This window comes from Physcomitrium patens, chromosome 24, assembly GCF_059467195.1.
Source record: "Physcomitrium patens ecotype Gransden chromosome 24, ASM5946719v1, whole genome shotgun sequence".
In the NCBI taxonomy this organism is placed as follows: domain Eukaryota; kingdom Viridiplantae; phylum Streptophyta; class Bryopsida; order Funariales; family Funariaceae; genus Physcomitrium; species Physcomitrium patens.
In genome coordinates, this window is record NC_143433.1 from 3,728,374 (window position 1) to 3,786,871 (window position 58,498).

At 35.6% G+C, this 58,498-nt stretch overlaps 3 protein-coding genes and 2 long non-coding RNA genes across 13 annotated transcripts; 2 read left to right on the top strand and 3 right to left on the bottom strand.

Moving 5' to 3' along the window:
• The first annotated feature begins 1,859 nt into the window (after window positions 1-1,859).
• On the top strand, window positions 1,860-5,807 carry LOC112276294 (vesicle-associated protein 1-2). 2 transcript variants are annotated; one of them, XM_024507431.3, is made up of 9 exons: window positions 1,860-2,589; window positions 2,797-2,941; window positions 3,442-3,512; window positions 3,833-3,914; window positions 4,110-4,216; window positions 4,517-4,687; window positions 4,805-4,846; window positions 4,985-5,062; window positions 5,287-5,807. In XM_024507431.3, the coding sequence occupies exons 2-9, from the start codon at window positions 2,893-2,895 to the stop codon at window positions 5,422-5,424; spliced, it is 738 nt and encodes a 245-aa protein (XP_024363199.1). In that variant the 5' UTR covers window positions 1,860-2,589; window positions 2,797-2,892; the 3' UTR covers window positions 5,425-5,807. The 2 variants fall into 2 exon arrangements, with proteins under 2 accessions (XP_024363199.1, XP_024363197.1); XM_024507429.3 differs by having other exon boundaries at window positions 1,860-1,914.
• Window positions 5,808-15,213: 9,406 nt separating this feature from the next.
• Window positions 15,214-21,028, bottom strand: LOC112277001 (uncharacterized). Of its 5 annotated transcripts, none has more exons than XM_024508914.3 (12): window positions 20,900-21,022; window positions 20,373-20,528; window positions 19,914-20,080; window positions 19,624-19,683; window positions 19,288-19,432; window positions 18,897-19,054; window positions 18,695-18,782; window positions 18,507-18,573; window positions 18,336-18,405; window positions 17,738-18,076; window positions 17,408-17,517; window positions 15,214-17,106 (listed from the first exon to the last, which is right to left on the bottom strand). In XM_024508914.3, exons 3-12 carry the CDS (start codon window positions 20,048-20,050, stop codon window positions 15,569-15,571), a joined length of 2,712 nt encoding a protein of 903 aa, XP_024364682.1. In that variant the 5' UTR covers window positions 20,051-20,080; window positions 20,373-20,528; window positions 20,900-21,022; the 3' UTR covers window positions 15,214-15,568. The 5 variants fall into 5 exon arrangements, with proteins under 5 accessions (XP_024364682.1, XP_024364679.1, XP_024364681.1 ...); XM_024508911.3 differs by having other exon boundaries at window positions 20,361-20,528; XM_024508913.3 differs by lacking the exon at window positions 20,900-21,022 and adding an exon at window positions 20,726-20,874 and having other exon boundaries at window positions 20,361-20,528.
• A 2,061-nt stretch (window positions 21,029-23,089) lies between these two features.
• LOC112276846 (uncharacterized) lies at window positions 23,090-30,646 on the top strand. Of its 4 annotated transcripts, none has more exons than XM_024508602.3 (20): window positions 23,116-23,257; window positions 23,605-23,730; window positions 23,883-24,077; window positions 24,315-24,385; window positions 24,925-24,970; window positions 25,075-25,180; window positions 25,299-25,441; window positions 25,665-25,775; window positions 25,941-26,104; window positions 26,289-26,667; window positions 26,770-26,878; window positions 27,157-27,296; window positions 27,549-27,686; window positions 27,896-27,987; window positions 28,164-28,293; window positions 28,538-28,696; window positions 28,836-29,006; window positions 29,190-29,324; window positions 29,653-29,724; window positions 29,875-30,646. In XM_024508602.3, the coding sequence occupies exons 3-20, from the start codon at window positions 23,952-23,954 to the stop codon at window positions 30,094-30,096; spliced, it is 2,514 nt and encodes an 837-aa protein (XP_024364370.1). In that variant the 5' UTR covers window positions 23,116-23,257; window positions 23,605-23,730; window positions 23,883-23,951; the 3' UTR covers window positions 30,097-30,646. The 4 variants fall into 4 exon arrangements, with proteins under 4 accessions (XP_024364371.1, XP_024364370.1, XP_073387162.1 ...); XM_073531061.2 differs by having other exon boundaries at window positions 23,912-24,077; XM_024508603.3 differs by lacking the exon at window positions 23,605-23,730 and having other exon boundaries at window positions 23,090-23,257.
• Window positions 30,647-38,870: 8,224 nt separating this feature from the next.
• LOC149986359 (uncharacterized) lies at window positions 38,871-41,995 on the bottom strand. The gene is made up of 2 exons (XR_016500515.1): window positions 40,317-41,995; window positions 38,871-40,002 (listed from the first exon to the last, which is right to left on the bottom strand). It is a non-coding gene; the product is annotated as an uncharacterized LOC149986359 (long non-coding RNA).
• An 8,965-nt stretch (window positions 41,996-50,960) lies between these two features.
• Window positions 50,961-52,275, bottom strand: LOC112276420 (uncharacterized). Its single transcript, XR_002968003.3, has 2 exons — window positions 52,004-52,275; window positions 50,961-51,515 (listed from the first exon to the last, which is right to left on the bottom strand). It is a non-coding gene; the product is annotated as an uncharacterized LOC112276420 (long non-coding RNA).
• Window positions 52,276-58,498: the final 6,223 nt, after the last annotated feature.

The following is a 58,498-nucleotide window of genomic DNA, read 5'->3' on the forward strand; positions in this document are numbered from 1 at the left end:
AATATATTAAACTAGAATGCTTATTACCAAATACAAGAAAACTAAAAAGGATTATAAAAGCATTGATATGAGTGAAGAAGGCTTTATTCTTGCCTCCATATATATTATTTAATTATGAGTTATAAGACAATATTCTATAAGACCTTCAATAAGTGTTGACTTTGCTAGATACATGTCTTAACTTGCAAGACAAGTTTTCTATATGTGTACCATATAGTTAGCTTATTTTACAACCTACCAACATGTATAACACATGGTTAACTTATTGATCAAGTTTTTGATCCATCAATTAACTACAAAAATGTGTAAAGCCAAAACCGCATCAATAAAGCTTCTAAAAAGCTTCTCTAGAAGATACTATAAAATAAATCTATATTTATCTACTTCTATTTAATCATATAGGTAATTATTAGAATAAATATGTATATTTGTAACATTTCTTTTCCTTCTAAGGACGAATTCCACAAAGAGCAGTCAACATCTTTCATGAATCTTGTTGTTTTTTATATTAATTTAGATGGATGTCATCAATAAAAAGCTTTAATTTTTTTTTGCTACATTTGCAAAATTCTTTGCTGAATTCCACATGCATTTATTAATATCATATTTATATCAATGAAGAAGATATTTCAATCTATTTTAAAGGTGCCTTGAAAAAAATTTATTAAATATTTTATAATTATTTTAAATAAAAAATTATATAATTATTTTTTTATTTCAATAATTAGAAGTTTTTAAAGACAAACTTCATAAATTTGATAGTTATTCTAAATTATAGTTTAATATTTTAGAATAATACATAAAAGTAAATATCATATGATGTTGTAGCTTTAAATGTTAGATTATTTTGTAAGTTTATACTTTAATCCAAAGTGATTTCTACTTCATTTCTCTCTCTTCATGTAAATAAAAGTTATATGTTTATTTTTTTGTTTTATTTTTTAAAATTATTATTTTGTTTATCATTGTGGAATTAACATTATGATGAGCATGACATGGTTATGAAAAGGATGAAGGTAGTGGTTTGAGTTTATTTAAAACATAATTACAGATTAATTAATTAACTAACTAATTATAAACTTTTTGTAAATAAATAGTTGATTAATCAAACTGTAATTGTGTGTTCAATTAAACTTTTTGAAGGGGGGCAAAGAGTTTCTATTGAAATACATAAGGTTACAATTTGGTGTACAGAAGAAATTAAAAATATTCTTACTGATACTTTTTGGTAGAATGTAATATGTGTTGTAATTTTCCCTGGAGACATCGGTCACTGATAGACATCAACACTCATCTGGTTACAAATTAAATCACATCAACTCACTCGCTATCGCACTCCCGTGTAACACTCTTCACGACGCTTCCTACACAGCAGCAAAGCACAGCGAGCGATTGAGCACGACATAACAGAGCATCGCACAGCGCCAACATCTCCTTCTCTTCTCCTCGACGCGCCCGTGACCATCTCCGTCTCGATCCCTGCACAAGAGAGCTGCTGCATTATGAAAGCTGCGAGAACTACGCTGCCGGTTACGCACCCTTGGCTGCGACGCGAGCGACGAGGGCTTCGCGAGGGCGGAGCTAGACGAAGGAAATGCCGATGTCGAAGGGTCTCATGTCCCTCATTCAATGCGGGGGGTGAGGTGAGGGGTGCCATCGTGGACGATGAGCTGGCATTCGAACCCTGCCACCTGGCCCGCCAACAATTTTGCATCCCTGATGGTATTGGCCAGTGGATGCATGTACACATCACGCGGGGAAAGGGTTGACACGGTGGCGCCAGTGCAAGCCACGGTGTTGGGTTTAGGTCTGTGCTTCCTTCCTTGGCCCTCTCGCTTCGAATGTTCATTTTTGAGTTCGTGGAGCTCTCGTCGGTGCGTTCTTGCTACCGATCTGGATTCTCCTTTGGCTCTGGTTCGTTCTCCCTGTCTTCGCTACCGCTCCGTTGTTCTAGGAATGCTTAGAGCGCTTTTGTGATGATTTTGAAGCAATTACGAAGCTGTCGGAGAGAGAGAGAGAGAGCAAGAGAGATAGCGAGAGAGTTTATATATATATATAGAGAGAGAGAGAGAGAGAGAGAGATTTTGACATTTAATCCTCGAGATGGCGGTATTCGATTGAGATGTAGAAATTCTTGCTTCTTTTCGCTACGCTTTTAAGCATTCCCATTTGTGTAGGTTACGTCTTCCGGCGATACGTATGCTTTTTAGAAGAGCGGGAGATTCGTGCTTTGGGTTTTGGGGTACCTTAGTCCGTAGTTTAATTAGTTGCGAGTGGTGGTATACTAGACGGAGCGCGTCGCGGTCGGTACCCTGTTGAATTCTTTTATGGATGTGCCGTGATTCGAGAACTTTGTGGATTATTAAGATGTGAGTCCGTAGGGGACTGAAGGCATGTCTAGGGTAGAAGGGTTGTAGAGTGCCACGCAGTGCATCATGCTCCCACATCAGACTGTGTCGTTGTGGTCATGTGAGGGGTACTCACTGTCTACCCTAGTTTTACGTACTTGGTTAGTGTATGCCGGTTTCAGGAGTTCATATATATGTACATATACATGTGTATCCATCAACTGCGTTCTACTCGGACAAAGTAATCACATGTCGCTCATTTTGTAAGAATTGTTGGACTAATATATATATATATATATATTGATATTGACAGACAGACTGACAGATAGACAAATGAATTAATTGATAGACTGATCATATATGTGGGTGGATGGGTCTTGGCTTATTGATGACTTTTCTAATGATTTTAATCTGTCTGGTACGTGTTGTTCGATGTTGTCTTTAACAGGGGGAGGATGTGATATTTCCACAATACATACATTTTGGGACATCTGAAACGTGATTCACTTGACCTGAAGAGAAGGTCGAATCAGTGAAAGCAACCATGCCCACCGAACTTCTCAGCATCCAGCCTGGGGAGCTGAAGTTTCCATGTAGGCTATTTTCTCATTCCGCACCGGGCGTCACTGACTTCAATGTGCTTAGGAATCTATCATCGCTAGATTTGTGTTCTGTTGAAGCAATCCTACTCGGAATGTGCGATGTTGCTGGTAGCTCGGTAGTGTATGACAGGGACTAACAATGTTAGTATGCAAGCAGCAGTTTGTGGTCTCAACTGTCACCTGAGTCTCTTATGCGTAGTCAGCGGCTAAGGGTTTTAAGGCTATTTTGTTTAGTTTTGAGTGCAAATCATGATAGCCTTGTGCAAGGTTGCGTCCATGTTCTTCACTACTGTCTACTTAGCGCCTCTTTTTACAGTCTCAAACTCCCTAAGCTGTTTTTACAATGAATCTTACTATGAGGAAGTAGAATGCCACCATTGGGTGAGCATTTGTATTACATCCATCTTTAATTGTTGAATTTACTGTAATCGCGGTGGGTACCACACTAAAACCTTTCGCTGACGGTTATGGTTTTCATATGTATGCTGCAGTTGAATTGAAGAAACAGATATCATCATCCCTCCGGCTGGTCAACTCCACCGATGATTATGTGGCCTTCAAGGTGAGTAGTTGGGCTTGGTGTCAAGTTTCTGTCTTGCTCTACTGGGTTAAATGTAGTCTTTTTGGTGATACAAGTGGTCAATACATTTGCTTCATCATCTCAACCTCCTAGATAGTGGGGAGGATTTGAGTGTTGGGTTTGTATTGTAAGTGGGAATTCTTCGACAACATGAAAACCCAGAATTCTAGTGTTCGTAGTAGTGAGATGAACCCTTTTAAGGTCTTAACGATTCTCAATCTAGGCGTATTTTCTATTTGATTCTTATTAAGATATGGCAGCGACCTCATGTTCGTTGGCTTGATTGCATTTACACTTTTCAGGTTAAGACGACTTCTCCCAAGAAGTACTGTGTACGCCCCAATACCGGCGTTGTCCAGCCTCACAGTAGTGCAGATGTTACAGGTAACTATCTTGTCTTTTGTCATTCTGGCTCTTAACAAATACTCTAGGAAAGTGTGCTGGATCATGAGAGTTCACGCACATCTGGTGCTCAGCCTTGTTGAATGTTAATTAGGGCTACTGTATGAGACTTGTTGCGGAGCTTTTTGTTTCAAGAAGCACTCTGTTTTAAAGATTTGCATGGTTGTACTTTTGCAGTTACAATGCAAGCTCAGAGGGAAGCTCCTCCCGACATGCAATGTAAGGACAAATTTCTTGTCCAGAGTGTCATAGCACCCTCCTCCAAGGAGGTTTCTCAAGATATGGTACGAGTCTTTGTCTTGCGCCTCCCGTTTTGTGGATCAGCTTTGTGGATTTCCTAATAAATAACAGTCGCTGGTACTGACTCAATAACGACCGTTTTTTATGCGGCTGGATGTGAACTCTAGCTACATCATCATGTGTTTTTCTCATTTATTACGTAATTCTCGCTCTATCAGACGCTTGATGTCAGCTGCATTCTCATTCTGCATTATTGCACATCGAGCACATTGAACTCCTATTGTTCGAGTTTTCTCTCGTTTATTGTCTATGATTAACTATTATTTTGTTTCGAATGTTTACAGTTTAACAAAGAAGAGGGGAGGGAGGTTTATGAGGCGAAATTGAAAGTCCTGTATGTTTCACCACCTCAACCACCATCACCTATCACAGAATCAAACGAGGAAGAGGGTAATTCTCCTAAAGCAGCCGCGGCGGTAGATAACAGTGATCGACATCATTTACTCTCTGACCCGGTAATTGAGCTTAGCTTTTCTTTATGGTATTTGGTCGTCTCAAGTAATAAACTTAGTCTTTTGATGAAATCGTGTTTTGAAGCAGAAAGATAACTTCTGTTTTTCTTCTTGTAACAGATCTCAAAGACCGAGAGTGAGTGGAAGTTCAAGCTGAATGAAGTACGCCCCTCAGACTTTCTCATTCTTATTTTTTATACCTCGCAGTTCATTCTCTTACTTCCAACAAGGATACTGTGATTAGATTTCTGTTTCCTTAGAGAACGCAGCTCTTACAATGTATGATTTGGATTTGAACAGACCAAGGCAGCTCTAAACCTTCTTACAGAGGAGCGGAATTCAGCGGTACAGCAAAGTCGAAGCCTTCAGCAAGAATTGGTTAGTACCGAAAGTAGTTATTGTGATCATGGTTGTTGATGTGTAACGTGGGAAGGACTCCAATGTGCCAACGCCCTATTGTATTATGGTGGAAGCGTTATCTTGTTAGGTGACTATTCAGGAATAACGTGATGTCTTGTCTTATCTTCAGTACCACAGCATACACATTGTTCTTGCATAACTTGTGGCTTGAGGTGTCTTAATACCGGGTGTATTTTTTGCAGCAAGCTTACAAAAGCGGAAATTCAAAATTCGGTGGTGGAACGCTAGTTGATCAAAAGAAGCAGCCTGGATTCTCATTTTTGTTTGTTATACTCGTTGGTTTGTTGGGCATGTTGGTAGGCTATCTTCTTGGAGGCTAGACCCACAGCCCGCTTAAGGTATGGGTAGTATATTTTTACAAAGCTTCAGCCACCTTAAGCTAACTCAATGTGAAAGGATATCAGGAGCTTGGTGGGGAAAGCCCTGCCCCTCCTGCGTCTGGAATAGTTTATTTAGTATCCATGGTATAGAGGTAGGAGATGGTTTTCCTGGCACCTGTGCTAGCAGATGCTTGCATCCATCCAGAATTTGATGGTTGTGGACATGGATATGGATAGGAGGTTTACTTGGTTACCCTCAGTTGTGCAAGCAGCTTTTGATCAGTACTAGTAGACACAGCAGGGTTGATTTTTTTTCACATTTAGTTACTATGAATAAATTGTTCTCAATGGGTTCCGCATATTTGCAGTCCTTTATTGCTCGACATTTTTGTTCAGGTTTTGGAATACATTCCCATTTTAAAGTCGATGATAACGTAGTACAGTTGCCCTTACTGTGTTCCACTTATCTTAAGAAGGATGTGGTTCCATACTTGGCTTTTCAAGGGAATTAGAATTTTCCTGCCTGAATGTTTTGCTCTCGATTTAACTTACACGTCAATTATGAAGACATACCAATGACATGAACGAAGACAATTTTAAAGGCGTTGGGAAACGTTGGGATGCTCGATGCTCGAGCTAGTGAATTGGTGCGCACATTCAGTGACCACACATCATTTATCTCTCGTGTTATATTTAATCAGTTCGGAAAATTTTGTCATTAGTGGTTGAATGATATTGACTGACTTCTCCCAACCCAGTAATATTGGAGCAGAAAGGTCCAACATTTCTGCAAGACATCCCAGAAATTTTTATTCATGGGCACTTTATATATTTTGGGGAAAAGTTAAGACACTACAACTTTTTTCTTTTAAAAATATTATTTGTTTGTCTATAAAGCTCTTTTTGAAGGTCTGTATGAATTAAATTAATATGTGATACACATTGAACATTCTTTAATATATTTTTCTGAATTATAATTGTATTTTTTATTTTTTATTTTTTATTAATATAATTTGGTTTTTATACAAGAAAATCTATAAAATAGGTTGGCATTAAAAAACATTGTAGTCAAAAAGGTGCTATTATAATCCTTATAGATTTAAGAGATGGTACTCTAGACGTTTTCATGGTCAAGGAGCAACTTTTGAGATCATAACTTATTGGAGGTGTATATCATGGAGCTAGTTAAAAGTTGCAATTTATTTAAAATTTATCAAATATTTCCTAAATATTTTTGTCATATTCCAATTCTCAGGTCTTCATACAACTTTGGTTTATGAGAATTGTTTCATAAGTAGCCTTTTATAATTTCTTCTATTTATGAGATTCACTCACAATGTAAACATTTGAAATCTTAAATGATTATATAAAGATGTTGTCAATAATTATCTTTAAAAGTATATTTTTCAAATAAATCAATTCAAAAAATAACATACTTTATAGAAAAATTATGAAGATATATGTTTTTTGTTTTTGCCACCATTATTTTTTGTGATTGTAACTTGATCTTTTTTTTAAATGATTATTCTATTTTTAACCTATTGCATAAATACTACTAAAATTTTATTTTTAGTCTAGTAGCATGTGTTACAAAAATCCAAGAAATTTGATGTCTTTTGAATAGTTTTCAAATTTTATCTCAAATATTGTAAAAAACAGATATAATTTTATAATAGAATATAATATGATAAGGAGGTTTTAAAAGTAAGTAGTTAAAAAAAAATTCATTGAAAGTTGTAGAAAAGAGGTGCAAGTGCTTTTAAATATTTAATAGATTGTAAGAGAATTAAAAGTAATTACAAGAACAATAAAAAGTAGAAACAAATAGTTATATTTAATCTAATGTATAGATGTGAGAAAAAACTATTATATTAGATTAAAATAAAAATCACCTTAATAAATCATCTAATACGTATTTTTATATTGAATTCTACCTAAGATTTTATTAATTATTATATATATATATATATATATATATATATGCATACATTCAAATATTTATTTTATTATATTATAAATTATATTTCTATTATATAATTTTAATTTTTTATTATTATATTATTATTATCTATTATTATTTTAGAAATTAATGATATTTTATCCTAATAGTATTATTATATATTTTAGAAATAGTATTTTTTTAGCTAAATCAAAATATTAAATAAAGAAAAAAGAAAAAAGAAAAAAAAAAAAAAAAAAAAACAACATCAAAAAAAATATAAAATAAATATAAGTAAAGTTTATATCTAAAATAAATATGAATACAAATAATTAAGAATTCTTAAAATAGATTTTGACATACTTGTGTAAATATATTCATTAGTAAATAAATAACTTAATTATGTAATATAAACAAGACCATAAAGAAAGTCATGTAATATTAGGAAGAAGGGTAATCTTGCTATTGTTAATGAATATTTACTTGAGGACCTCATTTTATTCAAACAACTACTTTAATCTTATCAATTCTTCTATTTCAAGAATCTTTGAGATTTTGAAATAAAAAAATCATGCAATTTCATCACTACCAAACATTGAAGCAATTCAATAGTTGAGCATTGCGAAGTTTTTCTCCAAAATTAGATAATCCAAACTACCAAGATAAGGGACCATTCTTCACTTGGTAAGAATTCATTTTTACATAATAATGTTTGCAAGTTAATATTAAGAGACTCTTTTTTAAATGAATTTCATCTCAAAAATCACCAATCTAATAAACAAATTGAAGAAAGTCTAAACTCTTCCAATACCTTCACTAATAGAATGGTAGAAAATGACTAAAGACAATGGTGTATTGTTTATAAGTCAAATCCATCTTATATATTATAAAATAAGGTCACAGATTCAAGTTCTAAACCACCTTAGCACTGCCAATTGTTGTATTTAAGTATTCTTTGTTAAATAACTTAAAAGATTAGTTGATCTAATCAAAAATTAGTAATTCTAATTCAATATATGTAACTCAAAAGTTTACATATTAATTTGTATTTTATTGTGCCATGTTGATAGAATAAATGTTTGGTACCACGTCCTTACATAGAAGTAGTAATTAACAAAATGAGGTTGTGGTGCATTTCATTCAATGATTCTAATTATAATAAAAACCACATACATACACAAACCCACACTAATATAGGCTTAAGAATATTCAACCAACATTGGCATTAGAACTTCAATAAAGCTACAACATGATTTTCCTAGCTTTGACAACTGATTGTAATAAAAAGTAGACAAAAAAAAAAAAAAAAAAAAAAAAATGTCGAGAGAGTCAGCATCAAAGAAGAATGTTAGAAGTAATACTTTTGTTGGAGACAATGATGTCACTACTATATTGATGTCATTGATTCAACTATTATTAACTCAGTAGTTACTCTAGTGACTCCATAGTTATCAAAAAGATAATGAGTAGTTAGAGATTAAAGATAGAATGAAAGATTTATGTATATAAATAAGGTTTTTCTTTGTGATTAATAATGAATCATTTTATGGTTTCTTCAGAGTGTTTCATCTTTCATGGTATCAAAGTAAGCATATTAAGCTTTGCTCCTATATAATCAAAATGGTATAAATTATCTAAATAATATATCTTTTATTATTTTTTGAATAAACTATGATTTTGAACTATGGCAAAAGACAATTTTTTTATGTTGATTGGTGACTCAAATAAGTTGATTGGAGAAGTCAATTATCACATCTAAAAACATAAGATAGAAGTGCATCTTAAAAGGTACAATCTTTAGGAGGTCACAAAAACAAAAGTTGAATGAACAATGTATCTAATATGGATGAATGGAGTTGATCACAATTATTTTTATGTTGCAAAAAATAAAGAATATAGCTATGAGTGCAATCATGTTATATGTGAGCAACAACTTGATCGATACATTAGCAAAGTAAGAAGATCAAGCAAATGCTTAGAAAGTGCTAGAAAAAAATCTCTACTTTGGAGATCTTGTACAGATGACGATGCTAACAAGCCAACTTCTCACATTTTGCATGCATAAAAGGTAGTTCAGTAGAAAATTATATCAAAAAGGTACATGAGATAAGGAATAAGCCAACGGCCATGGGAAAAAAATGTACTTGATAAAATTCTAGCATAGATCACACTAAATAGAATGTCACACTCATATGAAAGGTTTCTATAAGGTACAACATCCATAGAAGCATTGCCCACATTTAAATAAGTTGCTACAAAATTCATCAACAAAGGACACTAATAGGAGCTTAGTAGCTTAGGAGTAAGAAACTTGGTAAAGAAGAAATAACATTGGTTGTGCAATAGAAGAGAACATCAATGTAAGATAAACATAGAGCACCCATACATAGGAGATTTGATAATCTAGGACAAAGAACACAACATCAATTTTTCATTAATTGAAGAGGAATTGGATGTTTTGCATATAAAGAAGAAGATCACATTGCATGAGACTACCCAAAATAATAGTCTATAGAATGGTCCTATAACAACAACATGAATATGTTAAACCACATAAAATATGATGAATGTAATGAAAATAATACTAACAATTTCAATGCAACCATAATAAATATTATTGATCATTTGAAGTACAAGTGATATATGGATAACAGTGCTTTGAATCATGTCATTGGTAATACAAATGTACTAGAATCAATTTACAAAGTGAAAGGAAGACTTATCAATATGACAAGAGAGAAACCTCATTAGATTGAAGGCCATGAAAAGATAATTGTAGCCACTAAGTCAAATGGAATAAAGTTTAATAATGTTCTTTATATATCTTTTGTACGCAATAGCTTTATATCAACAAAAAGACTAACAAATATAAGAAATATAGTAGTATCCACAAAACATCATTGTTCAATATTAGACAACATTAGAAATGAAAAAGCCAAAGCAAGTGGACACAAAAACTTATCAAATAATCTAAATAAGTTTAAAAATCATATAGCAAAAATAAACATTATAATAAGAAAAGATAATCCACACCTTTGGCATTGTCGACTTGGACACCTTCACTACTATGAATTAAGTCACTTATCCAAAGTGAACAAAGTGATTCGATTGCCTAGAATTGATAATACAAAAACTATTTGTGAAGGATGTTAAGTTGAAAAATAATACACGAGCATATTTTTTAAAAATCCTACATAAGAATAATTAGAAAATTAGAGCTGATAAATATAGATATAATAGAACCTATGTTGCATCAATCATTAGGAAGTGAAAGATATTTCTTAGTTTTTACAAATGTTTATTTATAATATTCTTGGATATATTTCTTCAAAGCCAAGAGTGGAACTTTTTAAAAATTTTATACTATCCAAAACAATGGTTGAAAAGCAAATAAGACATAAGATTTTGAAAATTAAATTGGATAGATGAAGAAAAAACCTCTCAAAATAATTTCAGAAATTCAATAAGATACATGGAATTACATACCAATTGATGCAAGCTAGAACACTACATCAAAATAGTGTTGCAAAAAGACAAAATAAAACAATTATGGAGCTTGTAGGAAATATGGCTATTAAAAGTAAGCTTTCAAACTTTCTATAGAGCAAGACAATAAATACTGCCAACCACCTAATCAATCTTAGCCCAATCAAAGAAAAATTTGGTATGATTTTTCATGAAAACAAATTTCAACACAAATCCAATATTAGCAATCTAAGAATGTTTGGATGTTTAGGATACATACACATACCTAAAGAACAAAGAAAAAAGATAGACAACAAAACAAGAAAGTGCCTATTTTTAGGCTATAATATTGAAAGTAAAGCATATATGATGTATGATACAAAAGATAAAAGAATATTAATTTCAAAAGATGTAATTTCAGAGAAATGATAGGATATCTCCTTCCAGAATACACCATAGTTAATAATGATGAAATTTATTTAACAGTGTGTCAGACTATCATACAAGTGAAGATGAAGTATCAATACAAATGCCAAATCATCAACTTACAGATGTGGAATACAATAATACAATTCAATAACATGCACGAGAAACTTTAGATGCAAAGAAGGATATTGATATTCACCAGTAGAACATATATCTAAAAGTAAATGATAAGGCAGTCAAATCACAAGCTCGGACTTAGTTAGATTCAAGAGAAATAATTAGAAGCAATCATCTCAAGAAGTCTAGTAGAATATTTTTCAATAAGTGGCCTCTTTCCATGGACTTTCTAGATCACTAAACATCAAATTATCACAATCGGACTAAAATATTTAGTAAACAGCCCTTCAACAAAAATACAAACTGCAACGGCCTTCTAAATGACATTTCTTTTGAGAAGATCAATATCTGTAAGTATTTGCCCAAAGCAAGGTCCACCAATCAACAAAAAAGCAAGAATTCTTTGTCTAAGCTTACCACATCAGACTTAAGTTGCAGAAGCATTTTGATTGTTTTATCAACAAATTCAGCAGATATGAATTTCAAAATTTAGCCTGAGGTAGATAACAAACAACATGCTTCATGGATACAAAATGACCACTGTAATGCATTATCATCTTTCATAAACATAATGCATATCAGTGATGATAATATCATTCAGTCTTCAGCATTTGACATTAGTCTCTCAGATCTCAACATTGTAAATTCTGAAAAACACTCTACACTACTAATGTTCAAAATTGGCGACTCTAATGATCTCACAAACATTGTAAATAGTACAATTCATCGTGATATTTAGTTCTCAATTAAACACTTATTTATATCAAGTATTGTCTTGTGTACATCCTCGGAGCATCTCTCTATGAGCAAGTACAATGTATACAAGTCACTAGCATTTTCAAGCCATAGCTCTCTTCTAAAGATTCCTTATAAAATCACAAAGAACCTTCAACTTATATTAAGGCAATTCAATTTGTAAGATGGAGTGATGTAATAAAATAAAAAATTAAATCAATAGAAAAGAACAAAACATGGGAGTTGATAGACTTATCAAAAAGCAAATTACCTATTTTAACATAATGGATTTATAAAACCAAAATAGGTCCATTGAGTGAAATACATAAGCTAAAAGCAAGAATAGTAGTACAAAGAAATGAATAGATAGAAGGATTAGATCAGTTTGTCACATTTGCACTACTTGTAAGTTGGTTAATAATATGCAACACAAAAGCAATGGTGTATTAGGCAAATGGACATTAAGACAACATTTCTTAATAGGACATTATAAGAAGAGGTTTTTATAAAAGTTCTGGATAGTTTTCATGGAGCAAGAATAAGAAAGGTTTGCAAAATTTTAAAAGCCCTATTTAAACTAGGCCAAGCTCCTTGAGCTTAATATACTTGCATTGATAGCTAACTCAAAGAAAAAGAATTAAACAAAAGTATTGCAAATTGCAATATGTACTACTCATATCAAAACAAAAAAATATGTGATTCTTTTGTTATATGTAGATGATCTACTGTTAATAAGAAACAATGAAAATGAAAACATCAGAGTCAAAGCCTTACTCACCTCAAAATTTGAAATGATGCATCTAGGAGATGCTCAACTTTACCTAAGTGCCTAGATAACATATAGTTCTTACAAAATCTATCTACATCAAAGAAAATTCATTCAGACCTTATTAAATTGGTTCAAAATGCAACACTACAATCTTATATTTACTCCAATGTGTACTGGTTTCAAACTCAAGAAACAAATGAACATAGAGCTATTTAATCCTACACTATATAGATCACTTGTTGGATGCTTACCACTTACAGCCATAATTACAAGGATAGACATCAGCTATGCTGTAGGAAATGTTTGCAAATACATGTAAGAACTAGAAGAAGCACACTGAATTATTGCAAAGCATATTCTACACTATCTCAAAGAAATAATAAATTGGAGTTTGTACTTTCTTTTTATAGAAGGGCTAAGTTATTATATCTTCACCAATTCTAACTTTGGGCATGACCTAGATACACGACAATCTGCCACAAGAATTGTACACAAGCTTGGCAGTAGTATTGTAGATTGGAGTAGCAAACTCCAATCAACCGTTATTCTTTCTACCACAGAAGTAGAATATTGTGCCTTATCAGAAGCTGCAAAGAACGTTTGCTGCCTATGCATGTTGCTGAATGAACTCCACTTATGTGATGAATCACCAACTCAACTTCACAACAATAATCAATCATGCATCAAGCTAGTAGACATTCTTGTACTTTACATACAACTGAAGCATATTAAGATCCAACATCATTTTATTAGAAAAAAACAACAAGTAAAAGATTCTATCATAACATATGTATTGTCTAAAGTAACATACTGACTACTTAATTAAACTACTGGATTAGCCGTGTTTCTGTACCAACCAAGTAGAATAAGGATTCAAACCTCAGTCCACTTGTGCTTGATTTCTAATATCCAAATAACTCCCAGCCTCAGTAAGAGATCTAAAACATTTATACTTAGATCCACTAAATCCATGAATATTAAGATGACACTCATTCCATGTATGATATGTTTTTGGCCAAATTCTTTTTCCAACAACGTAAAATATCTTCATCAAAACCACAATTGAAGACAAACACAGCACAAGAGAAACAAGGACCATCAAGGCAAAATCATCAACTCTCTTTACTTCAAAACAAAAGGGATTGCAAGCCAACAATCTTTGAAGTTATCTATACATAATTGCCACGAAGAAATCAATGATTTTATAAAGAACAACAAGGGTGCACCACAAAGCAAGTAGCAAAACCTCACTCCGTCACAGGAATCATTACGATTAGAATGATATAGCAATAATTAGTTAGTGCTCCAGAAAAATTCAAGAAGAGTTAGGAACAAATTATACCATTGATAAGTTATCCATTTATATCAAGAACATCTTAAAAGAATACACAGGAAGGAATCAGCAAAAAGGTGTGATTTTGAACATGTAATGTAGAGAAAAAGGGAGGGTGTTAGAAGTACCACACTTCGGAAATGATGACATCACTACCATGTTGACAACATTGATACAACTTCACTTAACTCAGTAATTGCTCCAATGACCACATGGTTATTGTAGAGACAACAAGTAGTTTAAGACTTAAGGTAGAATAAAAGACTTACGTACATAAACAAGGTTATTTCTTGTGGTTGAAAATGAATCAAGTTACGGTTCTTTTAGAGTGTTTCATCTTTCAAGAAAGTGCCCACAGACCCACTGTTTTGGACCATGAGAGATCAGCCACCTCCAAGTCCAAGGACCAGCCGGATCAGCGGCAGTCGACAGTGAACTTTCGTATGTTATTAGAGCATGCATTGTTGATGTTGCAAGCTTTAACACTTTGTGTGGGATGCTCATCTAGGTCAACGTCAAAATGTGCAAATGTGCAACACTTCTCCAGCATCTCCAAGTTCGGTTTGTGTTAAGAATTGTGAAGATTTTCGAAACAAGCGTCGCAAAATTTGCAGCTCAATCCAACAAAAATTATGTGAAATGTAGATATATACAACTAAATCTATTAATACACTATACCAGTCTTTTCTGTGGTAAGACTGGTAGATCAGTAATGGCAACGTCTGTGTCTCCTCGTCATGGCAACCTAACAGGATTTCTCCGTCGAAGGCAAGTCAGCAAACTGGGATTTCACCTGCCGCTAAGACAGTAGGCCAACGTTGTTGAACATGTTTAGCCTGCACAAACGTATTTATCACCTCGTCCTCCACACACCGACATTAAACAACAGATTGAGGCCGGCATTTCGTGGCTGCTATTCTTTGCACAGGTTTAGAATGAATACAGCAGAGATAAGCATATCACCTTTCCAAAACCATTTCAGTGCCAGCACAATCTGGACAGGAGTGAAAATTAGGGACACAGTGACAAATTGATGAAATCACAAATGAAGATGATTCCGAACAGAAACGAGTTGTCGTCGAGTATGTCTCCGTGTTGGGAACCGGCGTAGCTCAGATTAGAGACAGAGAATTTACTGTCAAAAACCTTACATTGAGCAAATAATTTGTCGGTTTACGGGTTTCACATACTAGTCGGTATGTTATCATTCTTACAGGCGATACCTAACAAGGACAAAGTGGACTGAGAACAACATTCCCAGCTACTGTTTTACTAACGGGTCATACTACGTACCAGATGCTTAGTGTATCAGTTCGTGTTAAGCATACGAGAATTATGCTCCTCAATCAAAAAACAATGATCACTTTCTCGTGCTTGATTGCAACTTAGGTTTGCGGACTGGTTGAACAGCAACGTCGTCGTCTATGAAGATGGAGAAACCTCCGGTCTGAGACTTACTTACAGGTTTACTTTTGGGGATTCGTCGCTCCACATTTTTAGGAGCTGGAATACTGTCTTCGTCTGCGTACACCTGAAATGTGCTCTCTGTGCCTCTAGATGATGATCCTTGCTTCGGAACACTTGACTTAGCAACCACATCGTCATCTACGAAGATATCGAACGATCCTTCACACATCGCAGATGGTATCTTCCGCGCCGGCGGTCTCGCAACACGGTGCTTCACTTCATCCACCAGGAAATTCCCCTTCGCTGCTTTCGTTGAAGCAGGTTCATCTTGAAACACCTCAAAGCTTCCCTTCCCTGGTTTCGTCGGGGGAAGCTCATCTTCAAAAACTTCGAAGCTGCCCTTCCCTGGTCTCTCCAGTGGAAGTTCATCTTCAAAGATCTCAAAGCTGCCCCTCCCTGGTTTCTTTGGAGGAAGTTCTTCGTCTTCAAAAACTTCGAAGCTGCCCTTCCCTGGTTGCTTGACAACGTCTGGAACATCTTGAAAGACCTCAAAGGAGTTCATTTTCAGCTTTCTTGTCCTGGGAGGAGGGGCGCTGATGACTTCATCCACGAATACCTCAAATCCTTTCTTTGCGTGGATTTTACTCAGTTGACTGGGATCATTCTCCTCGTCGTTAAAAATTTCAAACCCTCGATTCAGGTTCACGCCATTATTCTGAGGCCTAGGGACGGGAGGGTTGTCCTCGTCGTCATCAATGAATACATCAAATCCCTCAGTAGAATTCGGAGATGGTCGCGACGACTTACTGGCTCTGGGTTTGCGCTGGGGCACCTTCTCACACGATAGGGGCCTGTTAAACATAGACAGGATGTCTTGAAGGCACTCCTTGGTATTAATTGTTTGGTCAATCAGACCTTGGTGGCGGCCAACGTCAGTCCGCCTGCCATTGGGGTCAGCTCCATGAATGATCAACTCCTCAGCATATTTCTTAATTGCAATAGTCTCCTCGCCATTTGCAGTAAATTGAGAGTTAGGCATGGAGCAAGCAAATGGAGGAGGCTCATCAATGGAGCTCATTGAACTTGCTCTGGACATAGAAGATTTGGTCGCTGGCGGTGCCAGAAAACTTGCAACAGATTCGTCAGAGGAGCTCTCGTTCGAGCTTCCCCGAGAAAGTTTCCCAACCATCTTGTTAGAAATATCAATATCGTGAACACGACGCTCAGGTACTGGAACCTCCCTATCACTGAAGCGGGAATCTTGGTTTTTCTGCTTTGCATTTTTGGATTGGAACATGTTAAGTGATTTCTCGATCAGCTTTGCCTTCTCAGCTGAGCTCCGCGGTGAAGATACTGCTGGATGATGTGCGGCTGGGTGGGGCATCTTCCACCTCACCAGCCTTGCTTCCTCAAAGCAAGTTTCACGACCGTCCTCACCGCCTTGGAAAATCTCAGAACCCACCAGATGCGGAGCTCCACTCTCAGGTCCATCTGAAGCCATGCACCATCCAAAGCTGATCAGCAAATTAACTGGAAAGGACAGAGCTCATGAGAGTGAAAGGCAAAAGTGAGGTTATTACGCGAGGATCTTAAAGTAGTTCAGGGCATCAAGGCGTTAAGCCACTGCTCATAGAAAATAACACGCCTGAATACTGATTTGGGAGAAAGTGTAAATGCATTTTTTTTCCAACACAACCGCCAGCCAACTAATAGCATCCTCGTGATCAACTCAACTGATGTAAACTTTTCAGCCCCGACAGTCTACAGCAAGTAACTAGATAGTAATGCGCACCTGGTTCACGAGAGTTTCCGCTGGGATCTCTTGGAAGCAGAGAGGCAGTGGATGGCTTCTCACCATCGTTAAAATGCATCAGAGGATTCTTCTGCAATGCCTCCTGCTCTCTGCATATATAGACCTCGAGGTTAAGACATTAAGACCACAAACCTCTCACGAAGACAGCTTGATACTTGAAAATTTATGTACACGACATCAGACTGGCATTAAGTTCGTCCTACTGAACAAAGAATCTTGCGAATTATCAAAAGTAAATGAATCACCAACTTAAATGCGGACTTTCTCACTGCGGAAAGATGCCATAGCTCTCTACAAAGGTATACTGACCTGCGTAAGTCACAGACACCATCGACTCGTTGTCGAAGAGTGGTTGATGACGCAGACGCATTCTTAACCTTCAACCTGGCATGAGCTTCTTCACACTCCTCGTCAACGAAGACTTCAATAGGTGGGCGTGCTTCAACATGTTTAGACACCTTTCCTAGACGTGGCAGAGTAGTCTCATTCCATTTGGAAGGTCTCTGGTCATTTTCTTTCCTCACTTCTTTCTGGGTCCCTAGGTTCTTCCATGTTGCGGCAGGGACATGCACACCGACCGGTTCAGGGACAACCGAGGGACGAGTTCCTGAGTGAAATTCATCATCGACAAAGATGTCCATCGTAGACCTGCTTCATCACAGGAGGAAATAAGGTTCCTTAAATAAAAGGCTAGATCTCGACGAGTAACAGAAGTCTATAATAAGGCATTTTGATAGAGGATGCTTCCAGTCCTATCGGATCAGGATCTGTGTCAATATCTTCATTGCGAATGATGAGTTTATACAGTATTGAGTGTGTGAACTTTTATCAACATGCGTTAAATTCGAAAAACCCATGTAAACGTTTGCTTTGCTAGCGCAACCATAGGACATGGTTGAGTACACACCTCGGAACTTGTGGTTGATGCATTTTCCGTCTTTGCTGATCATGTCCAAATGAAGGTCTCATCGGGGCACCTAGAATCAGTGCACAAACGACCGAATGGGGTGATCAGCCCGACTCTCTACGCATGAAAGACACAAACATTTCGTGCAAGGTGGTGCTCGGATTCACTTACGAGTAGGAGGTCCTCTGCTGTCTCCGAAGTGCCGCATCTTCTCCGGTTCAAAAGCATCTTCTTGGTCCTGAAGATGATGTCGAATTCAAGAGGTTAAAATAGGTACTAGAACGCAGAAAAACAAATTTAGGAAGGTATTATAGTACATGCAATGCTCAAAGAAATAAGCCAAAAGGTTTGGGGATCACTTCTTGAAGTTTCCGCTCGTTCCGCTGCATCATACGCTTCAGAAAGCTCTGATACATGTTTTGCAGTCTAGTTGATGGCTGAGCATCCCTGCAGCAGGAGAAATAAGACTTTGTAATACGACGCCAGAGGTGGAACCTGATTGTTAGGACAAAGAGGACAATTTTCAATGAGGATCCGGCAGAGAACCAAATAAAGGTTTACCTTCGCAGACCAAGTTCGTAAATTTCATTTGCTTTGCTGTGCTTTTTACAAAGTTCCATGTAGGTCGCATATGCCTCGTAGAACAGGGCATGGTCTTGCCCTATACAGTGCAGTTCAAGAAACTGATATATCTCCCGAGGTTCTTTACATAAATCTGCCTGCGAACATACCACGGACACACCAGAACTTCTCAATGATTGCCTCTCCATTTCAATCCAATACTATTATGGATCTACTGAAATCAGCGCATTAGAGAAACTTCACGTTCTCTCTATGTCGAAATGAAAATTATCTGCTTTCTGTGACCATGAGTATCACTGGAACATCACAACTTAATTTGATGGTACTAGTGATCTTCGCGTGATATCGTTTAACATGAAGTTAAACTTACATAGAGTACCCATGCTCGCAAGTATCTTATGTCCGACTTATATCGCTCATCATTCTGAAAAGTGCGGGTGCATGCCTCCACCACCGGCAGAAGCTCAGATTGATAACCCCCAGTCGGATAAGCGTCCTTTATCCACCTTATGCACCTGTTGAAGGCAAATATATCCAGATATTAGTTTAGTTTCATTTTAATCCAACAGAACTGCTTGCATCTCCACGAGTTTCCAGAATTGAGAGAATCGGATAAGTGTCGACGCCCTCTGAAAGCTTCAGAACTTCGAGTCTAAGGGTGCATGATATAAAGAACAAACTACAGTGCAACAGCGTAAAGACGTACTGAAGCCATGGATGCAATGGGTCGTCTCCTTCGTAGGCGTCAATAGCCTCAATCATGGATCTACACATAGGACGTCGGAAAGGGTAAGTCAAAACCTAAGCGCATAATCATTGACACGTTACTTGGTTATATGCGAGGGAAACGTACGGGAGCAGCTCAGCCCCCGGAACATACACGTCTATACAGTGGGGATTTTACCACACCTGACTTTGAACATACATCCAATTACATCAAAATTTGAAGACGCTGCTCATGCCATTTCAAAGTTTCTGGGAAATGATAATGTGTACCTTCGCTGACTATCGAGTAACTTGGACTGACTCGGGCTCTCCTCCTTGACCTGGAGGGTCTCATTGAGGATCTCGACCTTCCGCCCCTTACGCAAGGGTTGAACGTTCTCCTTGCTCAATTCCCACTCCGTACCCATCTTAAAAACTCAATACATGCTCAAAAACCCCTGCGGACAGCAGATACCTTTTTAAGGTTCATGCCTTCGGTGGAGACGTTCTGGCTCCATGGCTGAGCTGACTAGATGCAATTGCTTGGGACTATTCATAACTCTTAAGGATTGCAGGTACAATTCATGACCCTACTCACAACATCGATTAATCTACGTTATAGGTTGACCTACATTGACAAAAATCACATGCTGGTAGCTACCTCTGTGATTAGGAAGAAATGGTTGCACAAGCTGGCTTCACAGGGCAACTAGTTTTACAAGAGAAACTTTCAATTACCGTGTTTATTACATTTTCGCATAACGAATTCACTTGCCGTAGAATCTCTACAAGAGACCCGTTTGCACTTCTCCAGAAAATTCTGATAAAGATTCCCGCAACCTACCATGCGTACGTTGAATGCAATTCAAAGCACCACACCTCACGCACTACTTGCTGCCGATCTCTCTTCCACAGAGGAACACGGACGGGGAAGTTCAGGTAACGCACAGAAATCCCTCCGCTTCCACACGGAATAAACCCTCACTCTACCACATCTGTACCAGCATTGGACGACATCATCCGCCCCTCTCGCACATCCCTCGCACAGACTTTGCCATTCAAACAAACGTCCAAAGCTCAACCCGAAACCCGAACAGTCTCACCTCTAGAAGTACGCCAGTCCACGAATGACTACATTGATACAGCCGAGACCGAAGCAGCTGAATCCAACAACGGAGACAGACTCCACCCTCCACATCCGAGACTCTCAAGAGTTATCAAGACAGAACCAAATTGCGTGATCGAAATGACGCTGGGAAGAGAGAAAGCTCACGAACCTAGAACAACGGCGTACTTGAATGCTGTACGGGAGCTCGCACAACGGGACTGCTGAGAGAAAGCTGCAACTGCGACTACGAGAAGTTGATCGATGGGCTGGGGCGCCGTGGAAGCAACAAACAATGGTCGCTCGCCGAAGCGTTAGAGGACACAAATACAGAGAGCGGGCGGGTATCACGAGGGTATCAAGCGTGGTATGAGGAGAGCCGTTGTGGGATTTGAAAGCGACCTGGGGTTTGGGATGTTTTCACACCTGCGCGTTGACCCTGGATGGGCTGGGTTGTTTAGCTTTATGGGGTTTTCGAAACCATTAGATTGCTTTTTCTGAATGGTCCATCTACATTAAAGGGAGCTTTAACAAAACTAGATTTCACTAATTCGTTTGTTTACTTACAACAATAATGAAAATTTTCTTCACATGCCATAGTATGAGGTGGCTTTGAAAGTATATGTATATAAAAATATAGGGGAATGTTAAATAGACCTAGGCTTTTACAAAATTGACCCACTCATTTTAACCATTATATATATATTTTTTTCATCATGGACAGGTCGATTTAGTAAAAACTTGGGTCTACTTAACTTTCCATTATATATATATATATATATATATATATAAATGGTTTTTTTTTAATATTATGTACATATTAAAATCATGGTTTGACAACTTTACAGTTAATTGGATAATTTTTTGAAATATATGTTACATATTCTTACACGTAATAAAATAAATAAAGAAATAAATAAAAACTTCTAGAGTATTCAATAATTTAGGTTGAGGATCAAGAAGTTAAGTTCAAAGTTCATAGTAAAGTTGGGATTAGAAAATTGGGCTGGGGATAATCTACATACAAGCCATAAACAAGCACTTCGACTACTTATTCTGATTTTTTTCAAGTAGAACCCACAGTTATTAAAATAAAATTTGCTTCAGACATTGTGAAACATTTTTTCAAAATGTCAAAAAGAAAAAAGGATAGAAGAAGAAAAATATGAAGAATAATCAAAACTCAAAAGGGATTAAATTACTTGGCAACAATTGGGTGCATGATTTGAATTTAAGTTCATACTTTTACAGAAAATATGTATTTTAAAATTTTCTTGACATCAAATAAATTTACACATAAAAAATGAATGAATAAATAAATTAAAGTAATTGCTACTTTGGGAATTTATTATTTCCAAATACTCTATGTTTTTTAGGTTTTGGTATATTTTGATGTATTCTAAAAATATCTTATACTGAAAATGCTTATAGATTTGCAAATATGCACAAATATATTTAAAAAAATTTTACCATGGTTTGAAACATTGTTTGATAGTTTGATAATAAAAAATATATATTATATGTATTATTTATGTATAAAATTGCAAAAATAAAAAATAAGATGTTCAATTCAATAGTTTGTGATATTTTTTTATTTTTCGTTTTACCATTTTGTATAATAAAAGCATACCAATCGATTATCAATCATAAAGTTGTTTTAAAGTTTTATTTGTTATTTTAATAACAGCAGTGATTTATAGGAGGATTCGCTTGTTCAAAATACTTCTTCGTGAATACCTTATTTGTAAATCTTAATGAAGTTTTGGAAATCCTGAATTTAGACTAAACTTGTTGAATCATCACCTTTCCTAAGAAACATGTCGTAAGAAGAGCAACAATGATACACACTAATAAAAACTTGACTATTATGTTTTCTTTGGTTCAACAAGGAATTCGGATTTTTTTTCTAATTATGCATGTCAATCCGGGTTATTCAAACGACGACTAGTTTTAATTCGAGAAGTAATCAAAAAACCATTTCTGATACCGAAATTGTTATTTACACCCACGATGATCTTCTTCAGTAAATACCTTCATTTGCATATTTTTCTCAGGTTGAGTGTTTACTGTTTGGAAAAGCCAACGCATACCGAAGTCACCCAACTACTGCAAGCATTGTGGAGGAGACATTTAGATGGATGAATACAAACATCATCCACGAATAATAAACATCCATCCAAATCCCCATCCAAGATTCCACGTCAGCGCCGAGGCTTGGGACGGGGAGGCTCCCAGCTTCCGAGAAGCAGCGCGCGCAGGGAGCAATTCGAACGGGGGCGATGGAGAGGTCGCGGCAACGGGGAATTGCGGAATGGCTGCGTCGGGGGGCGAGGGAGAGAATCGGGGGCCTAATCTCCAAACCAGGCGCAACAGTGCCGCACTCGGCCATGTAAAAATAGCCATCTCGCACTGTCAGATTCCTGCCTCTTCATCGCGGCATCGCATACCCCCCTTGCCTCATGGCGTGCCAGAGCATTTTGCATGTGATTTTTACCCTTGGGACGTTGCGTCGGGATCCCCTCTTTGCCATGTGAGTCCATGATCCTCTGCTTTGTGGATTTCGATACTGATGGTGGATGCCTTTCCTGGTGTGACTGGGAGTTCGTTCTCTCGCAGAATTTGAGCTGAGAGTTTCTGAACTGATGTTGGATCGTTGGTTTTGGGTGAGGAGACGAGAGGTTTTGTGGTTTTGTGGTTTTGTGGGTTTTGTGGGGTTTTTTTTTTTTTTCCTTCACTTTGAGTGCCTTTACGCTTGGCGCTATGGAGACCGGGTTTTGAATTTCGAGTTGTGTGCGAGTGCGTGACACGAATTCAAGCAGTTGGTGTGGTAGATGTATTGCGTTGTTGTTCAGTTTGTTGATAAATTTGTATAATTAGGACGAAGATGGTGACGATGTGACGATTCTCGGGTCTGTTGAGGCTACAAGTGTGGTGTGTTGAAGTCTGGTGCTCATTGCTAGAATTCCTGCGCCCGACCGAAGCAGCAGTCGTATTTTCTCGATTGTAAGTTCAGGCCGAAGTGATTTCGAAACAATGAGGATTGATGACCATAGAGAGTAGTCTCTTTTCATGTGTGTGTGTGTGTGTGTGTGTGTGTTGTTGGCTGGAGGATATTCTCTGACTTCTTAGTTCTGTGGATCACGTTGAGTTGACAGAAATTGATGATCCCGACCACGTACTACAGGGGAAAGTACAGGACGATAGTGCCTTAAGGCGGTAACAAAATGAAGCTGTCACCAAGGGAGGTGAACAAGCTCACCCTGCATGGGGCGGGAGTACTTGCCCAGAAGAGGCTGGCCCGTGGATTACGCCTCAACCACCCTGAAGCTATCGCTTTGATAGCTACACAGGTAAATTGTTTTGTATGAATGGCTCTTTAATATGGAACTCTAAACCTAGGCACAAATTCTTGCTCGCTTCGTCAAAACTAGCGCATCCAAGAATGCATTCACACTGCTGGTTGAAGATGCGAAAATTGTTGCAAATCCATACCGTAGAATGGTTTGATTGTGCTCCGCACGTCTTTTCGTTCCTCCGATGCCAATGCACTATCGCAATTGATGTTTTGGTCGGTTACTTTGGAACAGGTGTTGGAGTTCATTAGAGAGGGGAAGTCGGTTGCAGAGCTGATGGACTTAGGCAAGCGCATGTTGGGGAGGTAGGTCATGGACATTTGCCTCATGTCGAGACTTTGGGATGTTTGCTCATGCTTTCGACTTTTCATCATTGTTATCTGCCATGGTCCTCTCCATGTGCAGATAACAATTTCTGATAGGATCTCTTCTGTACTGTCAAACTCCTGTATGGCCTAATGTCTGTGGTTACTCCGCCAATGAAAAGGGCTGTGACTGTTTGTTACTACTCTTGAATGCGGGCAACTCTTTGGGGCTCTCGTCAGTTTAAGCCATGTTCGTCGCATTTGGCCTCTAAAATCAAATCTACAGCTCTAGCTTTGTTTTCTCCGTGTGGGTTGGTCCAGCTTGAGAGCCTTGACAGTAATGTGCGAAGATACATTTTTTGAAAAATCCTGTAGTGCTATTTGTGAAGCATCTGGAAGATTATCAAGTAGCGAAGACATGTATATGTGAATTATGCAAGATCCTATTGTCATAATAATAATTTTTGGTCTATTTGCGGCATCCTGTTATTTTGACGCAAATCTTCCACAGGTAATTCAATATTTGTTTCATTGTGCAGGCGACAAGTGATGCCTGGCGTACCATACCTTGTGGAATCAGTTCAGGTCAGGGGCTTTCTCCTTCATTAATCTGCAAGTTTCAGGTTCAAGTTGCAACTCTTCTCTCAACTATACCGAGTAGTCACTCAATAGTGCTGTCAAATGTGCAGGTTGAAGGAACATTCCGAGACGGTACAAAGCTCGTTACAATACATGAACCCTTTTCATCGGAAGATGGAGATTTAGCATTGGCGTTGCATGGCTCGTTCCTTCCAGGTGAGCCAGATCCTGATATCCTAGAAATTGTATACTTTTACTGGCATGTTCTGACGTGATTGTATAAAGAAATTGTGTTATGTTTCTCACGTGATAAATATTGATATTTGTTTCGCAGTGCCACCTTTGGGTGCCTTCCACTTCCACATGGAAGCAATGTATCCAGGGAAGCTGATCACTGAGAAGGGTGAAATCGTCATCAATCAAGGTCGAAGAGCTGTGATGTTGACTGTTAGCAACCGCGCTGACCGACCTATCCAGGTTTGCACTGATCGTTCAGAATGATGTCCATGCTTCTCCAGAATGAATTGAACGTAGATCGGCATACGTTTTCTTTAAATATTTCATTAGAGCAAAGAGTAGCTGATCACTTATGCTTGGCAGTGTATATTATATGGTATTTTCTGGAGGCGTGTGAAGAGGGTTAGAATTAGGCTATCCATTGAAGATATCTTTCCTTATGATAAACTTCACTTGTTTGCAGATTGGTAGTCACTATCACTTTATTGAAACCAATCCTTACCTTTGTTTTGATCGAGAGAAAGCCTATGGCATGCGCCTCAATATTTCTGCTGGGTCGGCTGTCAGATTTGAGGTAAACTTTTGACTTACTTTCTGCCTTGGGCTTTAGTTCACCATGCACCAATGCATTTTGTGAGAGCTTGTCTGTTAAATTATGTCTAATCGTATCACTGATTCTGTTGTATTATGGTTCTTAATTTACGTTCTGAAGCTTCTGGCGTTGGATGCGAAACATTAGCCAGGTGATACCAAGAGGGTAACACTGGTCAGCATTGGAGGGAAGAAGGTCATCAAAGGAGGAAATGGTTTGGCCTCTGGTCCAGTAGATCACTCTCGTCTACCAACGATCATGGAAAGCATTCTGGCCAAAAATTTCCTACATGCTCATGAGTCCAATGCACTGTATGTCAACTTCCTCCCTACAGCTTTTTGATGACGTTTCACATTTCATTTTGTAGATGACCTTTGAGGTTTGATTTTGCAGTTATTGTATGGGATATGATTTTTCCGTCTTTGATTTGTGTGGTTTCTAAACGAATCTTTGTGTTTGTGTATGTGAAATCTGAATATTTTATGGGTGAAACAGGACTGGGGTCTCTGGGGTGGATAGCACTCTAACTTTTAAAGTTGATAAGGAACATTATGCTCATATATATGGACCCACAACTGGCGACAAGGTGCAACTTGGTGACACAAACTTGTGTGCTAAAGTTGAAAAGGACTATACTTTTTATGGGGACGAGTGTCAGTTTGGAGGGGGAAAAGTTTTAAGAGATGGAATGGGGCAAGCAAGTGGCTGTGGTGAGAATGAGACCCTAGACACGGTAATTACCAACGCTCTGGTGATCGATCATACTGGTATCTACAAGGCTGACATCGGCATCAAAGGAGGAATCATAGTTGGCATTGGTAAAGCTGGGAACCCGGATGTCATGGACGGTGTTACTGAAGGCATGATTGTGGGGGTGAGTAACCTGAGCTTGAATAGGCAGTTATGTGAGATATATGCCGGCCTTATTCTTGTGCTAGTTCATTTGGGTTGAGATGGTTGCTTTTTATTTTGGAAGGTAAATACTGAAGCAATCGCAGGAGAAGGTATGATTCTCACAGCTGGTGGAATAGATTCCCACGTACACTACATATGTCCACAACTCGCGGATGAGGCCATAGCAGCTGGTACTTGTTTTCCCCTTTTCCCTTATTGAGTGCAAACACGAGTGTGGCCTTTTCCTGTATTTCGGAGATGTTGAAGAATTGCAAGTACTTCATGAGTGATTCTGGTGAGAAGTTTTCTTCAGGTGAAAGTGGAGGTATTTGTCTAAGATAGAAAGTGGGTTCGATAAATCTGTTTGGTCTTTCAGTCATGACCTATCTAGGTTGTGACGAGTATTGGGTTGTAGAGAAGTCATCACGCCACTGATTCATACACCACTAAAAACACAATCTATCGTCAGGGTTGACAACGTTGATAGGAGGCGGTACAGGGCCAGCCCATGGCACTTGTGCTACAACTTGCACTCCATCTTCAGAGCATATGCGTCTCATGCTGCAGGCTACAGACGAGATTCCCCTTAATATTGGCTTTACTGGCAAGGTATATGCTTTTGAAGTTGCCTTCATTAACAGCTATAGATTCCAAGGGGAATATTGACTGGAAGGGATCATCTCTTCTTTGAGATTCAGTTTTTTTGTTTGCTCTCTGGTGAACACAATATAGAACGGTTTTCATGATTTTGAGGTCCTCAATTTGGTGTAATTTAGAGAGAGGAAAATTAGTGGATGTATATGTGTTTATGGTTACTGCAAACCAAGTACTTGAAGCTATTGCTCCTGTTTGTTGCTGCAGGGAAATACGTCTGATGTAGAAGGACTGCCAGAAATAATACGAGCTGGTGCTATAGGATTAAAACTGCATGAAGATTGGGGAACTACTCCGGCTGCAATCAGGAACTGTCTTAATGTCGCCGATGAATATGACATACAGGTAATGGTCTCCACCTGTTCTAATCGTTATTGGTGCATCTTTCTTGGTTTTTGCCTCTGGATGAAGGCGGTAGGATACTCCTTAGATGTCCGCAAGAAAAATATTGATTTTTTTGTAGGTCTTTAATTTTCGCTTCCTGCGATTTTACTATCGTATTACACTATGTTCCCACGCTTTCTCAAGGATTTTACTGTTGTATATTCCTGCAGGTGACAATCCATACAGACACGCTGAATGAGTCAGGGTGTGTAGAGCAGTCGATTGAAGCATTTGGAGGCCGGACTATTCATACTTACCACAGGTAGGGAACGCATACGACATTCACTTCTTATGGTTGGACGCAAAAGCATTAGTTGTACCAGAAAAGCTCACCTACATCATAAGATTTGATGTAGCAGAACGGACAGCCTTTCCTTACTTACAGGAAGAACATTTGGAAATTGCATACTGATTGTGAGGCTTTTTGGGGGATGGCAGTGAGGGTGCGGGTGGTGGTCATGCACCTGACATCATTAAAGTCTGTGGGTTGCCTAATATTTTGCCATCTTCAACAAATCCCACAAGGCCTTACACAGTCAATACCATAGATGAACATCTTGACATGCTGGTACTGAGCTGGACTGTTTTGCAATCTTGAGAGAATGTTCATCCTAGCATGTGGCCAGCATTTCTTTTCTCTACTAGATGAACTGCTTCAAAGGGAGTAAAATAGCCATTAGCAGCTGGTCTTTTTTGATGATGGAGAAATATTTCTTTTAGATAAACATAAGTTTGGGATGATTGAGATGTTATTGGGAAACATGGTTTAGAATTTCCATAATGGCGTCCTGATCTTTGGTGCTCCTGTGCAGATGGTGTGTCATCATCTCAACAAGAATATTTCAGAGGACGTTTCTTTTGCAGAATCTCGGATTCGGGGCGAGACGATAGCTGCTGAAGACATTCTTCATGATATGGGGGCCATCAGCATGATGTCCTCTGATTCTCAAGCGATGGGTCGAATTGGCGAGGTTCTCATAAAATTTGTTTACTTCTACTTGCATCTAATTGTGTCTTTTTAAAGATCTTATAACTCAAGCTTGAGATTTGATCTCCCATGACTGGATGCTTGACGCAATGAATTAATCTTTTGAGAGGGGCTTTCCGTAGGTCATAACACGCACTTGGCAAACAGCGCACAAGATGAAATCGCAGCGCAAGCAGCTTCCTGAAACGAGGAATGATGATAATGATAATTTGCGTATTCGACGATATATTGCTAAATATACCATCAACCCAGCCATTGCTCACGGTGTATCTCACCTCATTGGCTCTGTCGAAGTAAGCTCACCACACGTATCTTGTTTCTTGATGTCACTGCGTTCATTAGATCTCAGGGATCATCCACACCTACTGGATCTATCTCATTACCATATGGAGCTTGTGAATGGTCTATTCAACTTAAGACGAATCTTTGAAATTGTTTCGTCGTTCGTGTTCCTGATGCTATCTTGTATGTCGCAGGTAGGTAAGCTCGCCGATTTAGTGCTTTGGCAACCAGGACATTTTGGAGCGAAGCCTGAGATGGTTCTCAAGTGTGGCTTTATCGCGTGGGCACAGATGGGAGATGCCAATGCCAGCATCCCTACTCCTGAACCGGTGCGTTGCGGTTATGAGACACTTCCAACTTATCTCTGAACACTAGCTTGCTTTCAGCATTAGAATCGATTTGGTTTATATTTTGAGGCTAATAAGCCTTCTCGAGCTCCCTCTTCAAAGTTAACCAACACTGAATTCATGCTTTCATGATATTCCTAAATCTGTCCCATCTGAGTCTTTACAACCATTAGTAATACTTGTAAAGGCCTAATGTGGATTCTACAAGAATCCATTGGGGCACCACAAGGGATTATCATTACTGTCTACAACTAAGACGTCCCAGTGTTGGTTGTTCTCACACGCGACACGTATGGTTGCGGTTAAGCAGAAACTCATGCGACCAATGTTTGGAGCTCATGGAAAGGCGTGCAGTTCCCAGTCGATCGCTTTCGTCAGCAAGGTAATATTATTTAGACAGCGTCTAATTGCTAAGATACTGTCTTGTAATGACATTGTTAAGTTGTTACTTCCATGTTAACAGTCTTGTGTACAAGACTTCAATCAACCAAAGGTCGCAGGAGTATTAATAAAATGCTCAATTGGGTTGTAGGCTGCACTCGAGGCGGGCGTGAAAGCTGCCTACGGACTGCAGAAACGGGTGGAAGCTGTGCAAAATGTTCGCAACATTGGCAAGGCCGACATGAAGCTCAACAACGCAACGCCCGTCATTGAAGTGGATCCCGAGACGTACCACGTCACAGCTGACAAAGTGCCGCTAGTGTGCGAGCCTGCCGAGTCTCTGCCTCTAAGCCAGACATATTTTCTCTTCTAAAATCCCCCCTCATCCTAAAGGTACACATCACTTTCGTAGCAAGTGAAACAACCAGGAACACATCTCAAAGCTTTCTGGGTGCAGGAACAGCAGGTTGCGAATCCTGTGTATTGGCACATGCAGAACATTCCAGAGTCTGAGTACCCTTCAGTGACTTGCTGCAAGGGCTTAGATGGAGGACCACTGGAAATATTCCTTGAGAACAACTTCTGAAGACGAAAGATGATATGCTTCAGATTGTGAGAGAGGAAGTCCTCGTTTGGATTTAACCGATACAAGTGAGATATCCATGCATGTTCTGGCCTTACTACGCTTGTAAGACGATCTCCTGTTATCAGGTGCTGTGAGCCAACATGTAGTTTGTCAGATGTGTTGGTTTTCCTATTCTGCTGAGGAAGGTGAAGGATATTGTGTCCCATGTGTATGCATAAACTCAATTCTTACAAGTTTATGAACTCATACTAGTTATCCAAATCTCCTTCTTTGGTGGTACCTAGAAGGTGGATGTTGTAAAATGTTTCTGTTAATAAATGCTTGTGGAAGAATAGAATGGTGTTTGAAAATTGGATAGGTGTCTGGAATTTGAAATGGACGTAAGTTAGCAAGCAATGGATGTGATGGAATTTTATGTATATATTTTTCAATTGAAATCTTGAATAAACATATTATTATTATCACTGTTATTTGTTATTCTTATTCATGGTACTAAAATAAATAGTGGCCAAGAATTGCATATGGAATTTATTTGAGAATTTACATGAAGTAATTTTTTTCTTAATGTGTTTTAATGTATCTATTCAAAGTATTTTTAAAAGTCTAAAATTTAAAACAAAATTTAGAAGATTGTATATTAAAAAAATTTAAAAATATATTAATTTGAATATTTTGATGATTTTATTTTATTATACAAAATGTCTATTTTCACTTATTTACAACTTAAAATATTTTGATGTTCATCATGCTTTTTTCTAATTAATCAAAAATCTAATTTTTTATAAGGTTGTAGGTGTAGGAGTTTTTTTTGGTGAAGGTTTAATAAGGTTTTAAAATATAATTTAAAAACCAAATATCTCAACAAGTGCAAATCTTTTTAGGTTATAATACATAGCCTTACAAAATCTGGTATTTAATATCTCCCTTAAAGGTATCTTTACCACAACAAGATGAAGCAAGCTTTAGCTTCTAATTCTTCCAAAGCTTCTTTGTTGTCTAAAAAGAAAACTTTAAATAGTAAGTTTGTACTACCAAAGATCACGACAATTATTAATGAAATGTTTCAAAAACATTTAATAATACATTACTTTGTAATAGGAATTGCATTCCAAAGAATTGCAAAAAAAAAAAAAAAAACCTCAAAGCTCCAAAAAACAAAATCTCATACTTCTCAATGACCTTTTCAATGATAAGAAGATTAGCAATGTGCTTCTTGAACTATATTACAAGTATATCAAAGGCAAGTAATCAGATTTTAATATCAACATCTTTTGTAGTTTACTTTGTTTTTTTTATGCCTAGTTCAATATTTGTAATAAGATGATTGTTAATTATATGGCAATAGTTCCAATACAAATGAGATTTCTTGTATTACGTGTCATTTTGCTTGAGAATGCACCAAGAACTTGGCCATGGAAGGTAAACTTGTAATTTGCAATAAACAAAGAACCCAACAACCCTAATAAAATCCTAAACAAATCTCAATTGAATCTTGACAATTTTAATAAATCTTATTTAAACCCTATAAAATCATTAAAAAAAATCCTTAAAAAGGAAGTCCTAAAATCTTAATGAAAACTTCAATAAATCTTAAATAAATCTTAATTAATCCTAATAAAATTCTAACAACCCTTAATCAAATCTTAACCAATCTTAACCAATTTCTATAGTAGTCTTAAAATTCAAAAACTATTTATTAAACCATTGATCTTACGTAAAAATTTACATACAATCCAATCTAAAAGTTAGCAACAAGCATAGAAAATTCAAAGAAAATCAAATTGCTAATTAGGATAAAAAGTTTCTAATTTGCTTGGATATTAACCATCTTCCTTCTCCAACATTAATGTCAATCTATCATCAACAATATATCCATATTGAACCATTTACTTGCCTTGAAAATTGGCAAAAATGTTGCAAACTACGTTAATTGTCTACTTGCAAAAAATTGCTTCAATCCAACTTAAAAATTGTTCAAGATCAAAGAAATCTTCACTAATCCTTGAAATCCAAATTCCAAGTCTCTAATCCAATTAAATTTTAATAACCTTTGATCTGATTGTTCAATTCAACTTAAATTTACAAAATAAGTTTACAATAAGTAGATTTATAATTCCAAATGTATATTTGTCAATTTGCTACAATGCTAAAAAAATACTCAAAAATATAAATCCTTGTTTATCTCTCAACATATCAAATTATCTAAAACAAATTTGACTTTGGAAAGCTCTTGCAAATTCAATATCAATCCAAATCACTTTAAATCAACACTTATACAACCCTTGTTAATTTTGCTACATAACCTTGTTCTTTAATAAATAAAAATCTATCGTTGGAATTGTTGTAAGTAAGTGGTTTTGTGCCAAAGCCTGATTTTAATCCAAATTCACAATTAGGGTATTTATATTTAGTTTTTCTAAGTAATTTTTGTTAGAAGCTACTATTTATAATATTTCTTTTATAAATCTATTTTATTTTGTCTTGTTAATGGTCCTATAAATAAAATAGAAGCCTTTTAATAAATAGATAGAATTAACATTAAATGTTTTTAATACCTTCCTATCCTCTACTTATATTTTGCAACTATATTCTATAATTAAGTTCTTCTATAATGTGATGTATATATTATTTTTTTTCAGATAATAGTCATATTATACCACAATATCTTTCTAGAGTTTGTTCAATAAGACAACAAGGCCATAATTCCAAATGGATTGTGAGGGATATTGAACATATCATCAAAATCAATGATATTAAATTTCTTAGAGTATTAAAAGACAATACATTTGCAAACAAGAAGGCATGAAAAATATTGTTTGTTAAGTTTCATTTGTTGTTCCTTTAAGGATGTACATCCTATAGTCTCTATTCATAAGTCGAAGACATCTTTATAGTGGCCAATTCTACATAGCCAAGAAATCAAAAACAAGTTATTTCTTAGATATCCATTTAAGTATCTTTGATAGTTTGTTTTTAATGTTAAAGATGTTGTTAATTTTTTTAATATCCACCATTGCATGAGATTTGAGTTGATGGAGTTATAGTATCTTTACAACCTTTGTACACTTGAAAACCAACATTGATTGGATAGAAATCTTTATAAAATTACATGGATTGAATTCTTAATTCTAAATCCATTTTCAGTGGCCTTGTATGTGAATACAACTTCATAACTGGTAACTCAATATAAAAGGTTGAACAAACCAAGATATAGAATACAATTTTTGACAAAGACTTTAAAGCTCATATTATCAAGAGTCTCAAAATTGTTTGATTAATTTCTGAATTTATTTTTGACTATTAATTTGATTCTTATTTTTTTATTTTATATTTATTGCCACAAGAATTTGGCAAATTGTTCAAAGAATGAACTTTTGTAATCAAACTACATTCTTTAGTACACACAACTTGTCAAAGATTTTAGTTTATGTATAATAAGATTCATTGCTTGTCTTTCTTAGTAGACTTCCAATTCATTGGAGAAGATCTTTATAAAGAAAATAAAAAATAATTTAATTGTGTTTTAATTAATATTCCTATCAATGATACTATACATATTAAAAATATTTAACAAGAAGATCTCTATATGCAATTCACAAATTATGTCATTTTTTTCAAGAAATTAAACAATTTCTTCTAGTTTAAATTATTAATTAATAGATGTAAGACTCTACTGCATTATTAGTAGGCTAATAGAGTTGTATGGTTGTTACTTTAAGAGATTGTGATTAAGTTGTTTAGGATGGCTATATCCAATGCAACTTTTAAAAGAAACTTTTTGACATTTGGTTTCATCCACTCCAAGTTACAAAATTTTCTAAGTGTCAAAAAGGTGCAAAAACTTATCTTTATCAAGACAAATTATATTGCATTTAATGAAACTTTGGTCAAGTGTGATAACAAGTTTTTGTCATTAATCACAAAAGATGATAAAAATAATATCAACAAAGCTGAATAAAGTGCCAAAATATCATTCATGCATAGATATAATGTTGTTGAGTGGGTGTAATACTATCTATAAATATAACCTCATCGTTTATAAGTTTAGGTTTTATATAATTTTTATTAAATATATATATATATATATATATATATATATATATAAATTAACTTATCCTTGTTTTATTATTAGTCATAAAAAACATGATAATATTTAGGTAAAGAATTTCATAAATTATAATATCAAAAATATAAAATATTTTTAATAAATATCAAAATTTAATATATATATATATATATTATCTCTAAATATATTAATATATTTTAAAATTTTATTTTATTTTATTTATAAAAATATTTTTATGCCTTTTAATTTTGATTTGCAAATTTTGCTTTATATATGCATTTGCAAATGTCAAATTTCTTATCATACTTTTATTAAGTTTTTTATTTTATTTTCTTAACTTAGTTTTATTATGACCTTTCAATCTGGCCAAGTCAAACAAATGTACTCAATTAATACGGTGGCAATTTTTCTTCTTCATCTATCAACAAGTTTTGAACAATTATAAGAAATATTTTATATGTCTAGTCTTGTTTGTGTCCTCTAGTTAAGATTAAAACTTAAGGCCAAAGCTAAAAGAAGACTACAGCAAAGGATTAGGGAGAGACAATCAAGTAATATAGAGAAGAACTAATACATTATATTAGTCTAAATAGTCTTATAGATATGTGGTCAGAATCAATCTTAGGACCAATTCAACACCATTGTAATTAATTGCCACCATAATCCACTACCACTAATACCAATCTTTCCAATTACTAACTTTGGCATATATTCTTACACTACCTATATTAATCTAGGTTTTGCCCCACCTTGCTTATTACATAGTTGTTAATCTAACTTCAAGATATTTTATAATCCATTTTTTAATCATTTAAAAAAGATTATTTGATGTTAATTTGAATAAATAATTAAATCTATGCTTTATTCTAACAAATTATTTTATTGCATTCCATAAAATTTGTATATCAAAGTAAATTAAATCTTTTCTTTCTTTCTTTCTTTCTTTCTTACTATCATATTCTTTTAATATAATCTTAATTTAAGAATTTTTTCTCTTCTTAAATTTAAATCAAAATCCCAATTACCAAATTCTATTTTTTTTTCTTTTCAACATGCAAAACCCTATATATAAATGTCATTGGATGAAACTAATTAAAGGTATTATTAATCAATAAAGTGTCGTATCTTCTCAATGAAAACCAATCAATAATTCTAAAAGTAGTAACAATTTTAATAAGTCACATGATAATATGTAACATATTGGACTTATTCTTTTAGTAATCATATTCAATTCCTATATGTACCAAAAGTTAAAAAAATATTTTCTACGTTTTTTTGTAAATTTTTATAACTAAGGTAAGTTAAAAGGAAGAAATATTTTAAAGAAAGGCTTCTGACAATAGAGACCTGGCAGTAGTCCACTTTGCTACTTCTTTTTGTTCGAAATGTGCAAGCTCTATTCTGTGTAGTGAGATTGCGTACTAATGAGGGACGCTAAGGTTCTTGTTAGAAGAGGTCAGACGTTGAAGTATTAGAACATACTGTAATCTCAGTAAGGCATCTGCCATAGACAATCCAACGTCGTCATTTCTAGTTGACACCGGCAAGGTATCCAAGTATCCAGATATTCTTTTCATTGGCCAAGGAAAGAATCGTAGTTGTAGAGGGATTTTCTGGTAACAGATTATACCAGTTCCAGGAAACCACGATGTTAACGAGGTAAGATTTTATTTTTTCTTTCACAGGAACAGAACTTCGTCTAAATGTATTAGGATACGTGGAATGCCAAAGAGGCTCTAACAAATGCACGAAACGCGGTTCTAACAGTTAAACGTTAAAAGAACAAGGCAAAAGGCATCAATATTAAGAGACACACCATGTCATAGTGAGTAGAGGAGGCGCGCAGAGGATGCCAAATGCTCGTTTCCAGCATAGGAAGAGATCATTTCAAATTCGGGACAGATTACAGAGCATGAGGGATTGCAGACCTCATCGATTTATAGTAGACCAGGCAGACAGAGTGGTAGGGACTGTTGTTACGTATTTTACACTACAATTACTACCTGAATGTCGAAGCTGCAGATGGAAGATCTTACACTCTTGCATTCATGTAACATTCAAAAGAAACGTACTTTTTGTTGTTCTAAGTCTTAAGTACTTCACCGAACCAGTGCATCCTTAAAAAAGCTAAGGTTGCATCTGACATCAAAGTGGATGTAAGAGGAACAGCTTGACCTTTTTAAATATAGAATGAAAAGTTCAGAATGCGCGCTAACTTCTCAGGCGCCTTGAAGTAGACATTCCCAAGTTTTAACTAAGGTCGAAGTAGCTTTCGACAGACCGAGACAATTCTTGGAATGTCTTCCAAACCTGCAGTCTCTATCAGCGACGACCCGTGAACATGTACTTAATGTTGTGCGCAATGCGTCCCAAGTAGTAGAAGGGATTGTAGTGGTTAAGCCTGCCTCGAAGCTTCCACTTCTGGTTGTGAAAAGGATGCCTCAGCTTCCATTTGAAGTGCTGCCAGCGGTTCGCGGCGTGAGCAACGTTGGCATCTGCTCGCCTCAAGGCATCCATCTTAGTTTCTGCGAAACTATCGGAGATGTTACTAAATGTTGCAAAATCTGCCGAAACTCCTCCAATGAGGAATAACTCTACAAATTGAATCCAACGAATAACTCGGTGCTCACGCGACCGGCTCCCAAACGATGAAACTCCACACTGTACAATTAAGCACTCTATCAAGACAAACCCTAGCGGAGAGTGCAGACCAGTCCTCAAGGCCGAAATGGTGCTCTCCACAATCTATAATATAGGTGATCAAAAGCCGGAATCACAGCACCCACTCGGCCGGAAATCCAGGGGAAATCGACCTCGATCAAGAGTGACTCCCTTTGCAATCCTCGTCACAACATGTAGCAGAAACCTCCTTGTTCACTCGACTGCCTCAAGGCATCTGGGCCGTCAGGTTTCCAGATTGAATCTTGACCGTTATAGGGTTTATTTGGAACTCAAGGGGAACGCAGAGTGCGGGCAGAGGATCTTGAGGGAAACTAGCGGCGCGGGCAAAGGGAGCGAGGAAGGGGATCACATAGGGAACGCGGGAGAACTGGTCGAGCACATGGCCCAAAAGGGGAGGTGGCCGCGAGTCCCAGCCACTCTCCCCTCGCGCCAGCAGCGCTGCGCGGCGGGACAGCAGGGGTGGGTGGTCTTCCACGAAATGAATTGTGTCTCGAAAGTCGCTTAGTGGAGTAGTATGAGGGGGCCTGCCGAATCCTACAGAGTACTATGAGGGTAGTTCCCCTTCATGGAAAATGGTGGTGGCAATCACAACAAAGGGAAAACGAAGGAAAAAAAAAGTAAGGAAAAATGGGTAGTAATTGTCACCACCAAGACATGGTTATGTGTGAAAAGGATGAAAGTAATAAAAACTGGGCATGAATAATGACCATTTTTAACCACCAAAGAGAAATTGGTGGTGAAAAATGAGTGGAAAAAATTATAAATAAGTATAGATGGTGACCATTTTTTACCACTATGGGGAAAGTGGTGGTGGAAAATGGATGGGAAATTAGGAAATGGTTATTATTTGGGTAACTTTGTAGTAGGGCCTACCACCACTTAGTTGTAATTTAAAATATTGGCAATGATTAATGTCAAGATTTAGTGATAGAGATTGCTACCAATAAGTTAAATACTATTTTAAAGTAATCACTTTATGCAATACTAACCATATTGAAAGTGGTTTACGTAGGTGAAGCAGATATTATATTTTAGAGCTTAGAAGATGGTATCTTGTGGTAGTACAACTATGGTGAAATATAAAAATATAAATGTTATTATAAAAGAGCCGAATAGAAAGATATAGTAAAATAACAAGGATAAATAATAGGAAGGTAGTAAAAACTTTAGGCTTAATATTATCTTTTTTTAGAAGAGATTTATATTTACTTTGTAGAGACATAAATGAGCCAAATCAAAGTTATTGATATAATTAATTAATATATGCATCTTCAAGAGAGAATTAAAAATAGGCTTAAGCAAACATTACCTTAGATTACTAAGAATTGATACTTGGAGAGGACCAATTGTGAATCAGGGTTGAAATCAAACCTTAAGTCACCAAACCACATATCTACCATAATTTTAAAAATCTTTAGTTAATTAGAGAATATGATTTGAGAGCAGACAAAAAAAAAGTTCTGTAAGAGTTGATTTCAAGTGATTTAAGTGTGTAACAACTTTGTAAAGGCTTTGCAAAGTTAGGATTGTTTTCGGGTAACTTTGAATTTTGAGAAATTCAAAATTCAAAATCTTTTGTACTTTGGACAATTGTGTGAAATTTATAGATGATCTACAAGTGAAATTTTGTAATAAAGTGATAATTATTGTATTTAATCTATGTCACAAGTTTGAGCTTCATCTAACAGTTTGTTCAAAGTTTATTAAAGCTCAAAAATATTAAGGTCTTGAGAATTGGGATTTAGAAGAATAGTGTCAAGGACAAGAACTCGATGAAAGCTAAAGAGTAAGTGAGACTTTTCTCAAAAAGAAATAGGACAAAATAGAAATATGTATATTAAGAAAGAAACTGGAATGGCTATTGCCAAAATACAAGAAAACTAGAGACCCTTGAAACTAGACTAGAAGCAAGAAAGGAGTTGACAAGAGTGAAGAGGGCTTCACTCTTGCCTCTATATATACTATCTAACTAGAAGCCACGTGGCGATGTTCTATAAGACCTCCAATATATGTTGACTTTCTAGGCCACATGCCTTTGCTTGCAAGGCAAGTTTTCTATGGATGGACCACGTAGTTAGCTTGTTCTTTAAGCTTCCAACATGCGTGGCACATGGCTAACTTGTTGACCAAGTTTCTAACCTAAAAGTCAACTATAGACTCCTATAAAGTCAAAGCAACGTCTATGAAGCTTCTAAGAAGCTTCTCTAGAAGATATTACACAATTAACCTACTTTTACATACTTTTATCTATTCATATAGGTAATTATATGTATGTCCGTGACATTACCCCCCCTTCTAGGGACGAGTTCCACGAGGAGCGGTGATTATATATTGAGAAAATCTAATATGCGGCGAATTGTATTTGCTACATACTCTGATCTTTGTTCTCTTCGAAGATAGTTGATGGGTCCTCTTAGCCATCGATAGTGTCCCATTCCAGGGCGAGAAGACCACTCTGTTATTTGATCACTGTTGAGGCCTTCATAACTTCCTTCAAATAATACATTTGAAAGACCATCAGGAGTCGTTCCTATCTCCAATAATATCACCAAACATCGAGAATCTCTTCCAAGGTCGTGATACCAAACGCGTTGTATCTCACCATCTATTCGAAGAAGAACATGTCGTTCTTGAGGGTCTTTATCTCGGTTGCGTCGTCTTGAAGGTTGTGACAATCGCAATGTCTCATCCGGTAAGTCAGCAAACGAAGGTTCTTGAGTTGAATCCGCTGGTTGTTGGCTCTCCATCTAATTAGCGTCACAAAATGCAAAGAAGTTACAAACAAGGATAGGAAATTGAATGTTATCTTGCCTCAATCTTGTCTCTTTTATAAGAGAGGTTTTCATCTTGGTTTTGATGGATGTCGTTGATGAAAAACTTTGACTTTAGCTGATGCATTTGCTAGATTCCTGGATGGCTCCCATGTGCGCTCACTAATATCATATCTGCACCAATGAACAAGATATTCCAGCTTATTTCGGCGCCGCCTTGAGTCTAATATCTCTTCCACCTCAAATTCTTCATTATTATCTACTTCTATAGGAGGCGGTGGCATTTGTCTTCTTCCTTGTATATCCACTGTCTTATATGGTTCAAGAAGAGACACGTGGAATACAGGATGGATCTTCATTCACTCCGGTAGATGTAACCGATATGCAACTGGGTTGATCTGTTCAGAAACAGAAAAGGGGCCAAGCCTACGATAGTCCAATTTGTCACAAGGTCGAGTGGTCTTGATATTGCGACGAAGTAGCCATACCTTATCACCCACGTTGAGTTGTGGTTGCTCTTTACGATATACATGTGCATTTATCTTTTGTCGTTCTTGAGCTTTCTTCAACTGCGCCTTCATTATTGCATGTAACTCTGACAACCGATTTGCCATATCTTCTGCTGCAGGATTATCAACTTTTGAAAAATCAAAAGTATCAAGTCGTGGATGATAGCCATAATTGGCAAAGAAAGGTGTTTGTTGCGTGGAGGAATGTACCGTATTATTATAAGCAAACTCTGCCAATGGCAGAAGGTTTGTCCAATCATCTTGTTGGTAGTTGATGGTACACCTTAAATACTGTTCCAAGACTTGGTTTACGCGCTCTGTTTGTCCATCAGTTTGAGGATGGAAAGCTGAAGATAGCTTTATGTCCACTTTTAAAATCTTGAAAAGAGTCCTCCAGAATCTCGACACAAATTGAGTTCCCCTATCCGATATGATATCTTTAGGCAATCCATGATAGCGATAGATATTATCAATGAAAAGCTTAGCTGTTTCTTCACCTGTGATAGATTTTGTACATGGCATAAAATGTGCCATCTTGGTGAAACGATCTACTATCACAAATATAGAATCATAAGATCTTGAGTTTGGAAGATCTGTGATGAAATCCATAGAAACAGAAGACCATGGTTGTTCTGGTATAGGTAATGGCTGAAGAAGTCCGTAAGGTCGATGTCGAGGAATTTTTGATCTTGAACAAATATCACATGATTGTACAAAGTCTTTGACTGACTTCCACATTTGTGGCCACCAAAAATCTCTTGATATGAGTTCCAAAGTCTTATTATATCCAAAGTGCCCTGCTGCTGGAAAGTCATGACGTGCTTGAAGAACACGCAAACGTGCTTTTCCTTCTGGAACATATAGGCGTCCTTCAAAATATAATAGATTATTCTTGAACTCGAACTTAGAAGAATCATGAGACTTGGAAGAATTATTCTCGATATCATGAACAAGAGGGTCTGAGGACATACTGGACTGGATTTGCTTGAGAAAAGTTGAATCAACAGTCAATGTTGATTTCACTGCTCGGAGATGAAATTGCTCCGGTTTCAAGAGGACCGTTCTTTGTTGCTCAAAAGCTGCATCTCCTTCTTTTGGTGCAAAATAAGAACGTCTAGACAGGGCATCGGACAAACCTTGTTGTTTTCCTGGCCGATAAGTGATAATGAAGTCGAATCTTGACAAAGACATACTCCAACGAGCTTGACGACGATTCAACACGCGTGTTGACATGAAATACTCGAGGTTCTTGTGATCTGTATACACAATGACTGGACTAGAAGCACCTTCTAGATAATGACGCCATTCTTGAAAAGAATCCACGATTGCAAGAAGTTCTTTATCGTGGATCTCATAATTGATCTCGGCTGCTGAGAATTTTCTTGAATGAAAAGCTATCGGATGAAGTTTGTCATCTGTTCCCATTTGTGATAAAACTGCACCCAAGGCAAAATCCGATGCGTCTGTTTCCATAAAAAATGCCTTGGAAAAGTCAACACGATATAAGACTGGTGCAGAGACAAACGATGTCTTCAAGGCTTCAAATGCTGCTTCTGCTTCTTGATTCCATTGGAATTTATCTTTACTAGTCAAGCGTGTAAGTGGAGCTGCAACTCGTGAGAAGTCTTTGATGAAGATCCAATAATAATTGGCAAATCCCAAGAAACATTGGACATCTCTTACAGTCTTTGGAATCTTCCAATCCATGATTGTTTGGACTTTCTTAGAATCCATCATAAGACCATCATTTGAAATGATGTATCCTAAAAAGTCAACTTGAGTAGTGTGAAATACACACTTTTCCATCTTGGCGTACAATCCTGCATCTCTGAGTTTTTGTAATACTTGACGAACATGTATTTCATGTTCTTCAACATTCTTAGAATAAATCAGGATATCGTCTAGGTAGCAGACGACAAAATTGTCTAAGAATTCACGAAATACATCATTCATGAGATGTTGAAAAGCAGCTGGTGCATTCGTGAGTCCAAAAGGCATGACATTATATTCAAAATGCCCATACCTGGTTCGAAACGCAGTCTTCCATTCATCTCCTTCTTTGATCCGTACTAGATTATATGCTCCTCTTAGATCTATTTTTGTATAGATCTTAGCTTGATTTAACTGGTCAAGGAGTCCTGATATCAAAGGTAATGGATACCTGTTCTTGATTGTGATCTTGTTGAGTCCTCGATAATCAACACACATTCGTAAAGATCCATCTTTTTTCTTTACGAATAAAATTGGAGCTCCTGCTGGAGATTTTGAATGGCGTATGAAATTCTTCGCTAAATTCTCGTCAATATATGTCTTGAGTTCAGCCAACTCATCTTGCGATAAACTGTAAATTGGTCCAAATGGTGGCTGAGTTCCTTCCTTGAGATCGATTGAACAATCGTATGGGCAATGCTCAGGAAGAATATCTGCATTCTTTTTCTCAAAAACGTCTTGATAATCCTGATATTGACTTGGAATGCCACTTGAAGTCTTTACGCTTTCAGAAATAGGTGCAGCATAAATAGCAAAAGTTGATCCTTCTTTTGCTGCGTGTATAAATGCTTTTGCACCTATAGGTGCGAGTTTTACTATACTAGACTCATGGTTTTTTACTTGGTTAATAGAACTGTTAATAATGCTCTGAGGAAAATCAAGTTTACGAGAAATCCAATCTATTCGAGGATTATACTTTTCTAACCATGATAAGCCTAAAATTACTGGATTAGAGGGAGATCTAATTATATTAAAAATTACGCAACTACTATGACCATTTATTACTACATCTACAGGAAGTGTTTCGTGAGTTACATCTCCAGAAGACAACGGACGACCATCTATGACTTCTACGTGTACAGGTTTAGTTTTTTGTATTAATGATATTCTATGACATCTAGCAAATTCTTCATCTAAAAAACAAGATGAGGCTCCTGAATCTACCAAGGCAGAGGCTTTGTAATTATTAGGTCCTAAACGCACATCTATTATAAAACAAGGAGATGGTTCTGAGGAGAGGATAGGACCTTTATTAGAAGTTGTACAAGATTCCAGCTGCACGGTCCCTATTGTAGCTGGACGTACTCGTTTTCCGACATACTGTCTTCTTTGACAGCCGTACTCCTCATTTTGTAGTTACGTCGCTTCTTTGGACAATGTTGAGCAGTGTGCTTAGGTTCTCCAAACATGGATCGAAACTCCGCCAAAAAAGCCTCCAGATTATCCAATATTGGATCTCGTCGTTCAAGAAAAGATGAAAACCATGACAATGCTGAACCTGAAAGAAGTGTACCAATGAATCTTACTTGTGACCCTGGAGTTGGATAGCTCTGGGGTTGAAGTTCAATCACTAGTTGGACCTGATTGATGAATCCTCGAAACTTGGATCTGGTACCATCAAACTTCTCGGGCAAGGCAACTCTCGGTTCTCTAACACTCGAAGGGTGTTCCATTCTGGGAGAAGGGACATGGTTTGGTGCAGATGTTGAAGCAGCCCCAATCATCTCTATATCTTCACTTCCTACCATTCTTGTTGCTCCTTGTGGTGGTAAATTGAGTTGATGCATCGCAAGCATTAACTCCCTCAATTGTTCTTGCATCTGTGCCATTGCACTCTTCATTTCAACAAGCTCTGCCATAGTAGCACTTAGAAAAGAGAAGATGTCTAATAACGCTCAAAACAAATAGAAGAGAGGAATTGATAACAAAGAAAATACTAAGAACAATATCATGTTAAAAGAGGGTAATCCGCAACTTCTAATGCGCTTATGTCTTATTAAGAAAAAGGGGTAATCCACTCTTAATCAATAAAAGACAAAGCTCTGATATTGTAAGTGTACTCTTGTCAATCTGTCAAGGACAAGAACTCGATGAAAGCTAAAGAGTAAGTGAGACTTTTCTCAAAAAGAAATAGGACAAAATAGAAATATGTATATTAAGAAAGAAACTGGAATGGCTATTGCCAAAATACAAGAAAACTAGAGACCCTTGAAACTAGACTAGAAGCAAGAAAGGAGTTGACAAGAGTGAAGAGGGCTTCACTCTTGCCTCTATATATACTATCTAACTAGAAGCCACGTGGCGATGTTCTATAAGACCTCCAATATATGTTGACTTTCTAGGCCACATGCCTTTGCTTGCAAGGCAAGTTTTCTATGGATGGACCACGTAGTTAGCTTGTTCTTTAAGCTTCCAACATGCGTGGCACATGGCTAACTTGTTGACCAAGTTTCTAACCTAAAAGTCAACTATAGACTCCTATAAAGTCAAAGCAGCGTCTATGAAGCTTCTAAGAAGCTTCTCTAGAAGATATTACACAATTAACCTACTTTTACATACTTTTATCTATTCATATAGGTAATTATATGTATGTCCGTGACAAATAGTGAGAGTTTCTAAGATATCTGTCAATTTGCCAATTAGATTGAAATCAAATTTTGTACACAAGTAGTAAACTTGACTTCCAAAAATTACATGAAGTTTGAGATCTATTGCATGGTGAAATTAAGAGCTTTTGGCTTTGAAATATCAACATTAAGATTGGAGAAGGAGGCCACCAAACACTCGAGAAAAGTTTAGGATTTATCTTTTATTTAGTATATTTAATCTCCTTCAAATTTTTTAAGCTTATTACCAACTTAGGCATTAAAAAGTGTGAAAATTGTAAATTTAAATCAATAGTTTAATCACTAGTTATTGAGATTTCAATTTGCTATAGAATTTGTTAAGATTTTGTTAAGGATTTAGGATTTGATTAGGGTTAAGTATAAGATTCATTATGGTTTAGGATATACTTAAGATTTTATTAGGATTTCATTTAGGATTAATTAGGATTCAAAATTTCACTAAGATTTTATTCAAGTTTCATTAAGGTTTGATATAGAATTTGATTAGAGTTTCATTAGGATTTGATCTAGAGTTTGGTTCGAGTTCATTAGGATTTCATTAGGATTGGTCTTAGATTTAGAATTTGATTAGGATTTAATAAAGATTTAATTGAGATTTGATTAAGATTTTTTTAGGATTTTTTTATGATTTCTATTTTTATTATCTCTTAATGATTCTTTATTATTTTAATATATATATGTATTTATTTAGTATTTTAAAGATTTTTAAAATTTTTTTAGGATTTTTTTTTGAGATTAATTATGAATTTTTTATATTTCTTTTGTAACTTCTTTTAAATCTCTTTTGTATTGGTTAAAGTTTGATTAGGATTTTAAGGATTATTTAAGATTTATTTAAGACTCTATTAGACTTCATAGGATTTTGTTGTTGCATTTCTACTTACCTTCCATAGCTAGGTGCTTGGTGCATTCTCAAGAAAAAATACATATAATATGATAATGTGGCATAATGAAAACTAGTAATAAAGTCTTTGAGGTCCTTAGCCTTGATAATATCTCTTTAGATGATAAAATTGACTTCAACTTTCGATAGCTTTTAGATAGTGAAAGAAAAAAAAATGAATATGAAATGGAAGTGGTTCAAGACATAGAATTGGATCTTGTAGCATTTATTCCCAATAGATATTATTGCTTTAAATACGAATTGAGAGAATACTTAATTCTATGGCTGAAAGAGAATGTGACGACCACCATGAATGAAACTATTATTGGATTAGATGTTAATTTTTTTCATTAAGAAGAAACTTCAATTAAAGTATTTCATATTAATATTTTGAAAAAATGGAGAACTCTTAGAAATAATTTTGGGATTTTTAAGCTATCTAATAGTAAAGTCTAGTTATTTAATAAAAAATATCCAAGCTTTGTTATTTCATATATTGACAAGTGAACATCAATAGTTTGAAATGGACATTTTAAAAGATGGATTCATCTTGTAGATACAAAACTTCTTTTAAGATTACATGATTTGAAATAAATGATAGGAGGGAGCAAGTATGGAATTTCAAGGACTTACATCACCAAAAATATTAAAACTTGTAGTGAATGTCAATTTGAAAAATCTAGATTTAGAAGAGTGATTCATCTATAAGGTCAACAACTTCAATAATCCACATAATATTATACAATTCTTTTTATCCAACAAGAAGAATTTATGAATAATTTAAAGGCCGAATATGTATTGGTATTTAAATTAATCCATCAGTATCAAAGAAAGATACCTTATACCTAAAAGATGGCAATCATTGTGTGCCATTGAGAAAAAAAATAAAAATAAAAAAAATAAATAAAATCATTACAATGATATTGATTCAATCAACAATATTGGTAAACTTAGATAGTGATCATCTAAAAGACATGTAGGATGTAAGTTTTTTTGTAAAAATTATATATCCAGAGAATGAAGAGTAAGATTTTGAAGTTTATGCCAATTCAACTCAAAAAATTTAAGACAAAAAGCTCCATTGCATGAAAAACAAAAATTTCATTTTTTCTTTAAAATAAATTTCTATGAAGCTTATGATCTAGAGAATCCAATAGCAAAAAAGTGACCATTTGTATTAGTAATGCAAACAAAAGACATGCTTGAAAGAACAAAAGATATTATACCAAATTTGGCTTGGGTTGTAGACTCAACATTTAAAACCAACTAATAGAATATGCTATTGTATACTAAAATGTATCTAAATGGAATTAGAGATGCCAACTTTTTTAATGCTTTGTAGCATTCATAAAGATAGTAGTCAGAAGCAAATGTTATTATATCTTATAATGTATGCCATATTTCAAAATATGGATATAATCTGACCAAATGAAATAGTAATTGATAAAAATAATACAAAATATAAGGCTTTAATGATAGCCTTTAAAAAATACTATTAGTATTTATTATTTTTTTTTAAAATTGATAGAATTCAAGTTAAGTGTTATATCTTTTTGTATTGATTTCATACAAAAAAAACATGGATTGAACATTTATTGCCTAAATTACCTTAATTTAAGCATTTTGATTTATATAAGATAATATGCTTTATATTAAAAGCTAATAGTGAAAAAAATTGACATTGAATATAGAAGATTTAATATTATATATACTAAAAATAAAATGATACTTAAATATATAGAAAATGATTGAATAAGATATTGTTGCCAATAGAAGCTAATGTGGCAAAAATAGGCTAGGTTATATTACCGTAGATATATTAGTTTAATTAATCTTGTATAACGTATGGAAGAATATGTAAAATATACCTATTTAAATAGAAAGGTGAATTGACAACTAGATAAATTTATCATTGTATTGATAAACAAACCAAATATATGACATTTTTTTAGAAGAATCACTTTGATATGATACTACAATGATATCAATATATTGAATGAATCAAAAAAATATTCTTTAAGGAATAGAGACAAACAAAAAATATCAAGGTCACAAAAAATAAAGTGGTTGGTTAAACATTACAAAGAAGACCAATTATCAAATTTGGAAGTTTTTGATGCATGCCTTATAGAGTTTGCCTTTCAAAGCCAAGATATTTCAATAAAATGGTATATTGTTAGTTTATCTTGCAAATAGTATGAATGCAAAGATTATAGTCTCATATGTAAATACATGTGGATTGTCAGATGGATTGTTAATAAAGAATATTAATATCTATTGGATTTATTATTAAGCCCATATAAAAAAATAGTTTCTTTAATCAAGAAGAAGATATTCTTGATGAGGGCCCAAGTGATAGATCTTATGATGGTCCAAGTAATAGAAGAGATAGTAGAGTTCAGATTCTTAGGCATGATATTCAAGTCTACAAGATGTTTGAAATAACAAGTTTGATGGTACCAAACAAAATGGAGGCCTTAACTATAGAACAATATGATTCATTCAATGAAGCAACAAAATCAAACTTGGTACTTTTAGAAGGTATAAAGGACTTATTACCAAGACCTCTATAAATACCTATGTCAAGATAAGGTAATATCACCTCTATACAAGTTCATGTTACAAGTACTAAACTTAGATTTGGAAGCCAAAAGAAGAAGAAAAAATGGATAATGAAGAAGGATATGGTAGAAAGAATCAAATGGCACCAAAATTTGGTGGTGTCAAAGACATGAACTAAAAGATGATGTATAAACTAATGAAATCCGTATCAAAGAAAGAATAACAAAATAGAAATAAGGAAGTACATATATTATAAAGAAACTGGAATGGCTTATAGCTAAAAGATAAAAAAACTTCAGATTCTTGAAACTAAACTAGAATCAAGAAGGAGTTGACAAAAGTAAAGAGGGCTTCACTCTTGCCTCTATATATACTATCTAACTAGAGGCTATGTGGCGATATTCTATAGGACCTCCAATATGTGTTGACTTTGTAGGACATATGCCTTGACTTACAAGGCAAGTTTTTCTATGTGTGGGCCATATAGTTAGCTTGGTCTTCAAGCTAACAACATGTATGGCATATGGTCAACTTATTGACCACTTTTTTAATCCAAAAAGTCAATTATAGACACCTATAAAATCAAAGCAACATCTTTGAAGCTTCTAGAAAGCTTCTATAATAGATATTATAGAATTAACTTATTTTTACCTATTTCTACTTACTTCTACCTATTTATACAAGTAATTATTGACTTACATGTGTATTTCCATGACAATTGGATTCAAAGTTTTACAACAAAGATAAACAATTGTTCAAAAAAAGTGTACACAAGTAAGACTACTTAAGTTGTGTAAAGAAGCATGTCCAAAGTATAATATTCTAAACATGTTTTTTTATTGGAGTCACCAAAATTGAGTGCAAAAATTGCCAACACATGATTGTAAAAGAAAATAATATTGAATTAAATAAAGAAGGATGTAATGTTGATTAGGATGTAGAATTTTTCTTCAAAGCTTTAAATTTTATGAAGAATGTGGATACAAATTTGGTGCTTTGTAGAAGGATTTGATTTAATTTGATGATAGTTCATATATGGTATTTGCCATCATATATAATAAAGACCTATTTTAGTGGTGGTTTTTATGACCACACTATTATGATTATTACATTTGTTTTAGTTGTAAACTACTTAGATACATAATGCTAGCAAAAAATATTTTATGTTTTATGATTTGGAAAATATATTGAAGAGAAATCTTACAATATTTTTAATAAATTACGTGTAATTTAGATATTTAATAAAAATAAAATAAACTAAAATTTAGCCAATCTATATTTAATTTCTTGTAAAAAGTAATAATCAATAATGAATTCTTGTTTATAAAATATCTGTGTTTGAGAAAAAATCAATGAGTAAATTTTTTAAGTTTCAAAAATTCTTTCTGGAAACAAAAATATCATGTACATGTATGTGTGCCGTTGTGTATGGCAACAGAAAATTAATTTTTAAGCAAGAGTGATAGTTGAAAATTGGGATTGAGAGGCAGCCCTGAATAAACTTCCGCATCCATGTGTATGTGGATCAGTGTGGGCCCAATGAGGGGGTAGAATATGGACCCGTGCGGGCCCAATCAGGAATGGGTTCTGAGTTCCCAACCTGCCGCCCTCCAAACTGCCCGAACCCTGGTTCTCTTCCGTTCCCACCCTACGTTCCCAATAAATCCTGTAACGGCCAGGATTCAATCTGAAAATCTGACGGCCCAGCTGTCTCGAGCCAGTCGATTGAACATGGGGGTTTCTACGACACGATTCTACGAGGCTGTGCAATACGATGCGATCGGGCACGGAATTGAAGAACACGCTGCAATCACCGACATGGAAGCGCAGCATAGGGGTGGAACGGGCAGAGGACTCAGTCTATCTCTAATAATGCCACGGCATCCGAGCCGCTGCGAATCTGGTAAGTGGAGCGAATCTCCAGGGTGGCAGGTCGATTGCAGCGATGGCGTCGGAGGGGGGACAAGGCCAGCCGATTCCTCGCGAGTTCTTTCCTGAGGCAGAGAAATGAAAAATAATTCATTGAAAGCAGTGCTAGATGTAAAGGTTCTGAATCCCATTCGTTCCTTCGGAGGCGTGAGTCATGAGGTAGAGGAACATTCTCCGAGAAAGTTGTGCTATTCATTCCTCTTAAACGAAGTCAACCAGTTGCTACTGAAATCGCACTGCTCCATCAAGCTTGAGTGATTTGATAAGGAAATCCTTGGACCACTGCAAAGCTTTGTGTGGGAATTTATTGAGGCATGCGTGTCATCACCTCTTCTCTAAGGATGTCTGTCATGATTATCTCTGTTTTACAGTAGCAGTCAAGTTAGCGAAAATTTGTAAAATAAAAGATATAATGTACCGAATCCAAAAGTAAAATAAATTTGCTTACGAATTTTTCCTCATTATACTTAATGTTTCATTTGTATTCAAATCCAATAGGATTTTATATTTACAGTTATTCAGAAAGAGCATTTATAGATGCAACAATACATACCAGATTTATGATTGATCGTTGAAATTTTGTATCAACAACCATTGATTTAAAGGCTTGAAGTCCAACTAGGATTTGATTGAAAAATAAAAACACAATAAATATTGTGCAACACAAGGTCGAAACAATTCTATAGGCTTAAACAATAAACACAACTAGATATCTTCTGTTATTTTGGATAGAGAAATTGTTACAAAATTTATATTAGAAACATTGACCAAGGTAATCTTCTGTATCAATTTACTAGGAACGCTGTTGTCCTTATTTTTTTCACGTAAAAAATAGAAAAAAATCGAAGAATCTTATACACAAAATCTTCAATTTCTTTTTCAAAGGATTTAAATACAAAATCAGAGTACCAAATCTGCTTGCAATCTTAATTACTGGAGGTCAAGCAAGATGCGAGCGGCAGCCTGCTCTAGGAAGAAATAACTTGCCTTTCAACAAGTGAAGAATCCAGCTGCAAAGAATAAACTCGCAGCTACATGATAGAAACTATAATCTTTTCTTTACAGTTAACACTTTATTTAAAAAAAAAAGAAAAAACTAAAACATAATCACAAATCTCCGCAGTATGAATGATTTCAGGACTACTCGAATGGCATATAACCGAAAAATGCAGCCCTGCAAACTGTGGATTGGACGAGGCAGAGGTGCGGCTAAGACCAGACCACGGCAGCTTTTGTGATGCTCAATGTTTGTGATGGCCTACAATTCCACACAAGTTGTTCTTGATGCGCCGCAGGTAGAAAAGAGGATTTATGTAATTGATCTTCCTCCTAAGTTTCTGCTTCTGATACGTGACGGGGTGCGTTACGTGGTGCTTCTTCATGTTCCATCGGTGCATAGGGTTGTAGCTGCAGTGTAAAAACACTACTTAGTAAAACAGTCGGACTGAATGCAGTGAAGAGGTACTCAAGTCTTTTTAAGAACACGAACAACAGACTACACCACATCTCGTCTGCAAGCTTCTGCTCGAACATGTCAAAAACATTAGAAAAGAAATGGAGACGACAACACTATCGAGAGGCCGAGAAGAAATGCGGGAAGGAACCTACGATATCTTGATGATCACATTCAGCACAAGAGGTTACACGAGGTTGATTCGTTTTAGGCTATTGAAGCAAGATTCAAGCCCCGCTTGAACAGGCCTATCAGGAGATGAACAGAAACGAGATTTTCGTGATCTCTAGCATCGAACCAACAAACACAACATAGAAGCAGACACTGGAAGGGGGATTACTCCGCCACTGCATGAACTTCTCAAAGGCAGAATTCCTACACGCGCATTCTGCGAGTAAAATAAAAACACACAACGACTTACACCGTGTCACCCATCACTCACCGATTCAATCGCCATCTGAGGTTCCTGCGGGGATGTGTGGCAGCTGCAATGTGCGCATCGGCGCGTCTAAGAGCATCCATCTTGCCTCCTTCCCTCCGATCACTTCCCAGTTGCTTTCACCAACATTCTCCAAATGCCAAACACGAGACTTGTAATCCCTCGTGAACCCTAAACCTTCGCCACAAATCGAACGAAGACTCCAAAATTGACATCACCACATCAAAGCGCCCCAGTCCCAATCCAAAGCGATGTCAATTCCTCAGAGCAAAAAAACAACACACAAATGCGGAATCTGCCTCATCACCGTGGGTTCTCACAGTCTGCGAGGCTGGCACACCAGGCTCCGCCCACAAATATCTGCCACGCGTGTCCACACGGTGTATTAGTGGCCAAAGGTGGTCGGTCATTGGTCACAGCTGTTCCTCGATGTCGGTGGCTGCCAGGTCGGCGTCCCGCTGTGGATTACAGCTTTGGGAGCACCGTAAGGGTAAATACATATTACCGTGCTCGTGTGGCGGGGTAACAAGCGGTGCTTGTGGTTCTTTTGGATATGCCAATAACACTTAAATTAGTTCTTCACACTTTTTTTAAAAAATTGAGTATCTTTAAAACAACTATAAATTTACATAGGTATATTTTCTTTAAAAACCTCAAATAAAACTAATTATGTATTTGAGCATGATCTTTACAATATTTTACTCGAGTATGACTAAAACTCAAGTCATATCTAGTATTGTTATCAAAACAAATTATACATTTTTAAATTAAAAAAATTACTTCTTTTTTTATTTTCTATTTTTTATTTTTATAAAATATAAATGAATTTCAGAATTTAAAGTATTTTTTAAAATTAAAAATTAAGTAGTTAAGATATACTCTCCTAAATAAATATAATTAAAAGTTGTCAATTTTATTTGGATGATCCTACTAGATCTCTTATGAATTTATGAGTAAATCTATGATTATAATAACATGGACAAAGATTTATTTATTTATTTATTTATTTATTTTTTCTTTACCAATGTCGATTACTACAATTAACCATATAAAATAACTTCCAAGAATGTTTCTATTAAAAAAAAAAACATAAAAAACATAAAAAAAAACATAAACAAAAAATAAACAAAAAAATAGATATTCTGAAACAAATAAGCCACCCATTGTTTTGCATTTCTAATGTCATGGGCACTTACTAAATGGGGATGTGTATCAACAATGTGCATTTAACTTTACTATAAATATATATACAATAAAATATAATATTTTATGTTTTAAATAGATGTTCTAAAATCAGAATATTTTAATTTTATTTTTTTTCTATTTATATAAAATATTAAAAAATATATAAATTTGATTGATGTTGTTTTATTCTAAATAGTTTTTTTGAAAATTAAAAACTATTTGTATTTACATATATACATATTTTATATTTACACACATTATATTTAAAATTTTATTTAAAAAAAATTAAATATTATTTTGAAAAATATTTCAATACACTATTTTTGATTTTTGTAATTGTACATTTTTATAAGATTTTAAATTTATCTCATATTATCAATGAGGTAATTAAAATTGAATTATATCCTGACAATTATAAAAAAGTAATATAACTAAAAATAAATATGTTAAGAAATTATTATGTCAAGATCTATATATATATATATATATATAATAGAACAATTTCTGTATGTAATGGCAAAGCTTAATTATATATGTAATGGATTATAACATAACAAGTCATTGCTGATACTGAAACAATTGTTATATATATATATATATATATAGTCAAACAACCATCTCTGCCATAAAATTAGAACAAAATAACATGTTTGTTTCCCTTACATTTTATATTAAATAAGAAATTATTTTGAAAGATTTAAAATCACCAACTCAATGTAATGATTTTTGTTGATTTCAAATAAAACAAAGAAAACAAAATTGTCTTTGAAGATAGCTGGGTATACCAGGGGCACACAGACCATACTAGTATTTTTGTAACAACGTGATGTGTTTTTTTTCAATAATGTTTTAATACACAATATTTTATTATTATTTATTATTTTATGAACCTTTAACATATTTTTAAAAGAACATATGATGAAATTCTTAGTTAAGTTTTACAAAATATTTACAAAAGAGTCTTGTACAATGTTAAAATATTTTTATACCATTATTTATAAACATTTCTTAAAAAAATGCACCATTTTCTTAGAATCAAAATTTAACATTGAAAAGAAGAGACAAATCATTTTTGATTACAATATGTTACAATAAATCTAAATTTGATACATTATATTTTAATTTTATATTTAAATTTATATGTATATATATATATATATTAAATATGAAATTAAAGAAAATCTAAAATAGAATAATTTTTTACATGCACCTTCATCATTATAATTGCATATATAAAACTAAAGAGTATTATAATATTAGATAATTTATAAATTAAATATTATATATTTTTTCAAATCTCATATAGTTTAAAGGTCTCTTAAAAAAACATATTTTTATCTTATACTTAAAAAAATTGATATTAATAAAAAAAAGTTCTACTAAGACCTTGAAAATTTATAGTTTTTTGAAATGAGAGAAAAAAAATAGCTATTTGGATTTAATACAATTTTAGTCTCATCTATCTAATGACTTAAATAAGATAGACTTAAGTAATGTTTGGTACATAGGAAGTAGATAGAAATTATAAACAATAGTAGAAGAAGAAGAAAATAAATAAATAATCAAAATAAAGATAAAAAAATTGATGTGTTTTTTTTAAAAAAATAAATAAAGATAAAAAGTCATAGTTGGAGTTGTATTTGGCAACAATGCTTGGTAAAATAGCAATGGAAAGACAATCAAAAAATCTAAACTAGTGGAATGAAACAATGAAGATATTCAAGAAGAAAATTAAAATAAAACTTTAGTATTGATAAGAGACACATATAATTTAGACCATGTGTATGTAGAGAAGCAATTCTAATTTAGTTAATTTATTGTAGAGATATTAATGTTAATATTTTGGAACTTTAGTCTAATAAAGACACCTCCAATCTTTGCTAAACATGTATTTTAAGTGTATTTTTAATTATTCTTCATAAATTTTATAAGTGTCTTTAAGATACATTTAGGATAAAACAAAAACAATTATATAGAAATCAGCTACAATTTATAAATGGTAGAAAATCTATAAAAGCATTTTTTTAGAAACTAGTCATATTTGTAAAAAGAATCTCTTAAGAGTTCAAAATGTATAGAACTATGTGGTTTCTAATTTTAAAAACATGTCAAGGATAAGAACTCGATAAAAAAGAAATTCAGACAAGTGAGCCTTCACTCAAAGAAAGGTAACAAAATATAAATAAATAAGTATGTATATTGAAAGAGAAATTAGAATGGCTATTGCCAAAAGACAAGAAAACTAGAGGCCCTTGAAACTAGACTAGAAGCAAGAAAGGAGTTGACAAGAGTGAAGAGTGCTTCACTCTTATCTCTACATATACTATGTAACTAGAGGCTACATGGCGACGTTCTATAGGACCTCCAATATGTTGTCACGGACAGAGAATACAGACTTGATATCTACCAAGAAGTTCAAGAAGAACTGGCAAGAACTAGATTAATCAGATGAATACAAGAACAACACCAGAGAGGTGAGCTAGAGCTCCAAGAGATGTGTTGTCGAGACTGAAGAACTCTTCAGCCTCGATCCCAATATATACTTCTATTTAGGAAGCTTCTCAAGCAACTTCTACTAACTAAGAAGCTTCTAGAAGGTTCCAAAGACTTGCTTCTAGAAGGTTCTAGAAACTTATCTCTAAAAGGTTCTAAGGACTATGTCCCTAACATCTTCTATCAACTAAGAAGCTTCTAGAAGGTTCTAGAGACTTGCTTCTAGAAGATTGTAGAAGCTTGTCTCTAAAAAGTTCTAGAAACTTGTCTCTAAAAGGTTCTAAGGACTATGTCCCTAACATCAACCCCTCCTTTAGCTTCGAGGTCTTTGAGAAGCAATGTTGTTGTCAATCAGTACCAACGCAAGAAAATAAAGATCTGTCGTATAACGTCTGCTATGAACTCCAACTGTTGTTCGCGAGGTAAGTGGTTCATCGGCCCTTGAAGCCAATGGTAGTGGCCCACTCCTTCAACTTCTGACCAAGCATGAACTTCCGTGTCTTCATTGTGAAATTGTCCTGCAAATATGCCTTCTGGTTGACCATCGTAAGTAGGCTCAGACTCAAATACAATCACCAGTGATCGGTTACTTGGTATCCTCCGTCGTCGTCGTGGTGCAGGTGGTTCTTCATCTCGAGGTCGCCTTCGTGAACTAGTTGATTGAGATAATCTGACTGGCATAGTATCTATCTCTTGGCTATCCATATCAGAAGACCAAACTATGGCTACTGAAAAAATTCTATTTTATCTTGGAGAAAATAACTACATCAACTACAAATTTTGGTGGTGCTCTCTCCCTTTCTTATATTCTTGGGTGAGCAAGCTTCAGATTGAAGCTATTGTCGAACCGGCTTAGGTTTATGAGGATGTTGTTGATGAAACTCCTGTACCTTTTGTGGCGCATTGGTGAGGTTTTCAACTGGCTCCCACGTTCTCTCATTAATGTCGTAGCCGCACCAATGAACAAGATACTCCAACTTGCCCCACCTTCGCCGAGAATCTAGCACCTTTTCAACCTCGTATTCCTTGTGGTTCTCGATCTCAATACTGAGTGGCGGACATTGCACTCTTCCAGGAAAAGATGACTCTCGATAAGGCTCCAACAAAGAGACATGAAAGATTGGATGTACCTTCATAGAAGCCGGTAATTCCAGACGGTACGCCACTGGATTGATTTGCTATTGGATGATAAATGGTCCCAATCTTCGATAGTCCAACTTATCACATGGTCGCTTGGTCTTGATATTCCATCGAAGAAGCCATGCTTTATCTCCAATTTTGAAAATAGGTGCTTGATTCCGAAATCTATCTACAGATCCCTTGTAGGATTCTTCAGAGGATTGTAATTGAAGCTTCAACGTATTTTGAAGCTTTGATAGTTGTTTCGCAAATCCTTCAGCAGCTGGATTGTTATTTGTTCATGGACCCAATAAATCAAGCTTGAGATGATACCCATAGTTGGAAAAGAATGGTGTGTATTGAGTCGACGCATGGAGGGTGTTATTATATGCAAACTCGATTAGCGACAGATATGTGGTCCAATTGTCTTGCTGATAGTTGATGCTGCATCGTAAGTATTAATCCAAGACTTGGTTCACCCGTTCCGTTTGACCATCAATTTGAGGATGAAAAGCCGAAGAAAGCTTGATATCCACCTTCAGTATCTCAAAGAGAGATCTCCAAAACTTCGATACAAACTGGGTTCCTCGAGCTGATATGATATCATCTGGTAGTCCATGACACGATACACATTATCGAGAAAGAGTCTTGCTGTGACTTTACTGGACGATGCCTTCTTGCAAGAGACAAAGTATGCCATTTTTGTAAGCCGATCTACCACGACAAAGATGCTGTCAAATGAGTTCGATGATGGCAGGTCCGTGATGAAGTCCATGGAAATTGAAGACCATGATCGACGTGGAATCGGCAATGGCTATAGGAGTCCATAAGGGCGATGCCAAGGATTCTTGGATCTTGAACAGATGTCGCAGGAGCGGACAAAATCTTTCACATCCTTCCACATTTGGGGCCACCAAAAATCTTGAGAAATAAGCTCGAAGGTCTTGTTGAATCCAAAATGTCCCGCAGCTGGAAAATCGTGGCAAGATTGAAGAACTCAGAGTCGTGCTGGTCCTTTTGGGATATATAACCGCTCTTCAAAGTATAAAAGATCTCCCTCCACCTTTTGCTTGTGGTCATTGGCACGCTGCTTAATATCAATGGCTACTGAATTTTCAATGGTTACGACACGTACCTGATTCAGGAAGTCAGCATCAATTGGCATAATAGTAGTGCAAAGCTGAAATTGCTCTGGCTTCAACAATGTCGTACATTGTTGATCAAACGCTACTTCTCCAGCCTTTGGTACAAGATACGATCTCCTCGATAAGGCATCAGATAGTCCTTGCTGCTTTCCAGGTCGATAAGTGATAATAAAATCGAACTTAGATAGCAACATACTCCATCGAGCTTGACGTCGATTTAGAACTCGAGCCAACATGAAATACTCCAAATTCTTGTGATCTGTGTATACGGTCACTGGATGTGCAGCTCCTTCAAGAAAGTGACGCCATTCTTGGAAAGAATCAACTATAGTAAGAAGTTCCTTATTGTGGATCTCATAATTGATTTCAGCAGCAGAGAACTTTCGAGAATAGAATGCAACCGAGTGGAGCTTCTTGTCTTCTCCCATTTGTGAAAGTACAGCTCCCAAAGTAAAATCTGAAGCATCAGTTTCAAAATAGAAGGCCTTTGTAAAGTCTAGATGTACCAAGATTGGAGCCGTAGTAAATGCGGTCTTCAGGTCTTCAAACGCCTTCT

Coding starts and splice junctions, on each gene's coding strand:
- LOC112276294 (XM_024507431.3), top strand. CDS start 2,893: ATGCCCACCGAACTTCTCAGCATCCAGCCTGGGGAGCTGAAGTTTCCA. Junction 2,942..3,441: donor TGGGGAGCTGAAGTTTCCAT/GTAGGCTATTTT, acceptor TGTATGCTGCAG/TTGAATTGAAGAAACAGATA. Junction 4,847..4,984: donor GGAAGTTCAAGCTGAATGAA/GTACGCCCCTCA, acceptor GGATTTGAACAG/ACCAAGGCAGCTCTAAACCT.
- LOC112277001 (XM_024508910.3), bottom strand. CDS start 20,050: ATGGGTACGGAGTGGGAATTGAGCAAGGAGAACGTTCAACCCTTGCGT. Junction 19,684..19,913: donor TTACTCGATAGTCAGCGAAG/GTACACATTATC, acceptor TCCTATGTGTAG/ATCCATGATTGAGGCTATTG. Junction 17,107..17,407: donor CGGAAACTCTCGTGAACCAG/GTGCGCATTACT, acceptor GCATGGCTTCAG/ATGGACCTGAGAGTGGAGCT.
- LOC112276846 (XM_024508603.3), top strand. CDS start 23,952: ATGAAGCTGTCACCAAGGGAGGTGAACAAGCTCACCCTGCATGGGGCG. Junction 25,181..25,298: donor GCATGGCTCGTTCCTTCCAG/GTGAGCCAGATC, acceptor TTTGTTTCGCAG/TGCCACCTTTGGGTGCCTTC. Junction 27,297..27,548: donor ATATTGGCTTTACTGGCAAG/GTATATGCTTTT, acceptor TTGTTGCTGCAG/GGAAATACGTCTGATGTAGA.